At 61.9% G+C, this 59,182-nt stretch overlaps 5 protein-coding genes across 7 annotated transcripts; 3 read left to right on the top strand and 2 right to left on the bottom strand.

Moving 5' to 3' along the window:
- Positions 1-6,346: 6,346 nt before the first annotated feature.
- LOC138735148 (putative uncharacterized protein DDB_G0290521) lies at positions 6,347-7,290 on the top strand (the record flags this gene model as incomplete). Its single annotated transcript, XM_069883054.1, is given in 2 exon segments — positions 6,347-6,503; positions 6,506-7,290. Coding segments are annotated over 2 exon segments (942 nt in total), but the record flags the coding sequence as incomplete, so codon positions are not given.
- Positions 7,291-10,171: 2,881 nt separating this feature from the next.
- On the top strand, positions 10,172-20,866 carry CDC37 (cell division cycle 37, HSP90 cochaperone). Its single transcript, XM_069883048.1, has 8 exons — positions 10,172-10,309; positions 11,467-11,748; positions 11,850-11,955; positions 13,983-14,098; positions 15,903-16,025; positions 17,332-17,514; positions 19,343-19,414; positions 20,560-20,866. Exons 1-8 carry the CDS (start codon positions 10,208-10,210, stop codon positions 20,707-20,709), a joined length of 1,134 nt encoding a protein of 377 aa, XP_069739149.1. The 5' UTR covers positions 10,172-10,207; the 3' UTR covers positions 20,710-20,866.
- A 979-nt stretch (positions 20,867-21,845) lies between these two features.
- Positions 21,846-24,878, bottom strand: TMED1 (transmembrane p24 trafficking protein 1). The gene is made up of 4 exons (XM_069883049.1): positions 24,588-24,878; positions 23,260-23,357; positions 22,960-23,170; positions 21,846-22,154 (listed from the first exon to the last, which is right to left on the bottom strand). Exons 1-4 carry the CDS (start codon positions 24,759-24,761, stop codon positions 21,936-21,938), a joined length of 702 nt encoding a protein of 233 aa, XP_069739150.1. The 5' UTR covers positions 24,762-24,878; the 3' UTR covers positions 21,846-21,935.
- Positions 24,879-27,120: 2,242 nt separating this feature from the next.
- On the top strand, positions 27,121-39,839 carry LOC138735146 (basic proline-rich protein-like). Of its 3 annotated transcripts, XM_069883052.1 has the most exons (11): positions 27,121-27,279; positions 28,563-28,646; positions 29,623-29,796; positions 30,959-31,534; positions 31,886-32,804; positions 32,901-32,965; positions 33,070-33,206; positions 34,882-34,960; positions 35,473-35,549; positions 36,145-36,264; positions 38,522-39,839. In XM_069883052.1, the coding sequence occupies exons 1-11, from the start codon at positions 27,183-27,185 to the stop codon at positions 38,654-38,656; spliced, it is 2,463 nt and encodes an 820-aa protein (XP_069739153.1). In that variant the 5' UTR covers positions 27,121-27,182; the 3' UTR covers positions 38,657-39,839. The 3 variants fall into 3 exon arrangements, 2 of the variants coding, with proteins under 2 accessions (XP_069739153.1, XP_069739152.1); XM_069883051.1 differs by having other exon boundaries at positions 30,959-32,804; XR_011339682.1 differs by lacking the exons at positions 36,145-36,264; positions 38,522-39,839 and having other exon boundaries at positions 30,959-32,804; positions 32,905-32,965; positions 35,473-35,540.
- On the bottom strand, positions 39,784-57,270 carry KRI1 (KRI1 homolog). Its single transcript, XM_069883053.1, is given in 20 exon segments — positions 39,784-40,170; positions 41,183-41,278; positions 41,366-41,430; positions 42,539-42,669; positions 43,888-44,011; positions 44,596-44,684; positions 44,767-44,848; positions 48,267-48,437; positions 50,023-50,118; positions 50,244-50,346; positions 52,164-52,285; positions 53,874-53,951; positions 54,760-54,780; positions 54,782-54,857; positions 54,955-55,004; positions 55,690-55,747; positions 55,859-55,964; positions 56,517-56,559; positions 56,561-56,624; positions 57,230-57,270. Coding segments are annotated over 20 exon segments (1,890 nt in total). The 5' UTR covers positions 57,235-57,270; the 3' UTR covers positions 39,784-39,860.
- Positions 57,271-59,182: the final 1,912 nt, after the last annotated feature.

Here is a 59,182-nt window from a genome sequence, read left to right as displayed (position 1 = left end):
GGGAAAATGAGGGGGGAAAATGAGGGGGGAAAATGAGGGGGGAAAATGAGAGGGGAAAGGGGGGAAAATGGAGGGGGAATGAGGGGAACAAGGCGGGAAATGGAGAGAAATGAAGGGGGAAAGGGGGGGACACACAGGGGGAATGAGGGGAACAAGGCGGGAAAGGGGGGAAATGGAGGGAAATTAAGGGGGAAATGGGGGGGAAATGAGGGGGGAAGGGGGGAAATGAGGGGGAATGAGGGGAAAAAGGCAGGAAAGAGGGGAAATGGAGGGGAAAGAAGGGGGAAATGGGGGAACATGGAGAGTAAATGGGGGGACACAGGGGGAATGATGGGGACAAGGGGGAAATCGGGGGAATGAGAGGAAAAAGGGGGGAATGGGGAGAGAAGGGGGAAATGGGGGGGAATGTGTGATAGAAGGGGGAAATGGAGGGGAAGAAGGGGGAAATGGAGGGGGAAATGGGGGGATACGGGGGGAAGAGAAGGGGGAAATGGGGGGGACACGGGGCAAATGGGGGGAAATGGAGAGGGAGAGAAGGGGAAATACAGGGGGATAAGGGGAGAGAGAGAAGGGGGAAATCATAGAATCACCAGGTTGGAAGAGACCCACTGGATCCATCCCTGGCACGGAATGCTGTGGCACGGGATGGGATGGGATGGGATGGGATGGGATGGGAAACTGGGATGGGAAACTGGGATGGGATGGGATGGGATGACAGGGCACGGGATGGCATGGGATGCCATCCTGTACCATCTCATCCCATCCCATCCCACCGATCCCCGTGGTTGGTGGTGGTGCTGGTGTCCCCCCCAGTTGCCGGCACCCCCCATGCTTCATCCCTGGTGGCCACCGGAGACTCCTCCCCCTCCAAGAAGATTCCGGCACCGTCTGTGCCGGAGCGGCCACACGGGTGGCACATGGTCCTGCCGCCATCACCGAGGTCACTTCCCTCACTATTATGGGGTGGCTTTTACCAAATAGTCAAGGAATTAACACCAGAGGAATTAATTAGAGTGAGGGACACACTGAAACCAGGAGAAGCCTCTGAGATCCAGCACCAGCTGGTGGGATTGTGGCATCACCACAACGAACCATGTTCCAGCCACCCGGCTCCGTCCCAGTGTGGGGATCACCTTCGTTTGGCTTGATTACTCTAATTGGTGCCGGGAGGGAGAAATCCATTAAGCAAGGATGAACGCTCTCCTGGGTGGAAAACTGGTTGTGTGGAGGGCCCAGAGAGTGGTGGGAGATGGAGTTAACTCCAGCTGGAGGCCAGTGACAAGCGGTGTCCCCAGGGCTCCGTGCTGGGTCCTGGTCAATGTCTTTATCCACGACCTGGATGAAGGCATCGAGGGCTCCCGGAGAGAGTTTGGGGGTGACACTGAGCTGGGTGGATCTGCTGGAGGGTTTGAGGTTCTCCAGAGGGATCTGAGCTGGTTGGATCCATGGGCTGAGACCAAGGGGCTGAGGTTGGAGCAGGACCTTGGGGCACAACGACCCTGGGCAGCTCCAGCCTAGGAGGAGTCTGGCTGGAAAGGGCCTGGAGGAGAAGGACCTGGGGGGGTTGGTGGAACACGAGGATGTGGAGGCTCTGGAGCGAGTGCAGAGAAGAGCAACGAAGCTGGGGAGGCGGCTGGAGAAGAAGAGGAGCGGCTGAGAGAGCTGGGGGGGTTCAGCCTGGAGAAGAGGAGCCTGAGGGGAGACCTCCTTGCTCTTTCCCTGCAAGGAGCTTGTGGAGAGGAGGGAGCTGGGCTCTTCTCCCCAGGGCCAGGGGCCAGGCCGAGAGGGAACGGCCTCAAGCTCCACCAGGGGAGGCTCCGCATGGACAGCAGGATGGAATCTTTCCTGGAAAGGGTCCCTGGGCCCTGGGACAGGGAGGGGGTTGAGTCCCCTGCCCTGGAGGGGTTGAAGGGCCGGGTGGACGAGGTGCTGAGGGACGTGGGTTAGTGACTGATGGGGATGGTTGGACTCCACGATCCGGTGGGTCCTTCCCAAGCTGGTGACTCTCTGACTGTGAGTTGGGGGCTCAGCCAGGGGCCCCCAGAGCGGCTTTTGCCCAGCTCCGGGGACGCCGGGAGGAGGACGGCGGGTGCCGGATTCACCGGCGGCCACCGGGAAGGAAAGGACACCACCAAATGCCACCCACGTGCCGAGCTCCCCACGCATTAATTAACGCCTCGAATGAAGCCGGAGATGCCGCCGCCACCCTCGGCGCTTCCGGAAGAACATGGTGCCCGCGGAACCGTGCCAGCGCGGCACAACCAGCAGCTGTTACTGGGATACTGGGGGGGTCCTACCTCCCTTACTGGGAGGAGGGGGGGGTTCCACCTCCGTTAACGGGAGGAGGGGGGGGTTCTACCTCCGGTACCGGGACGCTGTGGGGGTTCCACCTCCATTAACGGGATGCTGGGTGGGTTCCACCTCCATTAACGGGATGCTGGGGGTGTTCTTGCCCCGGTACCGGGATGCTGGGGGGGGTTCTACCTCCGGTACCGGGATGCTGGGGGGATTCAAGCCCCGGTACCGGGATGCTGGGGGGATTCAAGCCCCGGTACCGGGATGCTGGGGGGATTCAAGCCCCGGTACCGGGATGCTGGGGGAGGTTCTAGCCCCGGTACCGGGATGCTGGGGGAGGTTCTAGCCCCGGTACCGGGATGCTGGGGGAGGTTCTAGCCCCGGTACCGGGATGCTGGGGGAGGTTCTAGCCCCGGTACCGGGATGCTGGGGGAGGTTCTAGCCCCGGTACCGGGATGCTGGGGGAGGTTCTAGCCCCGGCACCGGGATGCTGGGGGGGTTCAAGCCCCGGTACCGGGATGCTGGGTGTGTTCAAGCCCCGGTACCGGGATGCTGGGTGTGTTCAAGCCCCGGTACCGGGATGCTGGGGGGTCTCTCCCGGTGCCGCTGGGGGGGTTCAAGCCCCGGTACCGGGGTCACTTACCGGTGCCCGGTGCCGGGGGGCCCGTGGAGCGAGGAGGGCCAGGACATCCGCGTTTTCCGCAGCCCGGGCCGGTTCCCGGTGTCCACGGCGTCCGCCCGTTCCATGGGCCGGGGCCGGGGCCGCTCGGTGTCCGAGAAGCCGCGGTGGCGGATGCGGATCGGGGTGCGGGGCTGGCGCCACAGGTGCGGGGGGGGCTTGGGGGGCCCCTCCCGGGGCACCGACAGGCTCTGCCGGCACCCCGGCTCCATCGCCCGCGGGGACACCGGCTCCCCCGGGGCCCAGGCAGCTCCCGGGGCAGGTACCGGTGCTCGAAGAGCTCCCGGTGCAGCTCCCGCTACCGGTACCGGTGCTCAAACAGCTCCCGGGGCAGCTCCCGGTGCTCAAAGAGCTCCCGGTGCAGCTCCCGGTGCAGCTCCCGGTGCCCAAACAGCTCCTGGTGCAGCTCCCGGTGCTCGAAAAGCTCCCGGTGCTCGTATCGGTGCAGCTCCCGGTTTCCAAACAGCTGCCGGGGCAGCTCCCGGTGCTCGAACAGCTCCCGGTGCAGCTCCCGGTGCAGCTCCTGGTGCAGGTACCGGTGGCCAAACAGGTCCCGGTGCTCAAAGATCTCCCGGTGCTCGTACCGGTGCGGCTCCCGGTGCACAAACAGCTCCCGGTGCGGCTCCCGCTACCGGTACCGGGGCCCAAACAGCTCCCGGTGCGGCTCCCGCTACCGGTACCGGGGCCCAAACAGCTCCCGGTGCAGCTCCTGGTGCAGGTACCGGTACCCAAACAGCTCCCGGTCCGGCTCCCGGTGCCCAGACAGCTCCCGGTGCAGCTCCTGGTGCAGGTACCGGGGCCCAAACAGCTCCCGGTGCTCAAAGATCTCCCGCTGTTCGTACCGGTGCGGCTCCCGGTGCCCAAACAGCTCCCGGGGCAGCTCCCGCTACCGGCTGCTGGTGCACAAGCAGCTCCCGGTGCTGCTCCCGGTGCTTCAGCAGCTCCCGGTGCAGCTCCCGGTGCTCGTACCGGTGCCCAAACAGCTCCCGGTGCTCGTACCGGTGCAGCTACCGGTGCACAAACAGCTCCCGGTGCGGGAGCTCCCGGTGTCTGAGCTGCTCCCGGAGCCGCTTTCTGTTACCGGTGCCGCTCCCGGTGCTGCTCCCGGTGTCTGAGCTGCTCCCGGTGCTGCTCCCGATGCTGCCTCTGGTGCGGCTCCCGGTATCTGAGCTGCTCCTGGTGCTGCTCCCGGTGCGGCTCCCGGTGTCTGAGCAGCTCCCGGTGCGGCTCCCGGTGCCGCTTTCGGTTACTGGTGCTGCTCCCGGTGTCTGAGCGGCTCCCGGTGCGGCTCCCGGTGCTTCTCCCGGTTTCTGAGCTGCTCCCGGTGCGGCTCCCGGTGTCTGAGCGGCTCCCGGTGTCTGAGCGGCTCCCGGTGCGGCTCCCGGTGCGGCTCCCGGTGCTTCTCCCGGTTTCTGAGCTGCTCCCGGTGCTTCTCCCGGTTTCTGAGCGGCTCCCGGTGCGGCTCCCGGTTCCTAAGGCAGCGCGGGGGCGGCCCCGGTTCCCGGTGGGCTCCGCATGGCTCGGTGCAGCCGCTCGGAACGAGCCGGGGGGGGCGGTCCCGGGGCTGCTGCCGGTGCCGTCGGCGCCTCCCCCGAACCCCCCCCGCCCCCCCAAGCAACGGCGGCTCCGCCCCGGGACCCCCCCAAGGCGGCGATTCCACCCCCCCGGACCCATAAATCCCCCCCTCGAGCCCCCATCCAGGGATTCCCCCCTCCCCCATAGGGATCCCCCCATCCAGGGATTCCCCCCACACCTTAATCTAGGGATTCCCCCCCCCATTGGGATCCCCCATCCAGGGATTCCCCCCCTTTAATCCAAGGATTCCCCCCCACCCCAAATCCAGGGAATCCCCCCCTCCTTCCATAGGCATCCCCCCATCCAGGGATTTCCCCCCCCCTCCAATCCAGGAAACCCACCCCCCTAGTGGGGATCCCCTCTTCTATGCCCCCCCCCATCCAGGGATCCCCCCCAATGAGGAACCCCCCCTCTTCCCCCCTCAACCCAGGGATTCCCCCCACTTAATCCAGGGATTTCCCCCCCCCCCCAATCTAGGGAATCCCCTCCTCCCTCCATAGGGATCCCCCCATCCAGGGATTCCCCCCCCCCCCAAATCTAGGGAATCCCCCCCCTCCCTCCATAGGGATCCCCCCATCCAGGGATTTCCCCCCCCCCCTCCAATCCAGGAAACCGGCCCCCCCCAGTGGGGATCCCCTCTTCTATGCCCCCCCCCCATCCAGGGATCCCCCTCCCCAATGAGGAATCCCCCCTCTATGCCCCCCCAATCCAAGGATCCCCTTCCCAGGGATCCCCCCCTCTATTCCCCCCCCTGCTTCATGGGGGTCCCCCCATCTAGGGATTCCCCCCCACCTCCGGGGATCCTTTTCCCTCTATGCCCCCTTCACGGGGATCCCTCCCAATGCCCCCCCCCTCAAGAACCCCAATTCAGGGATCCCCCCCCATCCAGGGATTCCCCCCTCCATGAGGAGCCCCCCCATTCACCCCCTATGGGGATCCCCCCCCAATGCCCCCCCCCCAAGAACCCCAATTCAGGGATCCCCCCCCATCCAGGGATTCCCCCCTCCATGAGGAGCCCCCCCATTCACCCCCTATGGGGATCCCCCCCAATGCCCCCCCCCCTCAAGAACCCCAATTCAGGGATCCCCCCTATTCAGGGATTCCCCCCCTGCCCCGAGGATCTCCTCCCCTATATGCCCCCCCCCAACTCCATGGGGATCCCCCCCTCTATCCTGCCCCCCCATCACGGGGATCCCCCCCCCAGGATCCCCCAATTCAGGAATTCCCCCCCTCCCTGGGAATCCCCTCCCCTCTATGCCCCCTCCCCATGGGGATCCCCCCCTCTATGCCCCCCCCACGGGGATCCCCCCCTCTATGGCCCCATGGGGACACCCCCCATGCCCCCCCCACGGGGATCCCCCCCTCTATGGCCCCATGGGGACACCCCCCATGCCCCCCCCCATGGGGATCCCCCCCTTCTATGCCCTCCACAGGGATCTCCCCCATGCAGGGATCCCCCTCCTCTATGGAGACCCCCCCCCCATCAGGACACCCCCCACTCATGAACCCCCATGGACACCATCCCCATCCCGGACACCGACCCCATCCCAACCCTAATCTCTATCCCAGACACCATCTCCATCCAGGACACCATCTCCATCCCAGACACCATCTCCATCCCAGACACCATCCCCATCCCGGACACTGTCTCCATCCTGGACACCATCTCCATCCCGGACACCGTCTCCATCCCAATCCCAATCTCCATCTAGGACACCATCTCCATCCCAGACACCGACCCCATCCCAATCCCGATCTCTATCCCAGACACCATCCCCATCCCAATCCTGATCTCCATCTAGGACACCATCTCCATCTAGGACACCATCTCCATCCCAGACACCATCTCCATCCCGGACACCGTCTCCATCTAGGACACCATCTCCATCCTGGACACTGTCTCCATCCCAATCCCAATCTCCATCCCAATCCCAATCTCCATCTAGGACACCATCTCCATCCCAGACACCGACCCCATCCCAATCCCGATCTCTATCCCAGACACCATCCCCATCCCAATCCTGATCTCCATCCCGGACACAACTCCATCCCAGACACCATCCCCATCCCGGACACCGTCTCCATCCTGGACACCGTCTCCACCTTGGACACCATCCCTACCCCGGACACCATCTCCATCCCGGACACCATCTCCATCCCGGACACCATCTCCATACAGGACACCATCTCCACCTCAGACACCATCTCCATCCCAGACACCATCCCCATCCTGGACACCGTCTCCATCTAGGACACCATCTCCATCCCAGACACCATCCCCATCCCAATCCCGATCTCCATCCCAGACATCGTCTCCATCCCGGACACTGTCTCCATCCCAGACACTGTCCCCATCCTGGACACTGTCTGCATCCCAGACACCGTCTCCATCTAGGACACCATCTCCACCTTGGACACCATCCCTATCCCGGACACCATCCCCATCTAGGACACCATCTCCATCCCAGACACCGACCCCATCCCAATCCCGATCTCCATCCTGGACGCCATCCCCATCCCTGGACGCCATCCCCATCCCTGGACGCCGTCCCCATCCCGGACACCATCCTCATCCCAACACCATCCTCATCCCAACACCATCCCCATCCTGGACACCATCCCCATCCTGGACACCATCCCCATCCCAACACCATCTCCATCCCATGCTACGTCCCCACCACAGCCCACGTCCCCACCATGGACACCGTCCCCATCCCAGCCATCAAGTCATAGAATCCTAGAATGGGTTGGGTTCAAGGGACCTCCAAGCCCATCCAGTTCCACGGGATCAGGGGCTCCAAGCCCCATCCAACCCGTTTCTCCTCCCCCCATCCCATCGCTATCTCTCCAATTTAGAGAGAAGGATGTTGTGGGGACCACATCGAGGGAACGGTTGGTGGGAATGGTTGGACTCGAGGATCCAGTGGGTCTTTTCCAACCTGGTGAGTCTATTATCCTAGGAAAGGCTTCACCGAAGCCCAGCTAGATCCCACCCATCGGTTGTCCTGTGTCCACATCGGAGAAAGCCGCTCGGTTGGTGGGGCAGGACATCAGCAGAGCTTCCAGGAGGATCTCCACGAGCTTCCCAGGCGCAGAGGAGGGGCTGAAGGGTCTTCTCTTCTACCTATACCACTGGGCGCATCAACCTTCTTCCGGTCCCTGAGGACTTCTCCTGCCTGCCAGGACCCTTCGGATATCACGGAGATTGGCTCGGCCACCCCACCAGCCAAGCCCCTCGGGGCTCTGGGATGGATCTCGTCAGGTCCCGTAGACTTCGTTCAGGTTCCTCAGGTCATCGTGACCCTGATCCTCCTCCACAGTGGGAGAGGAGCTACCCGCTGGTCACCATCCCGCTGTCCCACGACCCAGGAGGAGGGGAGGAGAGCGGCTGTCGGTGAAGAACGAGGCAAGAGAGTCGTTGAGTCCCTCAGCCTCGTCCTCGCCTGGTGATACGAGGTCACCACTCCCAACCCATCAATGGGAGGAACCTTCTCTTTGACCGGTGGACCTGGAGGAGCCCTTCTTGCTGGTCTTCGCTCCCCTTGCCGAGTCCAGCTCCTTGGCCTTCCTGACCTCATCCCGACCCAACTGGGCTCTTGTCCCTCATAGAAAGGACCTTAAAGACCTGCCAGCTCCGTCCTGCTCCCTCGTCCCCGAGGACCACGTCCCTCAGGACCTTGGACTCCACCAGAGCGTGATCCCTGCAGCCCAGGCTGACTCCGATCCAGACGTTACCGATGAGTTTGATGTCATCGATGAGTCCCTACCCCAGCCATGTCCCCATCCTGGACACCGTCCCCATCTTGGACGCCGTCCTCACCTCCACCAACGTCCCCATCCCACCCAATGTCCCCATCTGAGCCAACGTCCCCACCTGGGACACCATCTCCACAGCAGGTCACGTCCCCACCTCAGCCGATGTCCCCATCCTGGACACCGTCCCCACCCCAACGATGGCTCCAGCGTGGACACCACCTCCAGAACAGGCCATCTCCCCATCCCATCCACGTCCTCACCCGTCTTGGACACCGTCCCCACCCCAGCCAACGTCCCCACCTTGGACACCAGCTCCGTCTTGGTCACCGTCCCCATGTTGGTCACTGTCCCCCCATGTCCCCCCATCTCCCCCCATGTCCCCATATCCCCCTATGCCCCCTATACCCCCATCTCCCCTCATCCCCCCATGTCCCCCCATGTCCCCCATACGCCATGTCCCTCCATGTCCCCCTATGCCCCCATGTCCCCCCATATCCCCATGTCCCCCCATATCCCCCTATGCCCCCCATGTCCCCCTATGCCCCCCATGTCCCCCCATATCCCCCTATGCCCCCCATGTCCCTCTATGCCCCCCATGTCCCCATAACCCTCTATGCCCCCATGTCCCCCCATGTCCCCATGTCCCCTTATGCCCCCCATGTCCCCATATCCCCCCTGTCCCCCCATATCCCCCTATGCCCCCCATGTCCCCCTATGCCCCCCATGTCCCCATATCCCCCCTGTCCCCCCATATCCCCCTATGCCCCCCATGTCCCCCTATGCCCCCCATGTCCCCCCATATCCCCCTATGCCCCCCATGTCCCTCTATGCCCCCCATGTCCCCATAACCCTCTATGCCCCCATGTCCCCCCATGTCCCCATGTCCCCTTATGCCCCCCATGTCCCCATATCCCCCCTGTCCCCCCATATCCCCCTATGCCCCCCATGTCCCCCTATGCCCCCCATGTCCCCATATCCCCCCTGTCCCCCCATATCCCCCTATGCCCCCCATATCCCCCTATGCCCCCCATGTCCCCATATCCCCTCTATGCCCCCCATGTCCCCATATCCCCCTATACCCCCATCTCCCCCCATCTCCCCCTATGCCCCCATCTCCCCCCATGTCCCCATGTCCTCCCATATCCCCATGTCCCCCCATATCCCCCCTATGCCCCCCATGTCCCCATATCCCCCCTGTCCCCCCATATCCCCCTATGCCCCCCATGTCCCCCTATGCCCCCCATGTCCCCATATCCCCCCTATGCCCCCCATGTCCCCCCTGTCCCCCCATATCCCCCTATGCCCCCCATGTCCCCATAACCCTCTATGCCCCCATGTCCCCCCATGTCCCCCTATGCACCCCATGTCCCCATATCCCCCCTGTCCCCCCATATCCCCCTATGCCCCCCATGTCCCTCTATGCCCCCCATGTCCCCATAACCCTCTATGCCCCCATCTCCCCCCATGTCCCCATGTCCTCCCATATTCCCATGTCCCCCCATATCCCCTCTATGCCCCCCATGTCCCCATAACCCCCTATACCCCCATCTCCCCCCATGTCCCCACATCCCTCCATGTCCCCAATCCCTCCATCTTCCCCTTCGTCCCCCCACCCACGTCTCCCCACCCCCCCTTTCTTTTAAGTCGCGTGTCCCTTTAAGACTGCCGCCATCTTTACTCTGGGTGAGACGCCCTTCGCGCCCCACCCTCCGCGCTGTACGCATGCGCTACGCGGCCTCTGGCGCCACCGGAAGTGCGTAACCGGAAGTACCCGGGGCGGAACCGGAAGTGCGCGGGTGGGGCGCGGGCGCTGGAGGCTTCGAGAAGCGGCCGCGAACTCCCGGTTGGGGCTTGTTGGGGGGGGGGGGCGGCGAGCAGAGGCCGCTCGGAGGCCGCGGGGCCATGGTGGATTACAGCGTGTGGGACCACATCGAGGTGTCGGACGATGAGGACGACACGCACCCCAACATCGACACCGCCAGCCTCTTCCGATGGCGGCACCAGGTCGGTGACCGGGCCCCAAAGAGGTGGGGGGGCTCCCTTCTTCCCTTAGTGACCGGTCCCCAAAGAGCCGGGGCGGCTCCCCTCTTCCTTTAGTGACCGGTCCCCAAAGAGGGGGGGGCTCCTCTCTTTCCTTAGTCACCGGTCCCCAAAGAGGGGGGGGGGGCTCCTCTCTTTCCTTAGTGACCGGTCCCCAAAGAGGGGGGTGGGGACTCCCTTCTTCCCTTAGTGACCGGTCCCCAAAGCGGGGGGGGGCTCCCCTCTTCCCTTAGTGACCGGTCCCCAAAGGTGTGGGGGGGGCTCCTCTCTTCCCTTAGTGACCGGGCCCCAAAGTGGGGGGGGGGCTCCCCTCTTCCTTTAGTGACCGGGCCCCAAAGTGGGGGGGGGGGGGGCTCCTCTCTTCCCTTAGTGACCGGTCCCCAAAGAGGGGGGGGCTCCCCTCTTCCTTTAGTGACCGGGCCCCAAAGTGTGTGTGTGGGGGGGGCTCCTCTCTTCCCTTAGTGACTGGTCCCCAAAGGGGGGGGGGGGGGGGCTCCTCTCTTCCCTTAGTGACCGGTCCCCAAAGGGGGGGGGGGCTCCTCTCTTCCCTTAGTGACCGGTCCCCAAAGTGGGGGGGGGGGCTCCCCTCTTCCTTTAGTGACCGGGCCCCAAAGTGGGGGGCGGGGGGGGGCTCCTCTCTTCCCTTAGTGACCGGTCCCCAAAGTGGAGTGGGGGGGGGGTGCTCCCTGTTGCCATAGCAACCACGCCCTCTCAGGGGGGTCCCTGTGCCCCCCCTTTCCCCTGCATCCCCCTGTTTCCATGACAACCAGCCCCCCCCCCCAGCCTCTCCGCGTCCCCCCGGCTCTGGATTCTGGCGGCTCCATCATTCCAGAGGTTCCAAACTCCTGAAGTTTTTTTCCCCTCGGCGAGAGGCACAAACCTGGGGGGGGGGGGGCTCTGGGATCAAATATTCCAGGACCTGGAAACCCTGGAATTTTGGATTCTGCTCCGATTTAACTGGAACGCCGCCTCTGCTACAGCTTTTCCCTCCCAATTCCGCGCCGGGGCTGGATTTTTAATTTCTAAACCGGGTTCGGGAACATCCATAGGGATAAGAGCTTCCCGGCAGCCGGAATTGCCGTCGGAGTTAACGATCCCCCCCACCTCGTGCTTCCCCGCAGGCTCGATTGGAGCGCATGGAGCAATTCCAGAAGGAAAAGGAAGAGCTGGATAAGGGCTGCCGGGAGTGTAAGCGGAAGCTGGCCGAGTGCCAGCGGAAAATGAAGGAGCTGGAAGTGGCCGAGAAGGAAAACGGGAAGGGAGAGCTGGAAAAACTCCAGGCGGAAGCGCAGCAGCTGCGGAACGAGGAGAAGAGTTGGGAGAATAAGTTGGAAGAGCTGCGGAAGAAGGAGAAGAACATGCCCTGGAACGTCGACACCCTCAGCAAGGACGGCTTCAGCAAGGTGGGTTTTGAGGAGGGGGGTGGAATCCAGCATTCCCAGGGTTTTTTTTCCTGGGGTTTTTCCTGGAGCGTCTTCCCGACTCGGTTCCTTCTGCTTCCCAGAGCGTCTTCAACGTCAAAGCGGAGGAGGTGGAGGAGACGGAGGAGCAGAAGGAGAAGAAGCACAAGTCGTTTGTGGAGCGCTACGAGAAGCAGATCAAACACTTCGGTGAGCGGCTCCACGGTCCTGGGAAACTCCTTCCGGGAGGCCTGGAAACCCCTTCCCGGGGTGCTCATGAGGCTTTGAAGCAGGGAAACCCCTTCCTGGAGCTGGGAAACCCCTTCCTGGGATGTCCCTGTGGCTTTGGAGCTGGGAAACCCCTTCCTGGAGCTGGGAAACCCCTTCCTGGGATGTCCCTGTGGCCTTGGAGCAGGGAAATCCCTTCCTGGAGCCGGGAAACCTCCCCCTGGAGCTGGGAAATCCCTTCCTGGGATGTCCCTGTGGCCTTGGAGCAGGGAAACCCCTTCCTGGAGCAGGGAAATCTCTTCCTAGGATGTCCCTGTGGCCTTGGAGCAGGGAAATCCCTTCCTAGAGCTGGGAAACCCCTTCCTGGGATGTCCCTGTGGCCTTGGAGCTGGGAAATTTCCCCCTGGAGCAGGGAAACCCCTTCCTGGCAGTCAGGAAACCTCTTTATGGGATGTCCCTGCGGCTTTGGAGTTGGGAAACTTGCCCCTGGAGCAGGGAAATCCATTTCTGGCAGCCAGGGAACCTCTTATGGGATGCTTATCCCGAAACTGAGGTGTTTGATCCTGAATTTGAGGAGCTCATCCCAAAACTGAGGCGTTTGAGTCCAAAACTGAAGTGGCTTATGTTGAATTTGAGGCGTCGGAGTCCCAGTTTGAGGCGTCGGAGTCCCAGTTTGAGGCGTCGGAGTCCCAGTTTGAGGCGTCGGAGTCCCGGTTTGAGGCGTCCGAGTCCCAGTTTGAGGCGTCTCATATTGAATTTGAGGCGTTTGATTCCAGATTTGAGGTTTTTGATCCCCAAACTGAGGCGGCTCAAATTGAATTGGAGGCGTTTGGTCCCAAATTGGAGGCGTTTGGTCCCAAATTGGAGGCGTTTGGTCCCCAAACTGAGGGGGCTCATATTGAATTTGAGGTGTTTGATTCCAAAACTGAAGTGGCTCATATTGAATTTGAGGCATTTGATCCCCAAATTGAGGCGTTTGATCCCAAAACTGAAGTGGCTTATGTTGAATTTGGGGCGTTTGATCCGGAATTTGGGGCGTTTGATCCGGAATTCGAGGCGGCTCATGTTGAATTGGAGGCGTTTGATCCCAAAACTGAAGTGGCTTATGTTGAATTTGGGGCGTCTGATCCCCAGTTTGAGGCGTCTGATCCCCAATTTGAGGCGTTTGATCCCAAAACTGTAGTGGCTTATGTTGAGTTTGAGGCGTCCGAGTCCCAGTTTGAGGCGTCCGAGTCCCAGTTTGAGGCGTCTCATATTGAATTTGAGGCGTTTGATTCCAGATTTGAGGTTTTTGATCCCCAAACTGAGGCGGCTCAAATTGAATTGGAGGCGTTTGATCCCCAAAACTGAGGCGTTTGATCCCCAAAGTGAGGCAGCTGATATTGAATTTGAGGCTTTTGATCCCAGATCTGAGGCGTTTGATCCCAAAACTGAGGCGGCTCATATTGAATTGGAGGCGTTTGGTCCCAAATTGGAGGCGTTTGGTCCCCAAACTGAGGGGGCTCATATTGAATTTGAGGTGTTTGAGTCCAAAACTGAAGTGGCTCATATTGAATTTGAGGCGTTTGATCCCCAAATTGAGGCGTTTGATCCCCAAATTGAGGCGTTTGATCCCAAAACTGAAGTGGCTTATGTTGAATTTGAGGCGTCTGAGTCCCGGTTTGAGGCGTCTGAGTCCCGGTTTGAGGCGTCTGAGTCCCGGTTTGAGGCGTCTGAGTCCCAGTTTGAGGCGTCTGAGTCCCAGTTTGAGGCGTCCGAGTCCAAAACTGAAGTGGCTTATGTTGAATTTGGGGCGTTTGGTCCGGAGTTTGGGGCGTTTGGTCCGGAGTTTGGGGCGTTTGGTCCGGAGTTTGGGGCGTTTGACCCAGAATTTGGGGCGTTTGACCCAGAATTTGGGGCGTTTGGTCCGGAATTTGGGGCGGCTCATGTTGAATTGGAGGCGTTTGATGCGGGGTTGGAGTTGTTTGACCCCCCCAGGCTGACGGGGTTGTCGGTGCCGCTCTCCGCAGGGATGCTGCGGCGCTGGGACGACAGCCAGAAGTACCTCTCGGACAACCCGCACCTCGTTTGCGAGGAGACTGCTAATTACCTGGTGATCTGGTGCATCGACCTGGAGGTGGAAGAGGTGAGGGAGCGGGATCGTCGCTGCTCCTTGGGCTGCTTTGCCTGCCGGGATCCGGGGAGCTGTGGGATCCGTGGGATCCAGGGAGTCAGGAGAGCTGTAGGATCCAGGGAGCAGTGGAATCCGTGGGATCTGGGGAGCGGAGGGGATCCGTGGGATCCAGGGAGCTGTGGGGTCCATGGGATGGAGGGAGTGATGGGATCCATGGGATCTGGGGAGCTATGGGATCAAGGGATCTGTGGGATTCAGGGATCTGTGGGATCCCAGCAGTCATGAGATCTGTGGGATCCAGGGAGCTGTGGGGATCCATGGGATCTGAGGAGTGGTGGGATCCGTGGGATCCAGGGAGCGATGGGATCCAGACAATCGTGAGATCCGTGGGATCCAGGGAGCAGTGGAATCTGTGGGACCCAGACAGTCATGAGATCCGTGGGATCCAGGGAATGATGGGATCTCTGTAGTCATGAGATCCGTGGGATCCAAGGAGTGGTGGGGATCCATGGGATCCAGGGAGTGATGGGATTCAGGCAGTCCCAAGATCCATGGGATCCAGGGAGCGGTGGGATCCAGGGAGCAGTGCAATCTGTGGGATCCAGGAAGCGTTGGGATCCAGACTTTCACGAGATCTGTGGATCCAGGGAGCAATGGGATCCTGGCAGTCAGGAGATCCGTGGGATCCGGGGAGCAGTGGGGTCCATGGGATCGAGGGAGTGATGGGATCCATGGGATCTGGGGAGCTATGGGATCAAGGGAGTGATGGGATCCAGACTGTCATGAGATCTGTGGGATCCAGGGAGCTGTGGGGATCCGTGGGATCTGAGGAGTGGTGGGATCCAGGGAGTGATGGGATCCAGACAGTCATGGGATCCGTGGGATCTGTGGGATCCAGGGAGTAATGGGATCTGTGGGATCCAGGGAGCGATGGGATCCCTGTAGTCATGAGCTCCGTGGGATCCAGGGAGTGGTGGGGATCCATGGGATCGGGGGAATGATGGGATCCATGGGATCCGGGGAGCTATGGGATCAAGGGAGTGATGGGATCCAGACTGTCACGAGATCTGTGGGATCCAGGGAGCTGTGGGATCTGTGGGATCTGAGGAGTGGTGGGATCCATGGGATCCAGGGAGCAATGGGATCCAGACAGTCATGAGATCTGTGGGATCCAGGGAGCGGTGGAATCCGTGGGATCCAGGGAGCGGTGGGATCCAGACTGCCACGAGATCTGTGGATCCAGGGAGCGATGGGATCCTGGCAGTCAGGAGATCCGTGGGATCTGGGGAGCGATGGGATCAGTGGGATCCAGGGAGCAGTGGAATCTGTGGGATCCCAGCAGTCATGAGATCTGTGGGATCCAGGGAGCTCTGGGGATCCGTGGGATCTGAGGAGTGGTGGGATCCAGGGAGCGATGAGATCCAGGCAGTCATGAGATCCATGGGATCCAGGGAGCGATGGGATCCCTGTTATCATGAGATCCGTGGGCTCTGAGGAGCGGTGGGATCCGTGGGATCCAAGGAGTGATGGGATTCAGGCAGTCCCGAGATCCGTGGGATCCAGGGAGCGGTGGAATCCATGGGATCCAAGGAGCTGTGAGATCCAGGTAGTCACGAGATCTTTGGGATCCAGGGAGTGATGGGATCCTGGCAGTCAGGAGATCCGTGGGATCCAGGCAGTCCTGCCGCCATCCCTGGACGCCGGGGATGGTCCCACCACCATCCCTGGACGCCGGGGATGGTCCCTCCGCTTCCCTGCTCCGGGCATGGTGGCTCTGGGGGGGTTTCGGGGTGCTGAGCTCCGTCTTCTCCGGCAGAAACACGCGCTGATGGAGCAGGTTGCCCACCAGACCATCGTCATGCAGTTCATCCTGGAGCTGGCCAAGAGCCTCAAGGTGGATCCCAGAGCCTGTTTCCGACAGTTCTTCACCAAGATCAAGGTGAGGAGCCCGAAATTCCACCCCTGGAGCGGGAATTTTGGGGCTCCCCGGCATCTGGGGGGGCTTCGAGGGTGGAAGGGAGCAGCAGGGTGGGACCCCCGGTTGGATTTGGGGGGTCTGGAGGACTCCAACGCCTCCCAGATGGATTTGAGCAGGGAAGGAGGTTTGGGAAGGTTCTGAAAGGCCACCCCCCCGATGGATTTTTGGGGGAATGGGGGTCTGGGAGCCCCTAAATGCCCCCCCAAAATGGATTTGGGGTGGGAATGGGGGTCTGGGAGCCCCTAAATGCCCCCCCGGATGGATCGGGGGTGGGAATGGGGGTCTGGGAGCCCCTAAATGCCCCCCCGGATGGATCAGGGGTGGGAATGGGGGTCTGGGAGCCCCTAAATGCCCCCCCGGATGGATCAGGGGTGGGAATGGGGGTCTGGGAGCCCCTAAATGCCCCCCCAGATGGATCAGGGGTGGGAATGGGGGTCTGGGAGCCCCTAAATGCCCCCCCGGATGGATCAGGGGTGGGAATGGGGGTCTGGGAGCCCCTAAATGCCCCCCCAGATGGATTTGGGGTGGGAATGGGGGTCTGGGAGCCCCTAAATGCCCCCCCGGATGGATTTGGGGTGGGAATGGGGGTCTGGGAGCCCCTAAATGCCCCCCCGGATGGATTTGGGGTGGGAATGGGGGTCTGGGAGCCCCTAAATGCCCCCCCGGATGGATTTGGGGTGGGAATGGGGGTCTGGGAGCCCCTAAATGCCCCCCGAGATGGATTGGGGGTGGGAATGGGGGTCTGGGAGCCCCTAAATGCCCCCCCGGATGGATTTGGGGTGGGAATGGGGGTCTGGGAGCCCTGAAATGCCCCCCCAGATGGATCAGGGGTGGGAATGGGGGTCTGGGAGCCCCTAAATGCCCCCCCGGATGGATTTGGGGTGGGAATGGGGGTCTGGGAGCCCCTAAATGCCCCCCAAAATGGATTTAGGGTGGGAATGGGGGTCTGGGAGCCCCTAAATGCCCCCCCGGATGGATCAGGGGTGGGAATGGGGGTCTGGGAGCCCCTAAATGCCCCACCAGATGGATTTGGGGTGGGAATGGGGGTCTGGGAGCCCCTAAATGCCCCCCAAAATGGATTTAGGGTGGGAATGGGGGTCTGGGAGCCCCTAAATGCCCCCCCAAAATGGATTTAGGGTGGGAATGGGGGTCCGGACGGAGCCAGAGGCCGCTCTGGGTGGCCTGGGACTGGCGCTGGGGGTCAGCGAGGACCCGAGCAGCCCCCCTAGATGGATTTTTGGGGGGTTTGTCCCCCCCGCCCCCGCAGACGGCCGACCAGCAGTACATGGAGGGCTTCACGGACGAGCTGGAGGCCTTCAAGGAGCGAGTGCGCGGGCGGGCCAAGGCGCGCATCGAGAAGGCGATGAAGGAGTACGAGGAAGAGGAGCGGCAGAAACGCTTGGGCCCCGGCGGCCTCGACCCCGTGGAGGTCTACGAGTCCCTCCCCGCGGTGAGTATCCCCCCTCCTCGCTTCGTTTCGGGGCCTTAAAGCCGAAAAAACGAGGCGTGAAGGGCCCCAGGAGGCCGTAAACCCCTAAAGAAAAGGGAAAAGCTTCTCGAAAAGGACCGTAAATCGTTAAAAGAGACCTTAAAACGTAGAAAAGATGTAAAATCCCCCCTCAAAAGGGCGTAAAGCCCCTTCCTGAGAGGGTAAAAAGGGCTTTTTTTCAAATGGAAGCATAAAAAAAGCATAAAAAGCTTCCAAAATGGCGTGAAGTCCCCCCAAAAAGGGTGTGAATCGTTTGAAAAAAGGCATTAAAGCATAAAAAATGGTGTGAAGACCCCCAAAAGGGCATAAAGCCCCCCCTGCGAGGGGTGGGAATCGTTTTAAAAAAGGCATTAAAGCTTAAAAAAGGCATTAAAGCTTAAAAAAAAGCTCCCAAAAGGGTGTAAAGTCCCTCCAAAAAGGGGGTGGATTGTTTTAAAAAGACATTAAAGCATAAAAAAGGGCATAAAGACCCTCCAAAAGGGAGTATAGACCCCCCCCAAAGAGGATTAATCATTAAAAGAGGTGTTAAAACATAAAAAACGGCGTAAAACTCTCTGCAAAGGGTATAAAGGTCCCCCAAGAGGGCATAACGCCCCCCTAAAAGAGGGTAAAAAGCTAAAAGATAAAGCATAAAGCCACAAAAAAAGAGTGTAAAGCCCCCCCCAAAGAGGGGAAAGCATTAAAAAGGGGCGTTAAAGCATTAAAAAGGGGCGTTAAAGCATTAAAAAGGGGCGTTAAAGCATTAAAAAGGGGCGTTAAAGCATTAAAAAGGGGCGTTAAAGCATTAAAAAGGATATTAAAGCATAAAAAAGGGTGTAAAGCCCCCACCGAAGAGGGGAAATCATTAAAAAAGGGCGTTAAAGCGTTAAAAAAGGGCGTTAAAGCGTTAAAAAAGGGCATTAAAGCGTTAAAAAAGGACATTAAAGCATAAAAAAGGGTTGTAAAGCCCCCACCAAAGAGGGGAAAGCATAAAAAAAGGGGGTTAAAGCATAAAAAAAGGGTGTTAAAGCATAAAAAAGGGTGTAAAGCTCCCACTAAAGAGGGGAAAGCATAAAAAAGGGTGTTAAAGCATTAAAAAAGGGCATTAAAGCAATAAAAGGGTGTTAAAGCATCAAAAAAGGGCGTTAAAGCATAAAAACGGGTGTAAAGCCCCCACCAAAGAGGGGAAAGCATAAAAAAAGGGGGTTAAAGCATAAAAAAAGGGTGTTAAAGCATAAAAAAGGGTGTAAAGCTCCCACTAAAGAGGGGAAAGCATAAAAAAAGGGGGTTAAAGCATAAAAAAAGGGTGTTAAAGCATTAAAAAAGGGTGTAAAGCTCCCACTAAAGAGGGGAAAGCATAGAAAAAGGGCGTTAAAGCATCAAAAAAGGGCGTTAAAGCATAAAAATGGGTGTAAAGCCCCCACCAAAGAGGGGAAATCATAAAAAAGGGCATTAAAGCATTAAAAAAGGGCGTTAATGCGTTAAAAAAGGACATTAAAGCATAAAAAAGGACATTAAAGCCCCCACCAAAGAGGGGAAAGCATAAAAAAGGGGCGTTAAAGCGTTAAAAAGGACATTAAAGCATAAAAAAGGGGGTAAAGCCCCCACCAAAAGAGCGTGAATCGCTTCAAAAAGGTCTTGAAGCTCCTCCAGGGGGTGTCAAGGCCCCTCCAAAAGAGGAAAAATCATTCAAAAAGGCATAACCCTCCAAAAAAAAAGGGTGTAAACCACTAAAAGGGTGTAAAACACTAAAAAAAAAAAAGGGTGTAAGCGTCTTTAACGGCCTCTGGGCTCCTCTCGGCCCCACCAGGAGCTGCAGAAATGCTTCGACGTGAAGGACGTGCAGATGTTGCAGGACACGATCAGCAAAATGGATCCAACCGTGAGTGTTTCCACCTCCTGGAATCCTTGGGGGGGACAAATTAGCAGGGATTCCACCCCGCTCCGAGTGCTCCCGGTCCCTCTGAATGGATTTGGAGAAGGACTTGGGGGTGCTGGGGGAGGAGAAGCTCCACAAGAGCTGGTGGAGCGAGGCCGGAGGAGGCCACGGAGATGATCCGAGGGCTGGAGAACCTCCTGACCAAGGCTGAGACTTGGGGTTGTCCAGCCTGGAGAAGAGAAGGCTCTGGGGAGACCTTAGAGCAGGTTCCAGTAGGGAAAGGGGTCTGGGAAGCTTCCACGGGATGAGGTTGCCCTTGGCTGCTCCATTCTTGGAAGTGTCTGAGGCCAGGTTGGATCTGGATGGGCTTTGAGGTCCTTCCAACCCATCCCATCATTCCATGGTTCTCCTGGGATGGGAAGGGGTTCCTGCCCACGGGGTTGGATCTGGATGGGCTTTGAGGTCCTTCCAACCCATCCCATCCCACCATTCCATGGTTCTCCTGGGATGGGAAGGGGTCCCTGCCCACAGGGTTGGATCTGGATGGGCGTTGAGGTCCTTCCATCCCATCCCACCATTCCATGGTTCTCCTGGGATGGGAAGGGGTCCCTGCTCATGGGGTTGGATCTGGATGGGCTTTGAGGTCCCTCCAACCTAACCATCCCACCATTCCATGGTTCTCCTGGCATGGGAAGGTGTCCCTGCCCACAGGGTTGGATCTGGATGGGCTTTGAGGTCCCTCCAACCCATCCCATCCCACCATTCCATGGTTCTCCTGGGATGGGAGGTGTCCCTGCCCACGGGGTTGGATCTGGATGGGCTTTGAGGTCCTTCCAACCCATCCCACCATTCCATGGTTCTCCTGGGATGGGAAGGGGTCCCTGCCCACGGGGTTGGATCTGGATGGGCTTTGAGGTCCTTCCAACCCATCCCATCCCACCATTCCATGGTTCTCCTGGGATGGGAGGTGTCCCTGCCCCCGGGGTTGGATCTGGATGGGCTTTGAGGTCCTTCCAACCCAACCCATCCCATCATTCCATGATTCTCCTGGGATGGGAAGGGGTCCCTGCTCATGGGGTTGGATCTGGATGGGCTTTGAGGTCCTTCCAAGCCAACCCTTTCCATGATTCCTTGTTTCTCCGTGGCAGGAGGCCAAGTACCACATGCAGCGCTGCATCGACTCGGGGCTCTGGGTCCCCAACGCCAAGGGAGCCGAAGGCGCCGAGAAAGGCAGCGGCGAAGCCGTCTACGAGGAGATCCCCAAGGAAAACGGCGACGAGGAGAAAGGGAAACCGTGAGGCGAGGGGGGTGGGAGGGGGGAAAAAAGAGACATCAAGCCACAACGGAGGCTCAAAGCATAAAAAAAAAATCAGTTGTAAAGCTTAAAAATCACTGTAAAGCGTAAAAATGAAGTTGTAAAGCATAAAAAGAGAGTTTTAAGGCGTAAAACCAAAATGTTTTAAAGCGTGGAAGGGTGTAAAGGTGAAAAAAAAGTTGTGTGAAGCGTTTAAAAAGATGGTTTAGAGGCAAAAAGCTGCAGGTGAAGCCCCTTGAAAGGTCTGAAGTTCCCCAAAATGGGCCTAAGTCATAAAAAAAAGGGATTGAAGCATAAAAAGGGCACAAAGCCAGTTCCCAAAAGGGCGTAAATGCTTTAAAAAAGCATTAAAACTTAAGAAAAAATGTGTTTTCCTCCAAAAATGGTGTCAATCAGTAAAAAAAAAGGTGTTAAACCGGTAAAAAGAGGCGTAAAACCCCTCAAAAATCGGGTCAATCAGTTAAAAAAAGGCATTAAAGTGTAAAAAAGGGGGAGAACCCCACAAAAAATGCGATGTAAACCCCTTAAAAGGGCGTAAAGCCCCCCGAAAATGGGTGTAAAACATCAAAAAGAGGCATTAAAGGATAAAAAAAGAGGGTGAAGGCCCCTCGGAATGGCATAAACCCCCCCGAAAGGGTGTAAAACAACCCTAAAGGCCCTAATCCCCCCAAAAACCGGGAGGAACTCATTAAAAAACGAGACATTGAAGCCTAAAAAAGGGTTTTAGCCCTGCTAAAAGCCAGAAGGGCCCCCAAAATGGGTGTAAAGCAGGAAAAAAAAGGCATTAAAGCCTAAAAAAGAAGCCAGGGTGAGTGGGAGATGCTCCCAGAGGAAGGGACAGCCGGGTGCCGTCGCTCCCTAATTAGCGGGCTCGCTAACGAGGGAGCTGGGAATCCGGGAGCCGATGGGCCTCGCTGCTGCGAGGAGAAGGGACTTTTCCCCCTTTTCCCTCCGGGATGCGGTTTTCCCAGGTGGCTCCGATGCTCCCTCGGATTCCGGAGCCTTTTCCCGTCCCCTCAAACCTCCCGTTTGCGGCTCCAATTGCAAATTCCGCGGGTTTTTTAATGCCGGTCGGGACGAGGTGAGGCCGCGGGGCTCCGATTCCGGCCGGGAAGGCCCAGGGATGGCGCAGCCGAGTCCCCAAACCTCCCTCTGCCGGCGTCGACGTGACCCCCCGATGGAAAATCCGCCATTCCGAGTGTTTCCCGGCTACGTCCGCACAATCCGCTTGTCCTGGAAGAGGCTTTTGAGGAGCCGGACCTGGACGACGGCCACGAGCACCAGCACGGCCAAGTTGACGGCCGACCAGAAGTTGACGCGGCCCAGGTTGCTCTCCTGGAGGTTGCGGTCTCGCGCCTCGAAGGCTCGAAGCAGCGTCTGCATCTGGATGCTCCGTTCCAGGCGGCTCCGCATCGTCTCGATGGATTCCTGAGGAGAAGAAGCGGGGGCGGAAAAGCCGGTCGGATGCGCCAAACCTCCCCCTCTCAACTGGAATCGCGGCGCGGTTGAGGTGGGAAGAGGCCTTTCCAAGCCTTGAGATGTTCTCCAGGGCCTCCGCGCCCTCAGCCGAGAGGATTTGGGGGTTGAATCCTCCCTCTTTTAGCTCCATCCCGGCCCGTATCCCAGCGCTTTTCCAAACTCTGTTCCCGGCTCTCCCGCATCGGGGCAGCGAGGGCTCCCCGGAGCCTTTTCCGGCTCCTCCGGCTCTCAGATCAGCCCCATTCCGACTCTGTCCAGGCCTCAGCACCCCAAAGCCAGACCCAGGCGGAGAATCCAGGAACCATTTGGGTTGAATCCAGCCTGATCCAACCCGGCTCGGCCTCAGGTTGTGGTTTTCCAAGGCTGAGCTGGGTGGGATCTCATCCCACGGGCCTCTCTGCACGGAGCAGATCCTGCTCCCAGCCCTCCATCCCTACGTTCTCAGCAGCTTCGTCTCTCTCTGATGCTTCTCCAGACCCAGTTGGAGAATCCGGGAACCATTTGGGTTGGAAAAACCCTTTTGGCTTGAATCCAGCTTGATCCAACCCAGCTCGGCCTCAGGTTGTGGTTTTCCAAGGCTGAGCCGGCTGGGATCTCATCCCCTGGGCCTCTCCGCACGGAGCAGATCCTGCTCCCAGCCCTCCATCCCTACGTTCTCAGCAGCTCCGGCTCTCTCCGCTGCTTCTCCAGATCCAGTTGGAGAATCCGGGAACCATTTGAGTAGGAAAAACCCTTTCCCATCCCCAAATCCCACCTTGATGTCCTCGATCTTGACATCCAGCGCGGCCTCGGGCTCGGCGGCCTCGGCCCAGGCGTCGCCTTCGTCCTCTTCGTCGTCCTCCTCCTCCTCGTCCTCCAGGCGGGCGCTGTCGAAGAGCAGCTCGAAGAACACCAGCTTCTCCGAGATGGCGCTGAAGGAGTTGTCGAAGCAGAGTTTGTAGTCGCCGGCTTCGGTGGGTTCCACGCTGCGGAGGGGAAAGGGGTAGAGGCCGCGCTGCGGATGCGTTGAGGCCGCCGCGGGGGGGAGGCCGCGCGAGGAGGCTCCGAGACTCACGTGTGGGCTCCGTCCGAGCGGCGCCGCTCGCTCACCAGCAGCAGCCCCGAGGGGCTCTCCAGAGAGAAATCCACGTCCAGGCCGGCCCCGCCGATCACCTGCCACACCGGCAACCGGGGAGCCTCGACGCCGCGGAGCCACCGGCCTCCCGGGACCACCAACCCCCCTCACGCCCAGTCTGGACCCTTGCCGGTACTGGGACCCCCCTGTACAACCCCTCCTGGTACTGGGATCCCTTCTCCAACCCAGTCTGGACCCCTCCTGGTACTGGGACCCCCCCCAAACCCCTCCTGGTTCTGGGACACCCCCCCTTACACCCCTCCCAGTACTGGGACCCTCCTCCTACCTAGTCTGGACCCTTCCTGGTACTGGGGACTCCCCCCTTACACCCCTCCCACTACCAGGACCCCCCTCCTACCCAGTCTGGACCCCTCCTGGTACTGGGATCCCCTCCCTTACACCCCTCCCAGTACCAGGACCCCCTTCCTACCCAGTCTGGACCCCTCCTGGTACTGGGACCCCCCCCCCCCCTCCCCTTACACCCCTCCCAGTACCAGGACCCCCCCCTACCCAGTCTGGACCCTTTCTGGTACTGGGACCCCCCAGCTACAACCTCTCCTGGTACTGGGACCCCCCTCAACCCCCTCCCCATGCCAGGACCCCCCCACCCCTTACACCCCTCCCAGTACCAGGACCCCCTCCTACCCAGTCTGGACCCTTCCTGGTACTGGGACCCCCCTCTAAACCCCTCCCAGTACCAGGACCCCCCTTCTACCCAGTCTGGACCCTTTCCGGTACTGGGACCCCCCCCTTACACCCCTCCAAGTACCAGGACCCCCTCCTACCCAGTCTGGACCCCTCCTGGTACTGGGACCCCCCCCCTTACAAACCCTCCCAGTACCGGGACCCCCCTCCTACCCAGTCTGGACCCTTCCTGGTACAGGGACCCCCCCATACAACCCCTCCCGGTACTGGGATCCCTCCTCTGACTGGGCTGGGACCCCTCCCAGTACTGGGACGCCCCTGTCCAACCCCTTCTGATAGCAGGGCCCCCCCAGTCTGACCACTCCTGCTTACTGGGACATCCTCTCCAACCCAGTTTGGACCCTCCCTGGTACTGGGACCCCCCTGTCTCATCTAGCCAGGACCCCTCCCACTACTGGGACCACCCCCCACACCCCTCCCAGTACCAGGACCCCCCTCCTACCCAGTCTGGACCCCTCCCACTACTGGGACCCCCCCCGCCCCAGCTCAGGCCCCTCCAGCACCACCCGCTAAGGCCCCGCCCCCTCCCTCTCAGGCCACGCCCCCTGCCGCCCCGCCGGTACCTGGTACTCGGTCTCCATGGAGGCGTTCCCGGGCGCCGCCTGGTAGAAGCACTCCCTGCGGCCCGCGGGCAGCACGAACGTCACCTCGGCGTCGGGAGGAGGCGGCGGAGGCGGCGGCGGCGACGCGGCGGCGGCGGCCCCGAGCGCCAGCAGCCACAGCCAGCGCGCCGCCATCTCCGCGCGCGGCGCCTTTAAGGGGGGCCCCGCCCCGCCGCGAGGGGCTGCCCGCGGCGAACGCCTGAGGCGGGAACGCCGAGGCGGGGGCTTCAGGCAGCGCCGCGGACGCCCTCGCCGGGAGAAAAGACGGGGTGGGGGGTCCTCGAAGGGGGCTCGGCGGCAGCGCTCTCCGCTGATTGGCTGCTCTATGCCGGCGCTCTCATTTCCTCCGCTCTCATTGGCTGGCGTCAGAGAAAGCCCCGCCCCCTCCCTGCGCTCTCATTGGCTGGCGCGAGGGAAAGCCCCGCCCCCGGCGCCTCGGCTCCCACAATGCACCGCGGCGCGGCCCGGGGGCGGGTTGAGGGGAGGAGAGAGTTTTGGGGCAGTTTCAGGTCTCTTGGGTGCAGGTTTTAAGGGTTCTAGGGCCGATTGAGGTCGCTAGGGGCAGGTCTGGGAGTCCTGGGGGGAGATTTAGGTCAGTAGGTGAAGGTTCTTGAGGGTCTGGGGTCGATTTAGTTCATTAGGTGCGGATTTGGGAGTCCTTAAAGCAGATTTAGGTTATTAGGAGCAGGTTTGAGGGGCTTTAGGGCAGATTTGGGAGTCCTTGGGAGAGATTCAGGTCATTAGGTGAAGGTTTTTGAGGGTTTGGGGCCAATCTGGGAGGCCCTGGAGCTGATTTAGTTCCTTAGGTGCAGATTTGGGAGTCCTTGGGGGGATTCAGGTCATTAGGTGAAGGTTTTTGAGGGTCTGGGGTCGATTTAGTTCCTTAGGTGCAGATCTGGGAGTCCTTAAAGCAGATTTAGGTCATTAGGAGCAGATTTGGGAGCCCTTGGGGGGATTCAGGTCATTAGGTGAAGGTTTTTGAGGGTCTGGAGCAAATCTGAGAGGCCCTGGGATGGGTTTAGGTCATTAGGTGCAGATTTGGGAGTCCTGAAAGCAGATTTAGGTCACTAGGAGCAGATTTGAGGGGCTCTGGGGCAGACTTGGGAATCCTTGGGGGAGATTCAGGTCATTAGGCAAAGGTTTTTGAGGGTTTGGGGTGAATCTGGGAGGCCCTGGAGCTGATTTAGTTCGTTAGGTGCAGATTTGGGAGTCCTGAAAGCGGATTTAGGTCATTAGAAGCAGACTTGGGAGTCCCTGGGGGAGATTCATGTCATTAGGTGAAGGTTTTTGAGGGTCAGAACCCCCTCCCTTGCCCTCTAGTCCCACTCTTTGGATGCAGCCCAGGATGCAGTTGGATCTCCAGGCTCCAAGAACCCGTTTCCAGCTCCTGTGGAGCTTCTCCTCCACCAGGATCCCTAAATTGTTCTCCTCAGGGGGAGGATTGCTCCAACTCAGCTGCAGGATCTAGCCTGCCCTCTGTGAGCTCCATGAGGTTCGTACAGGACCCTCTCCTGCCTGTGCAGCCCCTCTGGGTACCGTCCCTTCCCTCCGCCGTGTGCCGAGTGCGCTGCGCAGCTCGGTGTTATTGGCAACCCCGTGATCACAGAACCACAGAATCACCAGGTTGGGAAGGACCCACCGGATTGTGGAGTCCAACCGTCCCCATCAAGCACTGACCCGTGTCCCTCAGCACCTCGTCCACCCGGCCCTTCAACCCCTCCAGGGCAGGGGACTCAACCCCCTCCCTGTCCCAGGGCCCAGGGACCCTTTCCAGGCAAGATTCCATCCTGCTGTCCATGCGGAGCCTCCCCTGGTGGAGCTTGAGGCCGTTCCCTCTCGGCCTGGCCCCTGGCCCTGGGGAGAAGAGCCCAGCTCCCTCCTCTCCACCAGCTCCTTGCAGGGAAAGAGCAAGGAGGTCTCCCCTCAGGCTCCTCTTCTCCAGGCTGAACCCCCCCAGCTCTCTCAGCCGCTCCTCTTCTTCTCCAGCCCCCTCCCCAGCTTCGTTGCTCTTCTCTGCACTCGCTCCAGAGCCTCCACATCCTTCTGGTGGGGAGGGGCCCACAAGTGACCCCAGGAGTCGAGGGGCCGAGGCCGGAGGGAGAAGAACCTCCCTGGCCCTGCTGGCCACGCCGGGGCTGCTCCAAGCCCAGATGCCCTTGGCCTTCTTGGCCCCCTGGCCCCCTGCTGGCTCCTGTTCAACCAACCCCCCCGGTCCTTCTCCTCCAGGCCCTTTCCAGCCAGACTCCTCCTAGGCTGGAGCTGCCCAGGGTCGTTGTGCCCCAAGAGGAGAGATCTTGTTGCTCTCTATGGGGCAGGAACACCCTTCCCTAGGTCTGAGGCCTCCCTCTCCCTTCCACCTCCTCCTCCTCCCCCTCCACTTCCGCCCGGCTTTGCCGCTACTTCCGGCGCTTTGCCCGTCTCCAAGATGGCGCCGGCAAGCTTAGACCCAGCCACTTCCGCCCGGCCGCGTCGCCACTTCCGGCGCCGTGCCCGTCTCCAAGATGGCGGCGGCGGGCGGCGGGGCCGGTCCCGGTGCCGGTCTCGGTGGTGACCGGCATGAGGGGGGGCGGGGGCGGGGGGGGCTCGACGAGCCATGAGGGCGGGGGGAGGGTGCGGGGCCGCGTCCTGGCGGCCTGGAACAGCGTCAGATACGGTGAGGGGGGAGGGGGGGGAACGGGAACCGGGGAGGGGAACGGGAATTGGGGGGGGGGGAACGGGGAAATGGGGGTGGAAATGGGAATGGGGGGGGGGACCGGGAAATGGGGGGGTGGAAATGGGAAATGGGGGTGGAAATGGAAATGGGGGGAGGGGAACTGGGAAATGGGGGTGGAAATGGGAATGGGGGGACCGGGAAATAGGGGGGGGAACTGGGAAATGGGGGGGGAACTGGGAATGGGGGGGAACTGGGAAATGGGGGTGAAAATGGGAATGGGGGGGGAACTGGGAAATGGGGGGGGGGGAAATGGGAATGAGGGGGGGGAACCCCGGGAAATGGGGGGGGGAAATGGGAATGGGGGGAGGGGAACTGGGAAATGGGGGTGGAAATGGAAATGGGGGGAGGGGAACTGGGAAATGGGGGTGGAAATGGGAATGGGGGGACCGGGAAATAGGGGGGGGGAACTGGGAAATGGGGGGGGAACTGGGAATGGGGGGGAACTGGGAAATGGGGGTGAAAATGGGAATGGGGGGGGAACTGGGAAATGGGGGGGGGGGGAAATGGGAATGAGGGGGGGGAACCCCGGGAAATGGGGGGGGGAAATGGGAATGGGGGGAGGGGAACTGGGAAATGGGGGTGGAAATGGGAATGGGGGGGACTGGGAAATGGGGGTGGAAATGGGAATGAGGGGGGGGAACTGGGAAATGAGGATGAAAATGGGAATGGGGGGGAACTGGGAAATGGGGGTGGAAATGGGAATGGGGGGGGAACTGGGAAATGGGGGGGGAAATGGGAATGGGGGGGACTGGGAAATGAGGATGAAAATGGGAATGGGGGGGGAACTGGGAAATGGGGGAGGAACTGGGAATGGGGGGGGAACTGGGAAATGGGGCTGGAAATGGGAATTGGGGGGGCAAATGGGAAATGGGGGTGGAAATGGGAAATGGGGGGAGGGGAACTGGGAAATGGGGGTGGAACTGGGAATGAAGGGGGGGGAACCAGGAAATAGGGGTGGAAATGGGAGGGGGGGGGGAACAGGGAAATGGGGGTGGGGGGGTGGGAAATATGATTTGGGGGGGGTGAAAAGGGGGTTGGGGGGTCACTGGGAATTGGGGGGGGGAGAAGGGGATGGGGGGGAACGGGAATTTAGGGGACTTGGAATGAGGTGGGGGGGGGCTTGAGGTGGTGAATGGGATGGGGGGGCGGGAATGGGGAGTTGGGGGTCATGTTTTTTTTGGGGGGGGGTCCTGGTTTGACCACCAACCCCCCCCCCCCCCAAGGCTGGACTCTGCGCTCGAGGCCCCGTTTGAGCCGAGTCGCCCCCCTGCACCTCCTGGGGCGCCGCTACCGCCCCGACAGCCACGGTGAGGGCCGGGGGGGGGGGTTTGGGGGGGCCTAGGAGGGGTTTGGGGGGGCTGGGGGGGGAAATGGAGGGGCTGGAGGGGGGATTTGGGGGGCTCAAAGGGGTTGGGGGGGGAATGGGGGGGCTGGAGGGGGGATTTGGGGGGCTCAAAGGGGTTGGGGGGGGAATCGAGGGGAATGGGGGGGCTGGAGGGGGGATTTGGGGGGCTCAAAGGGGTTGGGGGGGAATTAGGGGGTCTCGGGGGGGAATTGAGGGGAACGGGGGGGCTGAAAAGCAAATTTGGGGGGTCTCAGGAGGGGTTTGGGGTGGCTAGGGGGGGATTGAGGGGATTTGGGGGGGCTGGAGGGGGGATTTGGGGGGGCTCGAAGGGGCTGGGGGGGAAATGAGGGGGTTTGGAGGGAAATGGGGGGTGAAATAGGGGGTGAAGGAGGGATTTGGGGGGGTCCTGGGGGGAAATGAGGGGGTTTGGGGGGAAATAGTGGAGGAAATAGGGGGTGAAGGAGGATTTTGGTGGGGTCCTGGGGGGAAATGAGGGGGTTTGGTGGGAAATAGGGGGTGAAGGAGGGATTTGGGGGGGTCCTGGGGGGAAATGAGGGGGTTTGGGGGGAAATGGGGGGTGGAATAGGGGGTGAAGGAGGGATTTGGGGGGGTCCTGGGGGGAAATGAGGGGGCTTGGGGGGAAATAGGGGGGGAAATAGGGGGGGAAGGAGGGATTTGGGGGGTCCTGGGGGGGAAACGAGTCGGTTTGGGGGGAAATAGGGGGTGAAGGAGGGATTTGGGGGGGTCCTGGTGGGAAATAGGAGGGGAAATAGGAGGTGAAGGAGGGATTTGGGGGGTTCCTGGTGGGAAATGAGGGGGTTTGGAGGGAAATAGGGGGGGAAATAGGGGGTGAAGGAGGGATTTGGGGGCTCCTGGGGGGAAATAGGGGGTGTTTTTGGGGTTCGGTGCTATTTTTGGGGTGTCCCCCCCCCCCCCAGAGGAGCTGGCTCGGTTTCGGGGTGATTTCTCGTCGCGGCTCTGGCTCACGTACCGGCGAGCGTTCCCGGCGCTGCCGGGGTCCCCCTGGAGCACCGACTGCGGCTGGGGCTGCACCCTGCGCTGCGCCCAGATGCTGCTGGGCCAGGCCCTCGTCCTGCACCTCCTGGGGCGCGGTGAGGAACCCCAAAAATTAAGAGGGGGGCACCCCAAAACTTAAGGGGGACTCTGAAACCTGAAAGGGTGGGGGTAGGAGCTGAGAGAGAGGCTCAAAAACCCATGGATGGCCCCAAAACCCCAAGGAAACCCCAAAATCTCAAGGAAAGGGGGGAGCCAGGAGCTCGTCCTGCATATTTTGGGGTGCAGTGAGGAGCCCTGAAAATGGAGGGGGACCCCAAAAACAGGGGGGACCCCAAAACCTGGGAGGGTGGGGGTAGAAGCTGAGAGAGGGGGTCGAAAACCTAAGGAGACCCCAAACCACTAAGGAAAAGGGGGAGCCAGGAGCTCATCCTGCGTATTTTGGGGTGCAGGGAGGAGCCCTGGAAATGGGGGGGACCCCAAAAAACAGAGGGGACCCCAAAAGTTAGGGAGAGACCCCAAAACTTGGGAGGGTGGGGGTAGGAGCTGAGTGAGGGGCTTAAAACCCATGGATGACCCCAAAACCCCAAGGAAATCCCAAAATCTCAAGAAAAGGGGGGAGCCAGGAGCTCGTCCTGCATATTTTGGGGTGGGGGGGACCCCAAAACCCAAGGGGGACCCCAAAACTTAGGGGGGACCCCGAAACCTGGGAGGGTGGGGGTAGGAGCTGAGAGAGGGGCTCAAAAACCTAAGGAGACCCCAAACCACTAAGGAAAAGGTGGAGCCAGGGGCTCGTCCTGCGTATTTTGGGGTGCAGGGAGGAGCCCTGGAAATGGAGGGGACCCCAAAAAACAGAGGGGACCCCAAAAGTTAGGGAGAGACCCCAAAACTTGGGAGGGTGGGGGTAGGAGCTGAGAGAGGGGCTCAAAAACCCAAGGAGACCCCAAAACCCCAAGGAAATCCCAAAATCTCAAGGAAAGGGGGGAGCCAGGAGCTCATCCTGTATCTTTTGGGGTGTGTGGGGGACCCCGAAACCCAGGGGGGACCCCAAAACTTAGGGGGAACCCTGAAACTTGGGGAGGGTGGGGGTAGGAGCTGAGAGAGGGGCTCGAAAACCTAAGGAGACCCCAAACCACTAAGGAAAAGGGGGAGCCAGGAGCTCATCCTGCATCTTTTGGGGTTTGAGGGGGACCCCAAAACCTGGGGGGGACCCCGAAAACCCCCCTGAGTCCCCTTTTTACCCCCCCCCCCCATCTCCAGACTGGATGTGGCCGGAGGCGCTGGTGGAGCCGGAGACCGGGTGGCGGCGGCCGAAGGAGCCCCAGGACGGGCCCGGGACCCCCAGTTTGGCCCCAGGATCCACCAGGACGGAGCTGGGATCCACTGGAACGTCACCAGGATCCCTTGGGATGTCACCAGGACACACCAGGATGTCACCAGGACCCCCTAAAACGTCCCCAGGACCCCCCAGGATGGAGACGGGATCACCTGGAACGTCACCGGGATCTCCTGGAATATCTCCAGGACGCCTCAGGATGTCACCAGGATCCCCTGGAATGTCACCAGGATCCCCTGGAATGTCACTGAGACCCCCTACCATGTCACCAGGATCACCTGGGATGTCACCGAGACCCCCTGGCATGTCACCAGGACCTGAGATGTCACCAAGACCCCCTTGGATGTCACCAGGATCACCTGGAACGTCACCAGGACACCTCAGGATGTCACCAGGACCTTCTGGGATGTCACCAGGATCACCTGAAACGTCACCGGGACATCTTGAGATGTCACTGGGACCCCCTGGAACATCACCAGGACACTCTGGAACGTCACCAGGTCCCCCTGGGATGTCACCAGGACCTGGGATGTCACCGAGACCTCCTGGGATGTCACCAGGATCGCCTGGAACATCTCCAGGACACACCAGGATGTCACCAGGGCCCCCTGGGATGTCACCAGGATCACCTGGAACGTCACCAGGGCACACCAGAAAGTCACCAGGATCTCCTGGGATGTCACCTGGACAGCTCAGGACGTCACCAGGAGCCTCTAGGATGACACCAGGATCACCTGGAACATCACCGGGATGTCTTGAGATGTCACCAGGACCTCCTGGAATGTCACTGGGACCCCGTGGAACATCAGGACCTTCCAGAACATCACCAGGATCCCCTGGAACATCACCAGGACACTCTGGGATGTCACCAGGTCCTTCTGGGATGTCACCAGGACCCCCTGGAACATCACCGGGACCCCCTGGAACGTCACCGGGAGACTCCAGAACATCACCAGGACCCTCTAGAATGTCACCGAGACCCCCTGGAACATCACCAGGACACTCCAGAATGTCACCAGGGCCCCCTGGAACATCACCGGGACCCCCTGGGATGTCACCAGGACCCCCGGGGATGTCACCGGGACACTCCACGATGTCACCAGGACCCTCCAGAACATCACCGAGACCCCTTGGAACATCACCAGAACACACCAGAACATCACCAGGACCCCCTGGAACATCACTGGGACCCCCTGGGATGTCACCAGGACCCCCTGGAACGTCACCAGGACCCTCCAGAACATCACCGAGACCCCGTGGAACATCACCGAGACCCCGTGGAACATCACCAGGACCCCCTGGGATGTCACCGAGACCCCCTGGAACGTCACCGAGACCCCCTGGAACATCACCAGAACCCCCTGGGATGTCACCAGAACCCCCTGGAACATCACCAGGACCCCCTGGAACATCACTGGGACCCTCCAGGACGTCACCAGGACCCCGTGGGATGTCACCAGAACCCCCTGGAACATCACCAGGACCCTCCAGAACATCACCAGGACCCCGTGGAACATCACCGGGACCCCCTGGGACGTCCCCGGCGTCACCTCCGCCGCCGCCGAGCCCCCCCAGGACGGAGTGGGGCCTCCCCGCTTCCCCCCGCGTGTCCCCCCAGGACGCCGAGCGGCGTCACCGCGCCATCCTGGCCTGGTTCGCCGACCGCCCCGGCGCTCCCTTCGGCATCCATCGCCTGGTGGAGCTGGGCCGCGGCGCCGGCAAGAAACCCGGAGACTGGTACGGCCCCTCGCTCGTCGCCCACATCCTGCGGTGAGCGGGGGGCCTGGGGGGTGGGAACCCCTCAATCTCATTTTGGGGGTGCCGGGACCCCCCCCCCACTTGGATTTTGATCCCCGTTTGGCGCAGGAAGGCGGTGGAATCGTGCTCGGAGACGCGCGGCCTCTCCGTCTACGTCTCCCAGGACGGCACCGGTAAGCGCTGGGGTTCATGTTTAGGGGGGGTTCAGGATCTGGGGGTGCAGCCCCCCCCCCCCTTCACCCCCAAAATCCTGATTTTTTTTTATTTTTTTGGATAGTTTATAAAGGGGACGTGGCCGGGCTGGTGCGCGGCGACGCCGGGAACGAGCTGGAGTCGCGCCGAGCCGTCCTCGTGCTGGTGCCCGTGCGGCTTGGCGGGGAGAGCCTCAATCCCGTCTACGTGGACGGCATCAAGGTGGGAACCGAGGGCTCCCAGTGCTCCCCGACGGTTCCCGGTGCTCCCCGAGGGCTCCCGGTTGGGCCAAGGGGCCTGTGAGCAGCTCCCGGTGCTGCCTGAAAGGCTCCCGGTGCTGCCAAGCGGCTCCCAGTGCTCCCCAAGGGCTCCCGGTGCTGCCGAGCGGCTCCCGGTGCTCCCCTAGGGCTCCCGGTTGGGCCAAGGGGCCTCCAAGTGGCTCCCGGTGCTGCCTGAGGGGCTCCCGGTGCTCCCCGAGGGCTCCCGGTGCTGCCTGAGGGGCTCCCGGTGCTCCCCGAGTGGCTCCCGGTGCTGCCTGAGGGGCTCCCGGTGCTCCCTGAAAGGCTCCCGGTGCTCCCCGAGCGGCTCCCGGTGCTCCCCGAGGGCTCCCAGTGCTGCCTGAGCAGCTCCCGGTGCTCCCCGAGGGCTCCCAGTGCTCCCCGAGTGGCTCCCGGTGCTCCCCGAGGGCTCCCGGTTGGGCCAAGGGGCCTGTGAGCAGCTCCCGGTGCTGCCTGAAAGGCTCCCGGTGCTCCCTGAGTGGCTCCCGGTGCTCCCCGAGTGGCTCCCAGTGCTCCCCGAGGGCTCCCGGTTGGGCCAAGAGGCCTCCGAGTGACTCCCGGTGCTGCCTGAGCGGCTCCCGGTGCTGCCTGAAAAGCTCCCGGTGCTGTCTGAGTGGCTCCCGGTGCTCCTCGAGAGCTCCCAGTTGGGCCAAGGAGCCTGCGAGTGGCTCCCGATGCTGCCTGAAAGGCTCCTGGTGCTCCCCGAGTGGCTCCCGGTGCTCCCCGAGGGCTCCCGGTTGGGCCAAGGAGCTTCCGAGCGGCTCCCGGTGCTGCCTGAGGGGCTCCCGGTGCTCCCTGAGGGGCTCCCGGTGCTGCCTGAGGGGCTCCCGGTGCTCCCCGAGTGGCTCCCAGTGCTCCCCAAGGGCTCCCGGTTGGGCCAAGGGGCCTCCGAGTGGCTCCCGGTGCTGCCTGAAAAGCTCCTGGTGCTCCCCGAGTGGCTCCCGGTTGGGCCAAGGAGTCTCTGAGCGGCTCCCGATGCTCCCTGAGGGGCTCCCGGTGCTGCCTGAGCGGCTCCCGGTGCTCCCCGAGGGTCCCGGTTGGGCCGAGGAGCTCCTGGTGCTACGAGGAGCCCCCCCCAACCCCCTGTAGCCCCCCCAGACACCCCCAAATCCTCCATAGTCCCCAAAAAACCCACTGTAGCCCCCTCAGACACCCCCAAATCCTCTGTAGCCCCCCCAGACAGACCGTAGCCCCCCCCCAAACCCCCTGTAGCCCCCCCAGACACCCCCAAATCCTCCTTAGCCCCCCCCAGACAGACCATAGCCCCCTCCAGCCCCCCCAAAAACACACAGTAGCCCCTCAAAACCCCCTTTAGGCCCCCGCAGACACCCCCAAAACCCCCTGTAGTCCCCTCCAGACACCCCCAAATCCTCCGTAGCCCCCCCAGACAGAGCGTAGCCCCCCCAAACCCCCTCTAGCCACTCAGCTCTTGGGGCTCCCGGTTGTACCGAGGGGCTCCAGGTGATGCCGAGCGGCTCTGGGTGCTGGGGGGGGGGGGGGCGGTGTTGGGGTGCTGGGGGGGTATTGGGGTGCCGGGAGGGGAGGTATTGGGGTGCTGGGGGGATATTGGGGTGCCGGGGGGGGGTCTCTGGGTGACACCGGGGCCCCTGTGGCTGCAGGAGCTGCTGAAGCTGGAGGCCTGTGTGGGCGTCATCGGGGGGCGACCCCGGCACGCGCTCTACTTCCTCGGCTTCCAAGGTACCCGGGGGACCCCAAAACCCCCCCTCCTGCCCCCCAAAACCCTCCCCTGCCCCCCAATCCCCCTCTTTGCCCCCCAATTCCCCCTCTTTGCCCCCCCAATCCCCCTCTTTGCCCCCCAATTCCCCTCTTTGCCCCCCCAATCCCCCTCTTTGCCCCCCAATTCCCCCTCTTTGCCCCCCCAATTCCCCTCTTTGCCCCCCAATCCCCCTCTTTGCCCCCCAATCCCCCCTCTTTGCCCCCCCAATCCCCCCTCTTTGCCCCCCCAATCCCCTCTTTGCCCCCCAATTCCCCTTCTTTGCCCCCCCAAACCCCTCTTTGCCACCCCAATTCCACCTTTGCCCCCCCCCCATGGCCTTGGGGGGGGTCCCTGATGGTTTGGAGGCGTCCTTGGTGGTTTGGGGGGGGTCCCTGGTGATTTGGGGGGGTCGTGGCTATGAGGAGGGGTCCCTATTGATGGGGAGGGATGGGAGGGGTCCCCCAATATTTCTCTGTGTGTCCCCCCCCCCCAGACGATTCCCTGCTCTACCTGGACCCCCACCTGTGCCAGCCGAGCGTCGACACCTCCCGCCAGGGCTTCCCCCTCCAGGTGGGCACCCCAAAAACCCTGAGCCCCCCCCCGAACCCCTTAAACCCCCCTGACACCCCCTCAAACCCCCCTGAACCCCCCTCGAACCCCCCAAAAACGCCTGAGCCCCCCTGAGACACCCTGACCCCCCTCCAACCCCCCCCAAATCTCTCTGACCCCCCCAAACCCCTCTGACCCCTCAAACCCCCTGACCCCCCCCATTCAAACCCCTCTGACCCCCCCAAACCCTCTGACCCCCCAAACCCCCTGAGCCCCCCCCATTCACACCTCTCTGACCCCCCAAACCCCCCGAGCCCCCCTCATTCAAACCCCTCTGACCCCCAAAACCCCCTGATCCCTCCCATTCAAACATTTCTGACCCCCCCAAACCCCCTGAGCCCCCCAAATCCCCTGAGTCCCCCCCATAACCCTCTAAACCCCCCCCAAACCTCTGTGACCCCCCCACACCCTCTGACCCCCACAAACCCCTCTGAACCCCTGAAACCCCCTAACCCTCCCCAAACCCCATGGCACCCCCTGAACCCCAAACCCCCTGACCCCCCCGACCCCCGCGGTCCCCCCTGAACCCCAAAAATCGTGCCCCCCCCCCCAAAAGTCGTTCCACTGCCGCTGGCCGCACCGCCTGCCCTTCTCGCGGATGGACCCGAGCTGCACCCTCGGCTTCTACATCGCCGGCAGCGCCGCCCTCGACGCCCTCTGCGACCGCCTGCACCGCGTGAGCACCCCAAAACCCCCCCCGAACCCCAAAACCCCGCCCCGAACCCCCCAAACCCCCCACACCCCCCCAAAATCCCCCCCTGCTCGTACGCCACCAGCAGCACCAACCCAGAGGCACTTGGCGTCCCCTCACCCCCGTGAGCCCCCCGAATCCCTCCCCTGAACCCCTAAACCCCACCCCGAACCCCCAAATCCCTCCCCTGAACCCCCAAAACCCCTCTGCCCCCCAAAAAATCTCCTCTGACCCCTCCAAACCCCCCACGACCCCCCAACATCCCCCCCTGCTCCTACGCCACCAGCGGCACCAACCCAGAGGCGCTTGGCGTCCACCTCACCCCCGTGAGCCCCCCGAATCCCTCCCCTGAACCCCTAAACCCCACCCCGAACCCCCAAATCCCTCCCCTGAACCCCCAAAACCCCTCTGCCCCCCAAAAAATCTCCTCTGACCCCCCCAAACCCCCCACGACCCCCCAACATCCCCCCCTGCTCCTACGCCACCAGCGGCACCAACCCAGAGGCGCTTGGCGTCCACCTCACCCCCATGAGCCCCCCAGATCCATCCCCTGAACCCCCAAATCCCCCCCTGAACCCCCAAATCCCTCCCCTGAACCCCCAAAACCCCTCTGCCCCCCAAAATCTCCTCTGACCCCCCAAAACCCCCCACGACCCCCCAAAATCCCCCCCTGCTCCTACGCTGCTGGTGGTGCCAACCCAGAGGCACTTGGCGTCCCCCTCACCCCCATGAGCCCCCCCGAATCCCTCCTCTGAACCCCTAAATCCCCCCCCGAACCCCCAAAGCCCTCCCCTGAACCCCTAGAATCTCATCTGACCCCCCCAAATCTCCTCTGAACCCCCAAACCCCCCACGACTCCCCAATGTCCCCCCCTGCTTCTATGCTGCTGGTGGTGCCAAACCAGAGGCGCTTGGTGTCCACCTCACCCCTATGAGCCCCCCAGATCCCTCCCCTGAACCCCTAAATCCCCCTCCGAACCACCAAATCCCTCCCCTGAACCCCCAAAATCCCCCACGACCCCCCAAATCCCCCCCTGCTCCTACGCTGCTGGTGGTGCCAAACCAGAGGCGCTTGGCGTCCACCTCACCCCCGTGAGCCCCCCAGATCCCTCCCCTGAACCCCTAAATCCCTCCCCTGAACCCCCAAATCCCTCCCCTGAACCCCCAAAACCCCTCTGCCCCCCCGAAAATCTCCTCTGACCCCCCAAACCCCCCACGACCCCCCAAAATCCCCCCCTGCTCCTACGCCACCAGCGGCACCAACCCAGAGGCGCTTGGCGTCCCCTCACCCCCGTGAGCCCCCCAAGTCCCTCCCCTGAACCCCTAAATCCCCCCCCAAACCCCCAAATCCCTCCCCTGAACCCCCAGAATCTCCCCTGACCCCCCAAAAATCTCCTCTGACCCCCCCAAACCCCACCCCTGAGCCCCCAAATCCCTACCCCGAACCCCCAAAATCCCCTCTGATCCCCGCAACCCCCCCAAATCCTCCCCCCCAGGGCCCCCCTAAATCCCCTCTCACCCCTCCCGAACCCCCAAATCCCTCCCCTGAACCCCCAAAATCTCCTCTGACCCCCCTGGAGCCCCAAATCCCCCCCCCAGGCCCCCCCCAAAATCCCCTCTCACCCCCCCGAACCCCCAAATCCTCCCTGGGCCCCCCCAAATTCCCCCTCAAACCCATGGGAACCCCCTAAATCCCCCCAGGGACCCCCCCCCAAAATTCCTCTGAACCCTAAAATCCCCCTCAAATCCCCCTAGAACCCCCAAATCCCCCTTGAGCCCCCCCCAATTAACCCAGGGCCCCCCCAAATCCCCCTTGAGCCCCCCCCAATTAACCCAGGACCCCCCAAATCCCCCGCTGAGCCCCCCCCAATTAACCCAGGACCCCCCCAAATCCCCCCTTAGCCCCCCCCAATTAACCCAGGACCCCCCAAATCCCCCCTTAGCCCCCCCCAATTAACTCAGGACCCCCCCAAATCCCCCCTGAGCCCCCCCCAATTAACCCAGGACCCCCCCAAATCCCCCCTGAGCCCCCCCCCAATTAACCCAGGACCCCCCCAAATCCCCCCTGAGCCCCCCCCAATTAACCCAGGACCCCCCAAATCCCCCCTGAGCCCCCCCCCAATTAACCCAGGACCCCCCCACATCTCCCCCTCCTGAGTCCCTGATGCTGGAGGGGGGGGGAGGTCAGTTTTGGGGTGCCCCCCCCCTCATTTTTAACCCCTCTCTTTCCCCCCCCCCCCCAGGTTCTGGCCCCCCGGTACCCCCTCTTCACGCTGGTCGAGGGGTTCGCGCCGGAGCCCCCCCCGACCCCCCCAAACCCGCCTCGTGCCGGCAAGCGCCCCAAAACCCCCGCGGGAGACGACTTCGTCTTCCTGTGACCCCCCCCCCACCCCCGCACCCCAAAAGTGACTCAGGACACCCCCAAACCCACTCTGTGACCCCCCCCTGCACCCCAAAAGTCATTCAGGAGCCCCCCAAACCCCAAAACCACCTCAGGACCTCCCCAACCCCACTCTGTGACCCCCCCTGCACCCCAAAAGTCATTCAGGACCCCCCCAAAACCCACTCTAATACCCCCCCCAGCACCCCAAAAGTGATTCAGAACCCCCCTGAACCCATTCCATGACCCCCCTGCACCCCAAAAATCATTCAGGACCCCGCAAACCCACTCTGTGACCCCCCCCCACACCCCAAAAGTGATCTAGGACCCCCCCCAACCCACTCTGTGACCACCCCTGCACCCCAAAAGTGATCCAGGACCCCCCCAAAACCCACTCTGTGACCCCTCCCTGCACCCTAAAAGTGATTCAGGACCCCCCCTGCACCCCAAAAGTGATTCAGGACCCCCCCAACCCACTCTGTGACCCCCCCTGCACCCTAAAAGTGATTCAGGACCCCCACAAACCCACTCTAAGACCCCCCAGCACCCCAAAAGTGATTCAGACACCTCCTAAACCCACTCCAGGTCCCCCTGCACCCCAAAAGTGATTCAGGACCCCCCTAAACCCACCCTGTGACCCCCCCAGCACCCCAAAAGTGATTCAGGACCCCCCTAAACCCACTCTGTGACCCTCCCTGCACCCCAAAAGTGATTCAGGACCCCCCCCGCACCCCAAAAGTGATTCAGGACCCCCTAAACCCACTCTAAGACCCCCCAGCACCCCAAAAGTGATTCAGGACCCCCCCAAACCCACTCTAAGACCCTCCCTGCACCCCAAAAGTGATTCAGGACCCCCCTAAACCCACTCTGTGACCCCCCCCCAGCACCTCTAAAGTGATCTAGGACCCCCCCCGAACCCCAAAAGTGTTTCAGGACCACCCCCCCCCCCCCCCGAAAAAATTGATTCAGGAACCCCACAAACCCCCAAAGTGATTTAGGACCCCCCCAAACTCACTCTATGATCCCTCCCCCCACCCCAAAACCACCTCAAGACTCAAGACCCCCCCTGGGCCCCCCCAAAACACTCCTGCACCCCAAAAAACCCACTCAGGATCATGGTGGGGGGGTTGTGTGAAGATTTATTGCCCCCCCCCCAAAATAAAGGAGCCCCCTCTTCGCAACCAGCCCGCGTCTCCCGTGTTTTAAGAAGGGGGGGTCCCCCCTTTTTTTTTGGGGTTCCCTGGGGCCCCCCCTTTCTTGCGGCGGAGCTGGCGGAAGCGCAGGCGCCGGGGGTTGAGGCCGAAGGCCGCCAGGCGCCCCCCCGCGAACTCCCGCCCCCCCAGCCGCACTCTGGGGGGTCGGAGAGGGGGGGCCGAGGCTTTTTTCGGGGGGGTCGGAGGTTTCGGGGTGGGGGGGGGCTCCCCGGCCCCCCCTTTTTCCAGCCGTTTCCGTTTGTCTCGGGTTTTCTTCCCCACTTTCTGCTTGGAGGGAGCTGGGGGGGGCGGCTCGGGGCTGGGGGGGGGGGGGGGGGGAGAGAAAAAGGGGGTACAGTAATTTGGGGTGTCCCCCCCCCCCCCCAGAAACGCTCCCCCAGATGGACCCCCCCAAAACTCACTGCAGCTCCTTTTAACCCCCTCAGACACCCCCAAATCCTCTGGAGCCCCCCCAAAAAGCCCCTTGGGGTTCCTCCTGACCCCCCCAAATGGATCTTAGCCCCCCCCGACACCCCCAAATCCTCTGCAGCCCCCCCCAAACCCCCCTGGAGCCCCTCCTGACCCCCCCCCCAAACGAATCATACCCCCCCCAGACACCCCCAAAAAGCCACCCCAGACAGACCGTAGCCCCCCCCAAACCCCCTGTAGCCCCCCTAGACACCCCAAAAAACCCCACAGTAGCCCCCCCCCCAAGATTGTAGCCCCCCCAAAACCCCTGGAGCCCCTCCAGACACCCCCAAAACCCCACAGTAGCCCCCCCAGGCACCCCCAAAAACCCCTGTAGCCCCCCCAGACACCCCCAAATCCAACAGTAGCCCCCCGAGACAGAGGGTAGCCCCCCACAGGCACCCCCAAAAACCCCTGTAGCCCCTCTAGACACCCCAAAAAACCCCACAGTAGCCCCCCCCCAGATTGTAGGCCCCCCAAAACCCCTGTAGCCCCTCCAGACACCCCTAAAACCCCACAGTAGCCCCCCCAGACACCCCCAAAACCCCCTGTAGCCCCCCCAGACACCCCCAAAAACCCCAGTAGCCCCCCCAGACAGACCATAGCCCCCCCCAAACCCCCTGTAGCCCCTCCAGACACCCCCAAAAACCCACAGTAGCCGCCCCTAGACAGACCGTAGCCCCCCCAGGTCCCCCCAAAACACCCTGTAACCCCCCCCCGACACCCTCAAAAACCCCAGTAGCCCCCCCAGACAGCCCCTAGACCCCCCCTAAACCCACCGTAGCCCCCTCAAATACCACTCAATCCCCCCTAAAACCCCTGGAGCCCCCCGAGACCCCCCCCGTGCCCCCCAAAAATCTCACCCCTCGGCCAGGGATTTGAGGATGAGCAGCTTCTTCCTCCCATCACGCGCCCGCCGGCTGTAGTTGGCCTGGTCCTGCCGCTCCTCCTGCTCTGATCTGAGAGGGGGGGGGGCTGAGCACCCCAAAAACCTCATGGGGGGGGGCACAGGACCCCCCAGTTTGAAGTTGGGGCCCCCCCCTCACCGGTACATGCAGGTTTTGCGCAGCGAGCACCAGCGATTCAGCTCCTTGTCGTCTGCTGCCAGGATCTGGAGGGGGGGGGGGGGGAAATAAATTTGGGGGGGGGTCCCCGAGACTTTGGAGGGGGGAAGAGGTTTTTGGGGGGGTCCTGGAGGTGTTTGGGGGGGGCAGGATGAGTTTAAGGGGCTCCTTCCACCCTCATTCCTGTGATGAGTTGCTCCCGGTCTCAGCCTGGGGGGGGGCCAGGAGAGACTGGGGGGGGACACAAGGCATTTTGGGGGGGTCCTTGGAGGTTTGGGGGGGGCTAGAGGGATTTGGGGGGGTCCTAGAGGTGTCTGGGGGGGGCAGGATGAGTTTGGGGGGCTCCTTCCACCCTCATTCCTGTGATGAGTTGCTCCCGGTCTCAGCCTGGGGGGGGCCCAGGAGAGATTGGGGGGGGACACAAGGCATTTTGGGGGGGTCCTTGGAGGTTTGGGGGGGGCTAGAGGGATTTGGGGGGGTCCTAGAGGTGTCTGGGGGGGGCAGGATGAGTTTGGGGGGCTCCTTCCACTCTCATTCCTGTGATGAGTTGCTCCCGGTCTCAGCCTGGGGGGGCCCAGGAGAGATTGGGGGGGGGGACACAAGCCATTTTGGGGGGGTCCTTGGAGGTTTGAGGGGGGCTAGAGGGATTTGGGGGGGGTCCTGGAGGTGTTGGGGGGGGCAGGATGAGTTTAAGGAGCTCCTTTCATCTTCATTCCTGTGATGAGTTGCCCTCAGTCTCAGCCTGGGGGTGCAGGAGTGATATTGGGGGGGGACACAAGGCATTTTGGGGGGGTCCTTGAAGGTTTGAGGGGGGCTAGAGGGATTTGGGGGGGGCAGGATGAGTTTAAGGGGCTCCTTCCACTCTCATTCCTGTGATGAGTTGCTCCCGGTCTCAGCCTGGGGGGGCCCAGGAGAGATTGGGGGGGGACACAAGGCATTTTGGGGTGGTCCTTGGAGGTTTGAGGGGGGCTAGAGGGATTTGGGGGGGTCCTGGAGGTGTTTGGGGGGGTCCTGGAGGTGTTGGGGGGGGCAGGATGAGTTTAGGAGGCTCCTTGCACTCTCATTCCTGTGATGAGTTGCTCCCGGTCTCAGCCTGGGGGGGGGGTGGGGAGTGTGATTTGGGGGGGTCCTGGAGGTTTTGGGGGTGCCCCCCACCTCCTCGGTGGTGAGGCCGAAGTCGCAGGGGACGACGCTGCGATATTTGAAGCGACAGGGCAGGTCCCCGATGAGATCCTCGTAGTCCAGGCTGTAAAACTCGTCCACGTAGCGCTCGAAGGGGCCCGCGGCTGGAAAAAATGGGGGGGGGGGGCTTTAGGGGGGAGCCCCAAGGGGTGTGGGGGGGACCCTGAGGAGTTTGGGGGGCTCTAAAGGATTTAAGGGGGGGGCACAGAGGGGTTTGGCGGGACCCTGAGGAGTTTGGGGGGCCCTAAAGGGTTTAAGGGGGAGACACAGAGGGGTTTGGGGGACCCTAAAGGGTTTAAGGGGGGGCACAGAGGGGTTTGGGGGCACCCTGAGGAGTTTGGGGGGGGTCCCTGTGGGTTTGGGGGGACCCTGAGGAGTTTGGGGGGCCCTAAACGGTTTAAGGGGGAGACACAGAGGGGTTTGGGGGACCCTAAAGGGTTTAAGGGGGGGGCACAAAGGGGTTTGGGGGGACCCTAAAGGGTTTAAGGGGGGGGCACAAAGGGGTTTGGGGGGACCCTAAAGGGTTTAAGGGGGGGGCACAAAGGGGTTTGGGGGGACCCTGAGAAGTTTGGGGGGCCCTAAAGGATTTAAGGGGGGGGCACAAAGGGGTTTGGGGGGACCCTGAGGAGTTTGGGGGACCCTAAAGGGTTTAAGGGGGGGGCACAGAGGGGTTTGGGGGCACCCTGAGGAGTTTGGGGGGGGTCCCAGTGGGTTTGGGGAGCCCTAAAGGGTTTAAGGGGGGGCACAGAGAGTTTTGGGGGTCCCAAAAGGGTTTGGTGGGGGGGGCACAGAGAGTTTTGGGAGTCCCAAGGGGTTTGGAGGTGGGGGGGACAGTTTTGGGGGTCCCAATAGGTTGAGGTGGGGGGACAGAGGGGTTTGGGGGCCCCTAAAGGGTTTAAGGGGGGGGCACAAAGGGGTTTGGGGGGACCCTGAGAAGTTTGGGGGGCCCTAAAGGATTTAAGGGGGGGGCACAAAGGGGTTTGGGGGGACCCTGAGGAATTTGGGGGGCCCTAAAGGGTTTAAGGGGGGGCACAGAGAGTTTTGGGGGTCCCAAAGGGGTTTGGGGGGGGGGCACAGAGGGGTCAGGGGGTCCCAAGGGGTTTGGAGGTGGGGGGGACAGTTTTGGGGGGTCCCAATAGGTTTAGGGGGGGGCACAGAGGGGTTTGGGGGGACCCTGAGGAGTTTGGGGGGGGGCACAGAGAATTTAGGGGTCCCAATGGGTTTGGGGCAGCCTGAGGTGGAGATGGGGGGGGGGGGCACAGGAGTTTGGGGGGGCCCTGAGGGGTGTCTCAGATTTTTGGGGTGTCCCCCCCCCCTCTCACCGGGGTCGAACTGCGGTTTCTCCCTCTCCAGGGCCTCCCGGAATCGTGATTTGCGGCGCCGCTTGCCCAGGGCTGGGGGGGGGCGGCGTTTTGGGGGGGCCCCCTCCTCGTAGTCAGCGTCCATCTGAAAATTGGGGGGGTCAGGAGGGGATTTGGGGGGTCAGGAAGGGGTTTGGGGGGTCAGGAAGGGGTTTTGGGGTCTCTGGGGGGGGTTCCTCCCACCCTCATCCCTGTCATGAGTTGCTCCCAGTCTCAGCCTGGGGGGGGGTAGGAGGGAATTGGGGAGGGGGCTGTGAATTTTGGGGTTCGGGGGGGGCTACAGGGATTTGGGGGGGTCCTAGAGGTATTTTTGGGGGGACAAAAGGGGAGTTGGGGGGCTCCTTCCACTCTCATCCCTGTCATGAGTTGCTCCCTGTCTCAGCCTGGGGGGGGGGTAGGAGGGAATTGGGGGGGGGCTGTGAATTTGGGGGTTCGGGGGGGGCTACAGGGATTCGGGGGGGTCCTAGAGGTATTTCTGGGGGGACAAAAGGGGTTTTGGGGGGGTCACGATGGGGTTGGGGGGCTCCTTCCATAGCTCATCAATGTGATGAGTTGCTCCCAGTCTCAGCCTGGGGGGGGGGGCAGGAGGGAATTGGGGGTCAGGGGTGGATTTTGGGGTCCCGGGGGGGGTTTGTGGAATTTGTGGGTGTCCCCCCCCCCCAAACTCACCACAAAATCGGGGTCCTCGCAGTGTGGCTCCTCCTGGGCCCCCCCAGAGTCCTCGGCCCGTCCTGGCCACGAGTCCCAGTTCCAATTGTCTTTGGGGGGGGACACGGTGACAATGGGGGGGGGGGGCCACAAAAAAGGGGGGACAGTGACAAATTGGGGGGGTCCCCTCACCCTCCTCCTCTTCCTCCTCCTCCTCCTCGAACTGCGGTTTCTCCGCCTCCTCCAGCCCATAATATTCCTCGCCAAAGCATTCCTGGGGGGGGGGAAATGGAAATGGGGGGGGTCAGGGGGGCAAATTGGGGGGGTCGGGGGGGATTTGAGGGGTTTTGGGGTGAATTTGAGGGGTTTTGGGGGGCTTCTCCCACCCTCATCCCCGTCATGAGTTGCTCCCGGGCTCAGCCGGGGGGGGGGGGCAGGAGGTTTTGGGGGGCAGGGGGGGGGGTTTGGGGGTATTTTGCAGCATTTTGGGGTGTTTCAGGGTGTTTTGGGGGGTCGTGGGCGATTTTGGGGTGTTCAGGGGACATTTTGGGGTGTTTCGGGGTATTTTAAGGGCGTTTTGGGGTGGAGTTGGGGTGTTTTAGGGTATTTTAGGATGGTTTTGGGGTGTTTCAAGGGGATTGCGGGTGATTTTTGGGGGGATTTGGGGTGTTTCAGGGTGTTTTGGGGTGTTGCGGGTGATTTTGGGGTGTTCAGGGGACATTTTGGGGTGTTTCGGGGTGTTTTAAGGGTGTTTTGTGGTGGATTTGGGATGTTTGAGGGAATTTTAGGATGGTTTTGGGGTGTTTCAGGGGATGGAGAGTGATTTTGGGGGGATTTTTGGGTGTTTCAGGGGGATTGAGGGTGATTTTGGGGGGATTTTGGGGTGTTTCAGGGTGTTTTGGGGGGTCGCGGGTGATTTTGGGGTGTTCAGGGGACATTTTGAGGTGTTTCGGGGTGTTTTAAGGGTGTTTTGTGGTGGAGTTGGGATGTTTGAGAGTATTTTAGGATGGTTTTGGGGTGTTTCAAGGGGATTGCGGGTGATTTTTGGGGTGTTTCAGGGTGTTTTGGGGTGTTGCGGGTGATTTTGGGGTGTTCAGGGGACATTTTGGGGTGTTTCGGGGTGTTTTAAGGGTGTTTTGTGGTGGATTTAGGACGTTTGAGGGTATTTTGGGATGTTTTTGGGGTGTTTCAGGGGGATTGAGGGTGATTTTGGGGGGATTTGGGGGTGTTTCAGGGTGTTTTGGGGTGTTGCAGGTGATTTTGGGGTGTTCAGGGGACATTTTGGGGTGTTTCAGGGTGTTTTGGGGGGTTGCAGGCGATTTTGGGGTGTCCAGGGGACATTTTGTGGTGTTTCGGGGTATTTTAAGGGCATTTTGTGGTGGAGTTGGGGTGTTTTAGGGTATTTTAGGATGGTTTTGGGGTGTTTCAGGGGGATTGCAGGGGATTTTGGGGTGTTTCAGGGTGTTTTGGGGTGTTGTGGGTGATTTTGGGGTGTTCAGGGGACATTTTGGGGTGTTTCGGGGTGTTTTAAGGGTGTTTTGGGGTGGATTTGGGGTGTTTTAGGGAATTTTAGGATGGTTTTGGGGTGTTTCAGGGGGATTGCGGGGGATTTTGGGGGGATTTTGGGGTGTTTCAGGGTGTTGCCTGTGATTTTTGGGGTGTTTCAGGGTGTTTTGGGGTTATTTTGGTGTGTTTTAGGGCACTTTGGGGTCATTTTGGGGTTTTGTAGGGTGGTTTTGGGGTGTTCGGGGGTAATTTAGCGTAGTTTTGGGGCATTTTGTGGTATTTTAGGGTAGTTTAGGGGCATTTAAGGGTATTATAGGGTAGTTTTGGGGTCATTTTGGGGCGTTTTGGGGTATTTTAGGGTGGTTTTAGGTTGTTTTGGGGTATTTTAGGGTACTTCTGGTGTGTTTTGGGGTATTCGAGGGTGTTTTGAAGCATTTTAGGGTGGTTTTGGGTTCATTTGCGGGCATTGTAGGGTGGTTTGGGGGTATTTTGGGGCATTTAAGAGTGTTATAGGGTAGTTTTGGGGTAGTTTTGGGGTATCTTAGGGTAGCTTTGGGGTATTTTATGGTGGTTTTGGGGTGTTTTATGGTGGTTTTGGGGTGTTTTATGGTATTTTAGGGTGGGTTTGGGGCATTTCAGTGTATTTTAGGGTAGTTTTGGGGTGGTTTAGGGTGGCTTTGGGGTCATTTTGGGGCATTTTGGGGTGTTTTAGGGTAGTTTTGGGGCATTTTGGTGTATTTTAGGGTAGTTTTGGGGTATTTTAGAGTGGTTTTAGGTTGTTTTGGGGCATTTTAGGGTGGGTTTGGGGTCATTTTGGGTTGTTTTAGGGTAGTTTTGGGGCATTTTAAGGTAGTTTTGGGGTATTTTATGGTGGTTTTAGGTTTTGGGGTATTTTAGGGTGGGTTTGGGGGCATTTGGGGGCATTTTAGGGTGGTTTTGGGGCATTTCAGGGGGTTTTGGGGCATTTTGGGGTATTTCAGGGGGCTTTTGGGGCATTTTAGGGTGGTTTTGGGGCATTTCGGGGGGTTTTGGGGCGTTTTGGGGTATTTCAGGGGGGTTTTGGGGTATTTTAGGGAGGGTTTGGGGCGTTTTGGGGCATTTTAGGGTGGTTTAGGGGCATTTCGGGGTGGTTTAGGGGCATTTTGGGGCATTTCAGGGTGGTTTTGGGGCGTTTTGGGGTATTTTGGGGCATTTTAGGGTGGTTTTGGGGCGTTTTGGGGTATTTCAGGGTGGGTTTTGGGCATTTCAGGGTGGTTTTGGGGCATTTCAGGGGGGTTTTGGGGCATTTCAGGGGGGTTTTGGGGCATTTCAGGGGGGTTTTGGGGTATTTTGGGGGGGTTTTGGGGCTTTTTGGGGTATTATAGGGCAGTTTGGGAGCATTTTAGTGTATTTTAAGGTAGTTTTGGGGCATTTTGTGGTATTTCAGGGTAGTTTGGGGGCATTTAAGGGTATTATAGAGTGGTTTTGGGGTCATTTTGGGGTATTATAGGGCAGTTATGGGGCATTTTGGTGTATTTTAGGGTAGTTTTGGGGCATTTTACGGTGGTTTTAAGTTGTTTTGGGGTATTTTAGGGTGGGTTTGGGGGCATTTTGGGGCATTTTAGGGTGGTTTTGGGGCATTTTAGGGTGGTTTTGGGGCATTTCAGGGTGGTCTAGGGGCGTTTTGGGGTATTTCAGGGGGGTTTTGGGGTATTTTAGGGAGGGTTTGGGGCGTTTTGGGGCATTTTAGGGTGGTTTTGGGGCATTTCGGGGGGTTTTGGGGCAATTTAGGGTGGTTTTGGGGCATTTCGGGGTATTTCAGGGGGGTTTTGGGGCATTTTAGGGTGGTTTTGGGGCATTTCGGGGGGTTTTGGGGTATTTCAGGGGGGGTTTGGAGTATTTTAGGGAGGGTTTGGGGCATTTTGGGGCATTTTAGGGTGGTTTAGGGGCACTTCGGGGTGGTTTGGGGGCATTTCGGGGTGGTCTAGGGGCGTTTTGGGGTATTTCAGGGGGTTTTTGGGGTATTTTAGGGAGGGTTTGGGGCGTTTTGGGGCATTTTAGGATGGTTTTGGGGCATTTCAGGGGATTTTGGGGTATTTCAGGGTGGTTTTGGAGCATTTCAGGGGGGTTTTGGGGCGTTTCAGGGTGGTTTTGGGGCGTTTCGGGGTATTTTGGGGGTGTCCGGGGGGTTCTCTGGGGGGTCCCACCGCCATGGCGCGGTCGTGCCGGGCCGGGTCGAAGTCTCCGCGCAGCAGGTCGGGGGGCAGGGGGAGGTCGGCGTCGCCCGAGGCCTCGCGGAGGAGCCGCAGCCGCTCGGCCAGAGCCGCTCGCCGCAGGTTCTTGAGCTGCTTGAGCTCCTCGTGCGCCCGCAGCCGCGCCTGAAAGCAGCACCGACCCCCCCCCCCCATCAGGACAGACCCACGGACACGGGGGACAGACGGACGGACGGAGGGATTAAGGGGGCAGAGAGATCAGGGGGGGACGGACGGACGGGGTGGGGGAGAAAGATGAGGGATTAGGGACAGACAGACGGACGCGGGGGGAGCGCAGATGGGGTCGGGGACAGACGGACACGGGGAGGTTGGAGGGGTAGATGGACAGACGGACATAGGGAGGTTGGAGGGGGACAGACAGACGCGGCAGGACTTGGGGGGGATGGACAGACGGACATGGGGGTGTTGGAGGGGGACAGACGGACATGGCGGCACTTGGGGGGGACAGACAGACGGATGCAGCAGCATTGGGGGAGGACAGACGGACATGGGGGCGTTGGAGGGGACAGACGGACACAGCAGCCTTGAGGGAGGACAGATGGACACGGAGACATTGGAGGGGAACAGACAGACGGACACGGGGGTGTTGGAGGGGGACAGACGGACACGGCGGCCCTTGGTGGGGACAGACAGACGGACACAGCAGCATTGGGGGAGGACAGACGGACATGGGGGCATTGGAGGGGGACAGACGGACACGGAGACATCAGAGGGGAACAGACAGACGGACATGGGGGTGTTGGAGGGGGACAGACGGACATGGTGGCACTTGGAGGGGACAGACAGACAGACACAGCAGTATTGGGGGAGGACAGACGGACACGGGGGCGTTGGAGGGGGACAGACAGACACAGCAGCCTTGAGGGAGGACAGACGGACACGGAGACATTGGAGGGGAACAGACAGACGGACACGGGGGTGTTGGAGGGGGACAGACGGACATGGTGGCACTTGGCGGGGACAGACAGACGGACGCAGCAGCGTTGGGGAAGGACAGACGGACATGGGGGCATTGGAGGGGAACAGACAGACGGACACGGGGGTGTTGGGGGAGGACAGACGGACATGGGGGCGTTGGAAGAGGACAGACGGACACAGCAGCCTTGGGGGAGGACAGATGGACATGGAGACATCGGAGGGGAACAGACAGACGGACACAGGGGTGTTGGAGGGGGACGGACGGACATGGTGGCACTTGGAAGGGACAGACAGACGGACGCAGCAGCGTTGGGGAAGGACAGACGGACACGGGGGCGTTGGAGGGGGACAGACGGACACGGCAGCACTTGGGGGGGACGGACAGATGGACGTGAGGACATTGGACGAGGACAGACGGACGTGGGGACACTGGGGGAGGATGGACAGACGGACACGAGGATGTTGGAGGGGGACAGACGGACACGGCGGCCCTTGGTGGGGACAGACAGACGGACGCAGCAGCACTGGGGGAGGACAGACGGACACGGGGACGCTGGAGGAGGACAGACGGACACAGCGGCACCAGGGGAGGACAGACAGACGGACAGGGGGACACCGGAGAGGGACAGACGGACCGATGCCGCGTTGTTGGGGGGTGGATGGAGGTTGGGGGATGGATAGATGGACGGATGGATGGAGGGAGGGGACGGACAGACAGACGGATTGGGGGGGGGGGGGGGGGGTCGGACAGACAGACGGACGCCCCCCTCACCTTCTTCTTCTTCTCCTTGAGCCGCTCGCGTCTCTCCTTGCGGCGCTCGTCGCGCCGGCGCACCGAGGTGGGGATCCTGCGCGGGAACGTCTGCACCTGCCCCCCAAAAACCCCTTCAGAGCCTCGCCAGGTGAGGGGGGGGGGGGCCCCCCCAAATCCCCTAAATACCCCCCCCGAACCCCAAAATCCACTCAACACCCCCCCCCCCCAATAAAAAAAACCTGCTCGGCTCCCGGCTCCTCGAAGCGGAAGTTGAAACGTCGCTCGAAATCCTCCTGCCGGGCCAGGAAAAGCTCCCCCTCGTCGGAGGAGTCGGGGGGGGCCCTGGGGGGGGGAAAGAGGGGGTGAGGGGGGGATTTGGGGGGGTCCTGGGGGGGAAATGAGGGGGTGAGGGGGGGATTTGGGGGGGTCCTGGGGGGAAATGAGGGGGGAAATAGGGGGGAAGGAGGGATTTTGGGGGGTCCTGGGGGAAATGGGGGGGTCCTGGGAGGGAAATAGGGGGTGAAGGAGGGATTTGGGGGGGTCCTAGGTGGAAATAGGGGGGAAATAGGGGGTGAAAGAGGGATTTGGGGGGTCCTGGGGGGAAATAGGGGGTGAAGGAGGGATTTGGGGGGGTCCTGGGGGGGGAATGAGGGGGTTTGGGGGGAAATAGGGGGGGAAATAGGGGGGGAAGGAGGGATTTGGGGGGTCCTGGGGGGGAAATGAGGGGGTTTGGGGGGAAATGGGGGGGGAAATAGGGGGGGAAGGAGGGATTTGGGGGGGTCCTGGGGGGAATGGGGTGGTCCTAGGAGGGAAATAGGGGGTGAAGGAGGGATTTGGGGGGGTCCTAGGTGGAAATAGGGGGGAGATAGGGGGTGAAAGAGGGATTTGGGGGGGTCCTGGGGGGAAATAGGGGGTGAAGGAGGGATTTGGGGGGGTCCTGGGGGGAAATGAGGGGGTTGGGGGGGAATTAGGGGGGGAAATAGGGGGTGAAGGAGGGATTTGGGGGGGTCCTGGGGGGAAATGAGGGGGTTTGGGGGGAAATAGGAGGGGAAATAGGGGGGGAAGGAGGGATTTGGGGGGGTCCTGGGGGAAAATGAGGGGGTTTGGGGGGAAATAGGGGGGGAAGGAGGGATTTGGGGGGGTCTTGGGGGGAAATGAGGGGTTTTGGGGGGAAATAGGGGGGGAAATAGGGGGGGAAGGAGGGGAAATGTGGGGGGAAATAGGGGGGGAAGGAGGGATTTGGGGGGGGTCCTGGGGGGAAATAGGGGGCGAAGGGGGGATTTGGGGGGGTCCTGGGGGGAAATGAAGGGGTTGGGGGCAATAGAGGGGGAATTATGGGGTGAAGAAGGGATTTGGGGGGGTCCTGGGGGGAAATGAGGGGGTTTGGGGGGAAATAGGAGGGGAAATAGGGGGGGAAGGAGGGATTTGGGGGGGTCCTGGGGGAAATGAGGGGGTTGGGGGGGAATTAGGGGGGGAAATAGGGGGGGAAGGAGGGATTTGGGGGGTCCTGGGGGGAAATAGGGGGGGTTTGAGGGGAAATGGGGGGGGAAATAGGGGGTGAAGGAGGGATTTGGGGGGGTCCTGGGGGGAAATGGGGGGGTCCTGGGAGGGAAATAGGGGGTGAAGGAGGCATTTGGGGGGGTCCTAGGTGGAAATAGGGGGGAAATAGGGGGTGACGGAGGGATTTGGGGGGGTCCTGGGGGGAAATGGGGGGGTCCTGGGAGGGAAATAGGGGGTGAAGGAGGGATTTGGGGGGGTCCTGGGGGGAAAAGAAGGGGTTTGGGGGGAATTAGAGGGGGAAATAGGGGGGGAAGGAGGGATTTGGGGGGTCCTGGGAGGAAATAGGGGGGAAATAGGGGGTGAAGGAGGGATCTGGGGGGGTCCTGGGGGGAAATGAGGGGGTTTGGGGGGAAATAGGGGGGGAAATAGGGGGGAAGGAGGGATTTGGGGGGTCCGCGAGGGGAAATGGGGGAGTCTGGAGGAGGAAATAGGGGGTGAAGAGGGATCTAGGGGGGGTCCTGGGTGAAAAGGGGAAGAGTTTAGGGTCATAGGGATCCCTGGAGAGTTTCCAGGGTGGATTTTGGGGTGCGGGAGGTGGGGGGCCGGGGAATTTGGGGGTGCGGGGTGGGGATTTGGGGGTGCGGGGGGGGGGTCCGTACCCCTCGTCGCCCTCCTCGTCGCGGTCGGAGCCGTCGCGGTATCCGTGGTCGAGGATGTAATCGCGGAGGAATCGCTCCCCGGGATCCAGCCCCGGGTCCGACCAGAACTGCCGCAGCGGAGCCTGGGGCGGGGAAAAAAGGGGGTGCCGGGGGGGTTTTGAGGGTGCAGGGGGGGCATTTGGGGGGTCTGAGAGGGGATTTGGGGGTGCAGGGAGGCATTTGGGAGGGCACAGGGGGAGTTTTGGGGTGCAGCGAGGGCCGTCAGGGGCATTTGGGGGGCACAGGGAGGGTTTGAGGGTGCAGGGGGGGAGTGTTGGGGAGCACTTGGGGGGCACAGAGGGGGTTTGGGGGTGCAGGGGGGCTGTTGGGGGGGAAATTGGGGGGCTGGGAGGGGATTTGGGGGTGCAGGGAGGCATTTGGGGGGGCACAGGGGGAGTTTTGGGGTGCAGCGAGGGCCGTCAGGGGCATTTGGGGGGGCACAGGGAGGGTTTGAGGGTGCGGGGGGGCTGTTGGGGGGGAAATTGGGGGTCTGGGAGGGGGTTTTGGGGTTCAGGGAGGCATTTAGGGGGGCAAAGGGGGGTATTTAGGGGTCACAGGGGGGCTTGGGGGGTGCAGGGGGGGCTGTTGGGGAGCACTTAGGGTGCACAGAAGGGGTTTGGGGGTGCAGGGGGGCTGTTGGGGGGCTGTTGGGGGGGAAATTGGGGGGCTGGGAGGGGATTTGGGGGTGCAGGAAGGCATTTGGGAGGGCATATGGGGAGTTTTGGGGTGCAGCGAGGGCCGTCAGGGGCATTTGGGGGGCACAGGGAGGGTTTGAGGGTGCAGGGGGGGAGTGTTGGGGAGCACTTGGGGGGCACAGAGGGGGTTTGGGGGTTCAGGGAGGCATTTAGGGGGGCAAAGGGGGGTATTTAGGGGTCACAGGGGGGCTTGGGGGGTGCAGGGGGGACTGTTGGGGAGCACTTGGGGGGCACAGAGGGGATTTGGGGGTGCAGGGAGGCATTTGGGGGGGCACAGGGGGAGTTTTGGGGTGCAGCGAGGGCCGTCAGGGGCATTTGGGGGGGCGCAGGGAGGGTTTGAGGGTGCGGGGGGGAGTGTTGGGGAGCACTTGGGGGGCACAGAGGGGGTTTGGGGGTGCAGGGGGGCTGTTGGGGGGGAAATTGGGGGGCTGGGAGGGGATTTGGGGGTGCAGGAAGGCATTTGGGAGGGCACAGGGGGAGTTTTGGGGTGCAGCGAGGGCCGTCAGGTGGCATTTGGGGGGCACAGGGAGGGTTTGAGGGTGCGGGGGGGAGTGTTGGGGAGCACTTGGGGGGCACAGAGGGGGTTTGGGGGTGCAGGGAGGCATTTAGGGGGGCAAAGGGGGGGTTTGGGGTGCAGGGAGGCATTTGGGGGGGCAAATGGGGGGTTTTGGGGTGCAGGGAGGCATTTGGGGGGGCAAAGAGGGGGGTTGGGGCTGCGGGGGGGGCATTTGGGGGACACAGGAGGGGTTTGGGGGTGCAGGGGGGGCATTTTGGGGGTGCAGGCAGGGTCTGGGGGGGGCTCCTCCTACCCTCACCCCTGTCATGAGTTGCTCTCAGCCTCAGCGGGGGGGGGGGGCTTGTTTGGGGTCTATAAGGGTTTTTGGGGTGCAGTGGGGGGTCTGAGGGGTTTTTGGGGTGCAGGGGGGGGGTCTGAGGGGTTTTTGGGGTGCGGGGGGGGGTTTTTGGGGCCCCTCACCAAGTCCTGCAGCGGCTCGGGGGGGGCCGGGCCCCCCTGGCCCTTCAGCCACTGCACGTAATCCTCCTCCTCTTTCTCCTGGGGGGGGGGGGGCACAGGGTCACCCCCAAACCCCAAACCCCCCCCCCAGGACCCCAAATTTCCCCCCCAGGACCCCAAATCCCTCCCAGGACCCCCCCAAACCCCAAATATCCCCCCAGGACCCCCCCAAATATCCCCCCCCAAATTCTCTCCATGCCCCAAAACCTCCCCTAGGACCCCAAATCCCCCCCCCCAGGGCCCCCCCAAAACTCCCTCCTCACCCCAAATCCCCCCCCAGGGCCCCCCCAAACTCCCTCCTCACCCCAAATCCCCACCAGGCCCCCCCCCAAACTCCCCCTGCACCCTAAATCCCCACCCTGAGCCCCCCCAAACTCCCCCAGGACCCCAAATCTCGCCCCCCAGGACCCCCCAAATTCCCTCCACACCCCAAATCCCCCTGAAATTCCCCCCAGGACCCCAAGTCCCCCCCCCCAAGGACCCCCCCAAACCCCAAATATCCCCCCAGAACCCCCCCCAAATATCCCCCCAGGACCCCCTCAAATTCTCTCCATGCCCCAAAACCTCCCCTAGGACCCCAAATCCCCCCCCCAGGCCCCCTCCAAACTCCCCCTGCACCCTAAATCCCCCCCCCGAGCCCCCCCAAACTCCCCCAGGACCCCAAATATCCCCCCCAGGACCCCCCCAAATTCCCTCCACACCCCAAATCCCCCCTCCAGGACCCCAATTACACCCCCAGGACGCCCCTAAACTCCCCTCCACACCCCAAATCCCCCTGAAATTCCCCCCAGGACCCCAAATCCCCCCCCCGGGACCCCCCCAAATCCCCCCGGGGACCCCCCCAAACCTTCTCCTCCGCCGTGCGGCTGCCGGGGGCGCAGCAGGGCTGAGCCCCCCCCCTCCTCCTCCTCCTCCTCCTCACTGTCCGCAACGAAGGCTCGGAAGCTGCCAGAAAATGAGGAGGGCACAGGATTAACTCCCCCTGCCCCCCAAAATGTCACAGCCCCCCCAAAAAAAAGCCACAGCCCCCCCCGACTCTAACCTCTCCTTCAGCTCCTTCTGCTCTTCGATGTAGCTGCGGGAGGCGGCGAGCTGGGGGGGGAAAGGGGGGCACTGAGGTTTGGGGGGGCTCTGAGGGGTTTGGGGGGGCTCTGAGGGGGTTTGGGGGGGGCAATGAGGGGTTTGGGGGGGGCACTGAGGGGTTTGGGGGGGCAATGAGGCAGTTTGGGGGGGCACTGAGGGGTTTGGGGGGGCTCTGAGGGGGTTTGGGGGGGCACTGAGGGGGTTTGGAGGGGGCTCTGAGGGGGTTTGGGGGGCACAGAGGGGTTTGGGGGGCACTGAGGCGGTTTTGGGGGGGCAATGAGGGGGTTTGGGGGGGGGCTCTGAGGGGGTTTGGGGGGGCAATGAGGTGGTTTGGGGGGGCAATGAGGGGGTTTGGGGGGGGCTCTGAGGGGGTTTGGGGGGGCACTGAGGGGGGTTTGGGGGGGCACTGAGGCAGGTTAGGGGGGCAACGTGGGGTTTGGGGGGGCAATGAGGGGGGGTAATGAGGATTTGGGGGGTTCTGAGGAGTTTGGGGGGAACAGAGGGGTCACAGAGGGGTTTGGGGGGGCTCTGAGGGGGGCACTAAGGAACTTGGGGGGGCTGTGAGGAGTTTGGGGGGGAACAGGGGGGTCACAGAGGGGGTTTGGGGGGGCAATGAGTGGTCTTGGGGGGGCATTGAGGGGTTTGGGGGGGCTCTGAGGGGTTTGGGGGCCCCAATTTTAGGGGGGCCCCCCACCTTTTTCCGCTTGGCCGCAGTCTCTTCGTCCTCCTCATCTTCCTCATCCACATATTTGCTGTGGGGGAAAAGAAAAGGGGGGGGTCAAATCCTTTTTGGAACCCCCCATCAGCCCAGAACCCCCCAAAATAACCCCCTGCACCCCCAAAATGACCCCCCCCTTTCTCACCCTTCCTTCTCCAGCACCACCTTCCTCTCATAATCCTTGAGGAACAGCGGCTGCTTTTTCTCTTTCTTTTCTTTCTTCTCCTCCTCTTCGCTCCCTGATGAGGAATCTGGGGGGGCAGAGAAGTTTTGGGGACCCCCCCTCAAAATTTGGGGGGGTCTGGGGGGTATAGGGGGAAGTTTTGGGGGGGCAAAGAGGGGTTAGGGGCCTGGAAAAGGGAGTTTAGGGGAGTGGGGGGGGAAATAAAGAGGGATTGGGGGGTTGGGAGGCTGGGGGGGGCGGTTTTGGGGGACCCCCCCTCGTAATTTGGGGGGTCTGGGGGGTATAGGGGGGAGTTTTGGGGGGCAAAGAGGGGTTGGGGGCCTGGAAAAAGGAGCTTGGGGGGGGAATAAAAAGGGATGGGGGGGCAGGGGGGGTTTGGGAGGCTGGTGGGGCGCAAGGGGGGCTGTTTTTGGGGCCCCCCTGATTTTAGGGACACCCCCCCCCCTTCGATTTTGGGGGGACAGAGAAACCAAGGAGTGCAAAGAGAGGGGTTTAGGGGGACAAGGGTGACTGGTGCGGGGGGGGGGGGGCAGTTTGGGCCCCCCCTCCTTGATTTTGGGGGACCCCCCCACAGTTTCAGCCCCCCCCCCCCTCGGTTTTGGGGGGCCCCCCCCCGTACCATGCTGGTTGTAGAAGGTGGTTTCGGGGCGATAAATTCGGGGGGTCGCGGCTCTTGAGCAGAGCCAGAGTCCGGTAAAAATCCCGCTCCAGGGGGGGGGGCACGGCCCTGGGGGGGGGGGGGAAAAATGGGGAGGGGGGGTTAGAAATGGGGGGGGGGGGTCAGAAATGGGAGGGGCTGGGGTAGAGGGGGGGGCACCCAGGGGTTTGAGGGGGGCAATTGGGGTTTGGGGGGGTAATTGGGGTGCGGGGGGGGGAGTCAGGGGTTGGGGGGGGGCACCTGGGGGTTTGGGGGGGGGGCACCCAGGGGTTTGAGGGGGGCAATTGGGGTGGGGGGGGGCATCTAGGGGGTTTGGGGGGGGGTAGTTGGGGTGGGGGGACATCTAGGGGGTTTGGGGGGGGGCAATTGGGGTTGGGGGGGTGGTTTTAGGGGTTTGGGGGGGGCAATTGCCGGGGAGGGGGGGCTGGGGTAGAGAGGGGGTATCTAGGGATTGGGGGGGGGGGAATTGGGGTCCAGGGGGGGCACCTGGGGGTTTGGGGGGGGGGGGCTGGGGTAGAGAGGGGGGGCACCCAGGGGTTTGAGGGGGGCAATTGGGGTTTGGGGGGGGTAATTGGGGTGTGGGGGTGGCACTCAGGGGTCAGGGGGGGCACCCAGGAGTTGGGGGGGGGGGGCACCCAGGGGTTGGGGGGGGGCAATTTGGGGGGGTCCCCGACCCCATCGTCGCTGCTGGAGTCGCTGTCGGAGCTGGAGCCGCTGCCGGGGTCCCCGTAGCGAGCCTGCACTGGGGGGGGGGGGGCACAGAGTGAGGGGGGGGGCACCCCAAAACCCACACCCCCCCGGGACCCCCCCCCCGTGTGTCCCCACATCCCCGAATCCCAGTGTCCCCCCCCCACCAATCCTGGTCCCAGTATCCCCCTCAGATCCCAGCGTCCCCCCAATCCCAGTGTCCCCCCAGGTCCCAGTGCCCCCCCCTCAGATCCCAGTGTCCCCCCCCATCCCAGTGTCCCCCCCCAATCCCAGTATCCCCCTCCCAGCTCCCAGTGTCCCCCCAATCCCAGTGTCCCCCAATCCCAGTGTCCCCCCCATCCCAGTGTCCCCCCCCAGATCCAGTGTCCCCCCCATCCCAGTGTCCCCCTCAGATGCCAGTGTCCCCCAATCCCAGTGTCCCCCCCGATCCCAGTGTCCCCCCCAATCCCAGTGTCCCCCCCCCAATCCCAGTGTCCCCCCCAATCCCAGTGTCCCCCCATCCCAGTGTCCCCCCCATCCCAGTGTCCCCCTCAGATCCCAGTGTCCCCCCCCCGATCCCAGTGTCCCCCCAGCTCCCAGTGTCCCCCTCAGATCCCAGTGTCCCCCCCCCGATCCCAGTGTCCCCCCATCCCAGTGCCCCCCCCCGATCCCGTGTCCCCCCAATCCCAGTGTCCCCCGATCCCAGTGTCCCCCCAATCCCAGTGCCCCCCCCAATCCCAGTGTCCCCTTCAGATCCCAGTGTCCCCCTCAATCCCACTGTCACCCCCGATCCCAGTGTCCCCCCCGATCCCAGTGTCACCCTGATCCAGTGTCCCCCGATCCCAGTGTCCCCCTCAGATCCCAGTGTCCCCCCAATCCCAGTGTCCCCTCAGATCCCAGTGTCCCCCCAATCCCAGTGTCCCCCCCAGATCCCAGTGTCCCCCCCATCCCAGTGTCCCCCTCAGATACCCAGTGTCCCCCCCAGATCCCAGTGTCCCCCCCATCCCAGTGTCCCCGCCCCATCCCAGTGTCCCCCTCAGATCCCAGTGTCCCCCCCGATTCCAGTGTCCCCCTCAGATCCCAGTGTCCCCCTCAGATCCCAGTGTCCCCCAATCCCAGTGTCCCCCCTCAGATCCAGTGTCCCCCCCAATCCCAGTGTCCCCCTCAGATCCCAGTGTCCCCTCCATCCCAGTGTCCCCCTCAGATCCCAGTGTCCCCCCCATCCCAGTGTCCCCCTCAGATCCCAGTGTCCCCCAATCCCAGTGTCCCCCAATCCCAGTGTCCCCCCCGATCCCAGTGTCCCCCCCGATCCCAGTGTCCCCCCCAATCCCAGTGTCCCCCTCAGATCCCAGTGTCCCCCCAATCCCAGTGTCCCCCTCAGATCCCAGTGTCCCCCCCAATCCCAGTGTCCCCCAATCCAGTGTCCCCCAGCTCCCAGTGTCCCCCAATCCCAGTGTCCCCCCGATCCCAGTGTCCCCCTCAGATCCCAGTGTCCCCCCCCCTCCCAGTGCCCCCCCCCCCCCATCCCGTTGTCCCCCCTCCCCCAGATCCCGGTGTCCCCCCCCCCCCCACATCCCGGTCCCCACCCCCACCCCCAGAAGCCGGTGTCCCCGTGTCCCGGTGCCCCCCCCCCCAGCTCACGCCGCTGCAGCTCCCTCTCGGCCGCCGGTACCGCCCGTAACGCTCGGCAAAGGCCTCGTTCACGCCGCAGCGCCGGCGCCGCCATTGCCGCCCCACGTGACCGCCGCTTCCGGTAACGCCGCTTCCGCTTCCCGTCACGTGACTGAGGGGAAGCGGGGAGGGGGCGTGGCCACGCCCCCTCCCCGCTTCCCCTCAGTCACGTGACGGGGCTTTCTGGCGCCGCGCCTGGCCCCGCCCCCTCGCTGTCACGTGACGAGCAGTCCCCTCCGCGCTGACCACGCCCCCTCCTCCCCTCCACC

Source organism: Phaenicophaeus curvirostris, unplaced genomic scaffold (genome assembly GCF_032191515.1).
Source record: "Phaenicophaeus curvirostris isolate KB17595 unplaced genomic scaffold, BPBGC_Pcur_1.0 scaffold_492, whole genome shotgun sequence".
Classification (NCBI taxonomy): domain Eukaryota; kingdom Metazoa; phylum Chordata; class Aves; order Cuculiformes; family Cuculidae; genus Phaenicophaeus; species Phaenicophaeus curvirostris.
Note: the sequence above shows the minus strand (reverse complement) of the source record. Positions and strands in the feature narration are given on the sequence as shown.

Coding starts and splice junctions, on each gene's coding strand:
- CDC37 (XM_069883048.1), top strand. CDS start 10,208: ATGGTGGATTACAGCGTGTGGGACCACATCGAGGTGTCGGACGATGAG. Junction 14,099..15,902: donor TCGACCTGGAGGTGGAAGAG/GTGAGGGAGCGG, acceptor CTTCTCCGGCAG/AAACACGCGCTGATGGAGCA. Junction 16,026..17,331: donor AGTTCTTCACCAAGATCAAG/GTGAGGAGCCCG, acceptor CCGCCCCCGCAG/ACGGCCGACCAGCAGTACAT.
- TMED1 (XM_069883049.1), bottom strand. CDS start 24,761: ATGGCGGCGCGCTGGCTGTGGCTGCTGGCGCTCGGGGCCGCCGCCGCC. Junction 23,171..23,259: donor CGCTCGGACGGAGCCCACAC/GTGAGTCTCGGA, acceptor TCCCCTCCGCAG/CGTGGAACCCACCGAAGCCG. Junction 22,155..22,959: donor TCAAGATCGAGGACATCAAG/GTGGGATTTGGG, acceptor TCTTCTCCTCAG/GAATCCATCGAGACGATGCG.
- LOC138735146 (XM_069883051.1), top strand. CDS start 27,183: ATGAGGGGGGGCGGGGGCGGGGGGGGCTCGACGAGCCATGAGGGCGGG. Junction 32,966..33,069: donor CGTCTCCCAGGACGGCACCG/GTAAGCGCTGGG, acceptor TTTTTTGGATAG/TTTATAAAGGGGACGTGGCC. Junction 35,550..36,144: donor GCCAGGGCTTCCCCCTCCAG/GTGGGCACCCCA, acceptor CCCCCCCAAAAG/TCGTTCCACTGCCGCTGGCC.